The sequence below is a fragment of the Perca flavescens genome, chromosome 6 (assembly GCF_004354835.1).
Source record: "Perca flavescens isolate YP-PL-M2 chromosome 6, PFLA_1.0, whole genome shotgun sequence".
Taxonomy (NCBI): Eukaryota; Metazoa; Chordata; class Actinopteri; order Perciformes; family Percidae; genus Perca; species Perca flavescens.
The window spans coordinates 8,057,871-8,129,959 of NC_041336.1; the positions used below are offsets into that span (position 1 = coordinate 8,057,871).

A 72,089-nucleotide genomic window follows, 5' to 3' on the forward strand; every position below is an offset into this window, starting at 1 on the left:
TTGGCCATCTTACCCATCAACGAAATGGAGGTCTCTGGGAATTTGGTTCAATTGGACAAGTTTTAATTGTTCGTTGGTAGTATTGGTATTGTTAATGCTGTCCAGAGACAAAGACTAATTAATTCAATGATTCTAATGCACGCAGCATGACACCAGAAACAGGTCAGAACGTATTCGGCAAAGGCATTTCCATATCCAATTAAGAGCTTCAACTCTTTTTCCACCTCAAGCAAGCAATAGCTTTTTTTGTATATAATACTGCGCAACTGAAGAAGTTCTATCGAATTTTGCAGTTTCCATACAGCTTTTCAAAATGCAAATAGAAATACGTGAATGGAAATTGTGGCTTGTGATAAGTTTTGGGAGATATATCACAACGACACATACACAGCAATCATAGTGACAGTATAAAGAAGGTTATACAGGAAACTGCCTTGAGCACATCTGTGAATGTTGAGTAAGTCTCCTGCCAGAGGTCTCTGGCAGCATCACAACAGCCTCTACTAAATGTTTACCAGCACTTGGCCAGTGGCTGGTGTTCATTTCCCATACTGGTGGCAATACAAAGACAATAAATATGCATGTTAGACCTGCAGTTGGTTTGTGTTTGTGAGTTTGGTTGAACGGATGGCCAATTTTGTACACGTGCACAGTTTGTCTGGGACAAAATATTATGCCAGGTAAGGAGCGAGGGATTTTGCAAATGAACATAAGAAGACGCGTCAAGGGGGGATGCGTTGGCTCAACATAGCTTTGTTTTTTTTCATTTTTTTCTTTTCTTGGCACAGTCAGTATCCAGAGTCAGTGCAATGCAGAAAGCAAGCAGCTCGAAGAGCAGCAACACACAACCAAGCTGAGTGAGAAGCACAACACTACCTCAAGATTTTTCACAGCTGGGGACATGCTTGATGCTCGTATCCCTGACGGTGTGAAATAAATTCTTTAATACTTTGCATGACGAGCCGGCTCCATTGTCAAATTAGCTATTAATGACATCTCTGCCACTGTGAAATCCTCAGCACGGCCTATGTAACACTACTGAATGATAATTCTCAAAGCTCTGGAGAACATGCTAATCCGCTGAATAAATTCATCACCGCACAAAGCATACTTCTTCTGACAGCTGATCGGTATTCATAAGGTTTGGCATTCCTTTTTGGCATTTTAGAGTTATTGGACTCCAGCAAAATTCACAACTCATTCCTTTAACATTCAGCTTTAATCTGCCTTTTTGGTCTTAATAAAGTGTGGTATTCAAAGAGAGGTTAAAGGACGATCCTGCAGATATAGCGTGATGTTAACGCCACTGCTGTCGCCGCTGGTTGTGGTTGCTGATGACTGCTCTCGCCGCTGGCTGTGGTTGCTGCTCACCATCAGTGAAGCATACAGTATTACTGGAATCTGTCAAGCCTTTTGTTTCACAGCATAGAGATACAAGTATGACAAACACAAACCATTTTCTTGTCTATTTGCACCGATGTCCCTGGGAAGAGAGGCAAAGCCGTCAATGGTTATATATCAAGTTCTAACTATGGTATAATTACCCAAACAATCAGGAAAAAGTGTAACATACATAGGCAGCAATGGTAGAAATCAGCATCTGCAGAGCAATAAAATACAGAACACATTTCACGGATCTAAGTACAAGCCTTTTTTTCTCCAAGCAAACTATAAAATGCAAGCCTAATATGCAGTTCCATTTAGCTTCATCTGCCCTTATGATAATGTAAGTGTGTGTTTATTGAAATTGCTATAGCGCAACACCTTGTTCACATCTTTACCCATTGTTGGGTTAACAGAAATTTGATGTCATTTGCAGAAAACGAGCTCCTCTTTGTCACTTTGTGTTTCCGAAAAGCTTATGGACACTTGGGATTTTGCACCAAGAACATGCTGACAACATACTCGGTATTAGCAAAAAGTCACTGCTGTTTCACTTAACTTTTACCCACCGTCTCTGCACAATAAAAGACCAAACCAAAACCCAGATTTTTAAGCAACACTATGTAACTTTTCCCACTTTGGTCCCCCTACAGGTTGGAAGCAGAGTTGTCCATTACGTTACATCATGCAAGTTTGCCAGATCGGGTAGCGGATCTGTAGTTCGAATGAACTGGACAATGTAATGTAATGGACAATTCCGCTTCCAACCTGTAGGGGAACCGAAGCGGGAAGAGTTATATAGTGTTGCTTTAAACCTTAACGTTGATTGTTAGAGATGGGTTTAATTATTTTATGGTTTATGTTTGAGACTCCTTTGTTGAAAGATTCTGAGGGGGTTTGCTCCTTAGTGTTTAACCTTCTGAGGTCAATGAATGCATGGCGCGTCCATGGAAATGTTTTTTTCAATGTCTCATTTAATATTTAAGCAATAATACAGCGCAGAAATGTGGTTTACATTGATTTCCAGAATCAGCTGAATATTTGCTTTTGCATTCTTTTATTGGGTATTTAATGGAGGACTTAAGTGTCCGTCGGCTTTGGTAAGCTCAATTCAAGCAACAAAATAATTGTTCATTTAAAGAACAAAAAAAAAGGGAACTTCAACTTTTCAGCTTTAGGGCCAAATTATCTCTTTATACATTGCAATAGGACAACTTGAGGCCCCAGTATACAGAAAGCTGAGTTTGTTCTGAACATTTTGATGTGAAACACATGGGCATCAAGTCATATGCAAATACCCTTAAAAGGTGAATTTAAGGAGATATGTCAAAATTGAAAAATGCCCTTAGACCTCAGAGGGTTAAGTGTTTTGTTTCCAATGCTCTGGAGAGGAAAGACAATGGCATTTAAAGAGAAAAACAACGGACAAAGCTGTGAACAAGGCGTAATGACGATGTCTGATACCATCTAATAAAAAGTTGCAAGAAACTGCCTCATCTGAGGAGGAGGTGCTGAGACACAGTGATGTTCGAGAATGAGCTCTTGCCCATCCGCCTACTTCCTGTCAAAAAGCTGACACTTCCTCCCAGCGATGTTGTTAGACTCAGTGGCACTAATTATAGCGCCAAGTCCAACCGAGTATTCTGCCTCGACTGCAAAATTGTGCTTAGGAGTTTATGTCCCAGAAGTGTTAAGGCTTTTTAAATCTCAATACCAGACATTTCTAAGTACTAATGAGTACTAATGAGCTATAGCAATAAGGTTTAACAACATGAATGATTCAATGTAAGAGTGGTATTAAAGGTTTATATATTCACAAATAAGCACAGTCAAGTTGAAAAAAAAATTTGAAAATAAGTAGAGAAATGGTAAAAAGAATTGGCCTGGTATTGGTGTTTTTTTTGCCCAACTCATACGATATGTTTTGAGTCAGAGAGGATAGTTTCGCAAAGCACCTAATTACGGTTGATCGAACTCGCAAGATGTCAATTCATGGACAGTAATTAGTCTGAATGTTAATGAAAGTATTTTTTGAGTTCTGATCTCTTTAAGACAGCTGCAGATATGTTGCTTTTATGCAACAACAAAAAATACAGAATTTAATCCCTTGTTAAAATTTTCTTGGGATTCTTTCTCTAAAAAAGCTGAATTTCCACTGTCCAACCCAACCATTTACTTTAATGCTCTGCGAACCTAACCTCGTAACAGAGGCTCCTTGTCTTTCCTGTCATTGGGAGCCAGTAAGGATGAGGGGTTAGCATTAGCGTTAGCTGCAGTTAATGGAGCCACAGGGTAGCCATGGCGAGCAGGATCGACGGCCCCAAGGTGGAGGCCAGGGAGGCGGCCAGGAGCCTGCCGTCGTTCACCAGCCTGAAGGAGATGACCTCCACTTTGAATCCGTCCTCGGTGGCTATGCAGCGGAAGACGCCTTCCTTCAGGGGCGTGTCAATAGCCGGCCCCAGGACGCAGAAGTCTCCGGAGAAGAGGCAGGGATAGTTCTTGACACAGTTGTCTTTCACCCAGCGGTAGGAGGCGTGGAAGGAGCGCACAGGGCAAGGGAGAAAGATGGAGGTGTTGGACTGCACCAGCACTTCTCTGGGGGAAGTGCTACGCTGCTTTAAAGCTGAGGGACAAAGAAATAAAGATTTTTTCATACCAAAATGAATCCTTTCATATTGCAACTGTAAATGTTGATTGCACTATTGATCGTCTGTTTTTTTTAATAGAATGATAAAGAGTGAAGATGATTAAGCATTTTGTATGAAACTTTGTAGTTTTTGCATAATTCCTTTGCTCCAAGATATCAGTTCAAGATTAAAACACCTTGTTTTTTTAAGTATTATTTTCTGGGGGGAATAGATATAACTTGCTTTTCTACTGTACAGCCAGGACATGTGGCATCAGTGACACAACTGGAAATGAATGCAATGTTAAAATCTGATCACTTGAGGAGCTAGCCGTCCCTACAGAGGGGAGTAATTGTCATGATTAGTTGAGGTTATGACTGGGTTTTGAGCTTTAAAACAGGGCAAGCCATGATGTAAAACAACAAATCCCTTCCTGCAGATTTCCGGACTCTGCTCAATTATATGATAATCATCTTTTTACTGTAGCTGCTCAGAAAAGATCCTATTTTGGTTTAATTAAGACACACAGAGAGTGGGAGAGAGCAGATAAGGGCTCACCAGCAGCTTCCCCACAAACCGAGGAGTTTGAACGGTCCAGATTCTGAATGAGTGTCCTGTTGGAAAATAATAGAGAGAAAAATGTAGCAGCATTAAATAGTTCCACAAATGGCTTATGAGCCTTCACATCAACCTACTGTTACTCCGCAAATTAAAACATGCAGAGACAAATCATTCAACAATGTCAGGGGAGAAAGGAGTCAGAGGCTTATTACTGTACAACACATGATTGATTTTCATATTTTCTCTAAAAAATTCAAGCCAAAGCAATTTACTAACCAAGAGAAACACAGTATTGGCTCACTGTGCATTTTTGGTGAGCGTTATGTTTTCCTTTGAACTGCATTTTCTTGATAGTTAAAGCAAGTTTCATGACAACCACGGCCAATGATTGTTAGGTTTTGGCATTAACTCAGGCAGTACTAATACAGTGTTTTTAAAATCTCTAAAAAGAGCCCTCTCCTCTCTTGTGCAATCCAAAAGCAAAAACAAACAATAAAATTCAACAGTGACCGCTCACTTTTTGAACGGCTCTAATTACGGAAGTGATTTTCACCGTTCAATTGCTCCATTGAAATTTCAGAAAACGCTTGTATAAAGAGTTTTAAGCCTGGAGCCAATCCAACCAGCTATGGGATGAATCGTGACCATAAACCATTTGATTTGGCACGAAAGAACATTTTGAATAAAAAACGGCAAAATTGCTAAGATACAAGAACTGTGTACACATCCAATTTACACAACCAGACTTCAGTGCTTTCGCCGTTGCAGTAAACATTTCCATGGTAACAGCATGCTCCACCAATCAGAGATGTCGGTGTTACACTTAGCATTGTAGGTAACGTGGTATTTCTCCATGACTTTGCAAATGTATTTATTTTTAAAACAAGGTTGATTTCAAACAGACTTGTGGCTTCTGCAGGAGCATAAACCATTGTTTAACGATCTCGTAGCTCGTGGTCAGTCTTATCTAGATGGTTTAGACATTATGGCCAATAATCAAAATCCTTATGGAGAAAATGAATTTAATTAGAAAATGGGAATTTCGCTTCTGGAACCACACTGTTGAGCTCTATAGGTCTGCATGATGACATCATATCGAATCATACCCTGTGGTGACGTTGTATCCAGGCGGGATTGGGATACACTTCCTCCTGGCCCTGTCCCAGCCGCAGTACGGATCCCGGGAAAGGATGCACTCCCTGCAGGTGTCGCCATAGCGACTGCAGTCAGCCAGTGGCAACCGCTGGACCTCCATCGCTGTACCAACGTACAGGTGCCCCTAAGGAGCAAAAGATGCAATAGAGTGTCACCCGTATTACCGGAAGGAATCAGCCAGTGTTGCCACTGCTAACATGACCTATTTTCTGACAAAATAATTACTAGCTGTAGCAGAGCCTTTGAAAACAGCTTTCAAACCAACATGGGACAATAAAACCCTCAACTTAAAACCCTAAATGAGGACTTTCTATACATGTGACATGGCTGGTGACATGGCCAGAAGAGAAATGTTTTACTCAAAAAGAAATGTCAAATATTTTTCTGATTCTTTCCTCTGTCTTTCTGTCAGATCCCCAATCCTTTATTTATATGGGTTTACATTTCTGAAAATTGCCTTGAGTGAAAATCCACCTTCCAAAGTTAAAATGATGCACAGTAGATTATGGTGGCCCGTAGTAACTATCTTACCATTTCACCCTTAATAAAATCAATGAACTCTGAATAAACATTAAAAATGTAAATCACATTTCATTTAATTAATGGTTTAAGCACTGATATAACCCCCCTATACCACACAGTGTACCATTATTCCTCATACCTTTTGGGAGTCGATGGCCATGTTGAGAACGGGGCCCTCATTGTGAAACAGAGAGTACTGAGATATGATGAAGACCCCCTCGCTACTGTGAAGAACTTTGAGAACTTTGCCTTGGTCTGTAGAAATAAAGAAAAAGACATTGTAAATGGAGTGGAGGGATGGATCACAGGTCTGCAGTCTTCTAAACTCATGTCATACGAAAATGCGTGCATTCTGGTTTTCTATGGTTTTGTTGCATTTGTTGTTATGTCCAAAGTATTTTATGAACATGTGGGTTTTACTTGGAGAGCTTCCACTCTTAAAATGCCAAAGGCAAAATGGCAGACCAGAGTTATCGGAATCTTTTCAACAAGCATTTGTGAAGTCGGAGCTGCTCTAAAAGGACAAATAGTAACTGTAACAGTTTAACCTCGAGCCAAAATCACAGTGCTGGCTACAGTAATGTTATAGAGGAAGTCTGTGTCTTGGGTGGCTGATGGTAGGGTGAAGTTAAGAACTTGAGCTGTGTAGAACTCCTTGAAAACATTCAGCACTGGAAGTAAAGTAACTTTTAGACAGTGGGTACATTTTGGATTAATTAATTAATTAATTCCAAACATCCATGCCAAGTTTCTTTCCTGACTGAAACGATGGAGTATTCAATGTCCGAGAACTTTTATTCTTGCCTCCAGCTGGGATGTTTTCCACAGCAGCAGCAGATGACTGATCTGACATACCAAACTGATTGAAAAAGAGATTTCTCGCCGCTGTTGGAATTGTTGGGTTTCTGTAAAGAAAGTGTGGTCTAGACCTACTGTATCTGCAAAATATCTTGTTATGAATTGACACTAAAATTAAATTTGAAGTTAATTCATAAACTAAGGTGAATCATTTAACCACTAACGTAAACTGAAGTCTGGATTGCAAACTAAGCAAAGCAGGCAACTAACCCGGGGCCCCAAAACTCCAGGGGCCTCGAAGGTCTCGGGCTTACTGCATGTCAACTGGTTTGTTCTAGTTTAATAAAAAATGTGCTGGGGAATACAGTATGCACCACTAGAGCGCAATATCAGCTGACATGATGTAGGCCTGAAGGTAAGTATCGCTTTATTAGGGCCCGAAGTCAAAATCTAGCCTCAAGACCCTCATTATCACAGTTTTGTGCTTATGTGTTGCTAATTTCTAAATTGATTTATGTTAAATTAAATTACCACCCAGCAGACCTCAGGCCAGGTAGGGTTAGGGTTAGCACAGAAAAAACTGTAGAAGCACAGAGTTTGGACAGGAAACACTGCGAGGGTCGTCAGCCGATTAAACTCACTTGTGTCCTAAGGCTATAAAAGCTGCCCATGTGTTCACTCTGTCTCTCCCTTCCTACTGCTAACATCCGCCCTGCATCTCTTGCATGGACTCCCTCCTTGTTCGCAATCCCCTAGCCAATTTGTAACAAGTAGAAACAGGCCAAAATTTCTCACTAATTGGACATTGTGTGGAAAAACTGCTGAGGGCGTGTGATACCTGCATCAATTCTATTCAAAAATCTGTTCTGTTTATGTGGCTGACATACAGTAAAAGGGAAACCTGTTTCTCAAAGGTGTGTGATCAGTAAGGGCAGTAGGGTCTTTACTGCAGATAGACCTAGGGTGGATACTCCATAATTACCAATAGGCGCACAAAAACAATACATGTCGTAACGGCAGCCCACAAGCACACACATTTGATTCTTTCTTATATCATGTCAATGGTTATTTATAATTTTTAGCCCCCCCAAAACTCAAAATAACAGGAGATAAATAAGTTCCCACGGGCTTCATTTCAATTCGGCCGCTGCCATTTTTTAAAACTGGACATAGTACACAGAAAATCTGAAAAAACATTAAGCTAAAGGTAGTTAGCTAGCTTTGGTTGACAAGGTGCTAACGAACACTGAACAAGACATTTTAGGTGACCAAAATGGGCCAATTAACTTTGATGAAGTGAATACATAGTGAGAGGGTCAAAGAACACAAAAACAAGTTCACATCTATTTTGATGTCCACAGTGCCAGGGTTAGCCTGTAGCGTCGCCGTAAAGTATCCCCTGCTTTATCATCTATTTTAAAAGTAATGGGCGAATAAACTCATTATGAAAATGTTTACTGAGGTAATACCGGTAAATCAAGCGAGAAGTACGATCCTTTTCTCAGAGACCTCTATTGAAACTGACTTCTTTTCGCAGCCAGTGGAGTCGCCCCCTGCTGGAAATTAGATAGAATTCAGGTTTAAGCCACTTCCACATTGGCTTCACTTTTCAGACCGGGAAGCTCCATCCATTATTTTTTACAGTCTATGCTTGCATGCAGCTTGATTTTGAAAATGGAGGAGTCATTATTGTAACTCTGAGCCATCACTCTGTTTTGTGCACTTGACTAGTACTTTCACGGCCACGGCAGTGCTCCTGTCTCTCCCTTGTTTTCCCGTGTTCTCTGGTTTGTCTATCTCTCACTGTGTGTGTGTGTGTGTGTGTGTGTGTGTGTGTCTGTGAGTCACATTCTGTCCTGCTGTTACTGTGGCCCTTACCCAGCCAACCAACACACCTGCTTACAATCAGCCCTCCCAGCTCACCTCACACCTGTCTACAGTGAGCTCATCAAGCCACAGTGTATCAACCCCAGCTTCCACTCATCGCCAGATTGTTGTTCTAGTCTCAGTGGTAGCTACGCCCATGCCTTGTGAATTTTTTTTTATTATTACATTTATATAGCGCTTTATCATAGACACTCAAAGCGCATGTGGGGGGAGGAGGGGTGGGGACTGCTCTCTAACACCACTAATGTGTAGCACCCACCTGGGTGATGCACGGCAGCCATACAACGCCTTACGACGCCAGACACCAGAACGCTCACCACACATCAGCTAGTTAGGGAGGGGGAGGGGAACATATTTTTAGTGGTGGGGGAAACCGGAGAACCCGGAGAAAACCCACGCAGACACGGGGAGAACATGCAAACTCCACACAGAAAGGCCTGGATTTGAACCCAGAACCTTCTTGCTGTGAGGCCACAGCATTAACCACCGGGCCACCATGCTGAATTTGTTACCTCGTCTAAAGCTTGTTTGTTTGCTGTGCTCCAGGAATCCTGTTTGCCAACTCAATCACTCTGCTGCCATGCCAACCAGCCACTTTCCACTCCCCTCCCTCCTCTCCTTCCTCCCATTCTCCAGCCTTTCACTCACCTTGGTTATCTCCTGTTTTAGTAACTCCTGCAATGATGCAAGGAAGCAGATAAAGAATAACATATAGTCTTTATCTGCTTCCCTGTGTGTGTTCTTTGTTTGGGTCCACTTGCCAACAACTCCTGACAATTACACTACCAGACATAAATGTGCAGCATCACTCTTGCAGACTGTTTACAGTCTCATGCTCTGAGAGTTTGGGGATATTTCATTAGACTGAAAGCCAGTGAAATTCTTCTACCCTTACTATTTCAATTATCTAACTCGTTGCTTCCAGCAGACTGCAACTTCCTCTCCAAATAACGACTTGACAGATTTAAAAGCAACATTCTAACATGTATTGGGGTGGCAGTAGCTCAGTCTGTAGGGAGTTGGGTTGGTAACCGGAGGGTCGGTGGTTAAAGTCCCCACATGGACCAAAGTATGGTGGTGGCCTAGCTGGAGCACTGTCAAGGTGCTCTTGAGCAAGGCACCTAACCCCAAACTGCTCGGGTGTCCCCTAACTCTGACATCTCTCCATTAGTGTATGTATGTTAACCTGTGTCTCTTAATTATGCTGTTATAGTTTTAGACTGCCGGGGGATTTCCTTTGACACACTGAGCTTCTCTCTCCTCTCTCTTTCCATCTCTGTGCACCCTTGTCCCAGAAATGCTCGTTACTAACCTAGCTCTGGGGAGCTTATTCCCGGGAGTCCCTATGGTTTTATTTCGCCCAGCATGTTTCCTTGGATTAGGGTGGCACCTGATTCATGGTTGCAGCTGTCGCCGTGGTCCTGCTGCGTGCCCTGCTATGCCCTGTTACATTATGCTACGCTCTGCAGTGCCCTTCTACGTCCTGCTACGCCCTGCTACGTCATGTAATGCCCTGCTATGCCATGAACTACTACAACTACCATTTCTGGTCATTGTTCCATTATCTTTATTGTGACTATTATTGCCACTGTTCATCACACCTCCAACCAGCACCGTCAGACACCACCTACCAAGAGCATGGGTCTGTCTGAGGTTTCTCCCTAAAAGGAAGTTATTCTCACCATCAAGGTTTCTCCCTAAATGCTTGCTTTTGGGGGAATTACTGGAATTGTTGGGTCTTTGTAGAGTGTGGTCTAGACCTACTCTATTTATAAAGTGTCTTGAGTTGTTTTTTGGTTTTATTTATCCAGCTAGAGTCTTCTGAGTGCACATTCTTGTACAGTTAACACCTTCCCACGTAAATTTTTCAACCAGATCTGACCTGAAATGAACACGGCCACTTAACTCAAAATCTGTGGCAGTTTCATGGAATCGCAAAAAAATACCGTGTTGGGCCCACGGAATAATTCCGTGAAATGAACACGGCCCCTTGAGTTACGGAAAAGGTCGTGGGTGGGTTTACGTTTCCATGACATGCGGGACATCAACGGGAAGGTTGGGTTTATGAAAAGAAGAACTGGATGGTTGAGTTTAGGAAAACAATAACCGGACACGGGACAACAGGTTGGGTTGAGGAAAAGAAGAATGGGATTGTTACGGTTGGGTTTAGGAAACGTGACACGCTGGACATGATCCCTGGTCTCCTGGGTGAAAGTGTTATGGTTTCAGTGTTTTGCTTTGCATTTTGTTCAGTTTCTGTTACCTGTTGGTTCATTTCTGTTGTCTGTATCCGGTTTTGTAGATTTATGTTTAGTTTTCTCCCTGTTTATTGTGTTTATCCCCTCTTGACTGTGTCCTGTGTTGTATCACGTTTCTGTGTTTAGTTGTCCTCATGTTTTGTCTGTTTGTCCTGCTTCCTGTTTTATTTTGATAGTCTGGTCTTCTGTCTTGTCATGTCTAGCTTTGTTTTCTGTTCCCGCCTTTGTTGATTGTCCTGCCCCGCCCTGATGTGCTTCACCTGTTGTCTCACCTGTTTCTGATTTACCCATCACCATCACCATCATGTATTTAGCCTCTGTGTTCCCCTTGTCTTGTGTCACATCGTTTTTTGTCCGTACCTGTTTAGTTTGTAGCCATGCCCTTGTGTTTGTGTCCGCATCAGTTTGCTCCTGCCTATGTTTTTCCCGTCAGTTTATTTTTTGTGAGTTTTCCAGTCTTTGTACTGCCGCTTTTTGTTTTCATTAAATCCTCCACTTCAACGTTTGCCTGCCTGCCTGCCTGCCTGCTCTCTCTGCGCTTTGGGTCCTCACCGTCCCTCACCCATAACATAAAGTCCTGTGTTTGACCCATACACCACCCCAACCAACCTCCCTACGCCGATTTTCGGGCTTTCATACTCTATCCTAATGCTACGTCATGTTCTCGTTGACTTTACATTGGTATTGTTTTCCGTGGTGGCCACACGAACATTTTCACACATTCTGTGCCACCACCACGTAATGCGGTGTTAACAGTTTGTGATCATTTCACGAATTTCTGTGGCCAGGTTGAAATTTTTTGTTGCCCACACTTATTCTCTCAAAGCATTATTCCAGCTGGCCTAAAGATTCAAACTCTCCTTATTTTGTCAACAAGGTCCGTTTCCCTTCTCTCTAAAGGTGCAACCTCTTCACATTAACTCAACCCAAACTCATTTTTTTCCCAGCCGGGGTCCAACTTGGTCCGCCTTTCTAACCTTTAAGCTACTGCCACCTCGAATGTCACACTGTGAAAAGAAAATAGCTTCTGATCTCAAACATAAAGTCAACTTGAAACAAGTGTATGGCTCTGACATTTCTTCCGTCCCTGAGGGGATCTTTCTGCTGTATCATTTTCATGTCTTGAAAAGTCCACGCAGCTTTATCACTTCTGGTGGTCAATCTGTCAGTGAGTTTCTGAAGGAAAGCTTTTACTACTGCCTGTTCTTTTTTTTCCATTTCCAGTCGCCAGTCTCAGTGACTAGGAGCCAGAGGAAAAACTGGAGTCTTTCAAACTGTTATACCTCCTTTGCGACTCTTTAGGGTCCTGACACAACACGCTCACAGTCAGCCGTCTTTGGGCTGTTAACGTCAGTGGCTGACTGTAGATTTTGTCCAGCACTGTTGGCCCCAGCTGGCACTTGTCAGCAGAGTCAACTAACTTGCAGCGAATCAGTGATTGCACCCATTTAGGTTTCTCTCGAGTTGTCACTTCTGATTTTTCTTTTCTTGTTCTACAAGCCAAACACCACAGGCCGAGGCATCAGACATATTGGACACATTCTAAAATTGTACTTCTAATGTAGCAAACTCAATTCCGGCCAGCTCTGTGTGTTGTGCTGATTGAGGCAGACATACGCTTTGGAGATCTGTGGGGTTTTATTCTTCTGGAAAAGAAAAACAAAGATTAGTATCCTTGCATTGCCAGACCTATCTCCACAACGCTGTGGAGTAAGGTTTGGCAACACAACACAGGATAGGAGAAAAAAACTCTCTAGGTTGTTTGAATTTTTTTTAAACCAATCACAATCAGCTTGGGGCAGAGCTAAGCTCCAGACGCAGCGACAGTGGCTCTGCAAAAGGGTCTCTTGCACCCCGCCAAAGAACACCCCACATAAAAAAATATGTTAAGTGTTCACACAATACAGTAATGTGAGCTATTTAAATTAGCTGGATACATGGTTAAATGTAATGTGCTCTTACCAGTGTATCGCCAATCGGTACCAAACATCCCAGTTAGATACTAAATGCAATACAATCATTCAGCAACAAATCCAAACAGTCCTGCCTTATTGCACGCTTCACATTTTTGTAAAAACTTTGCAGCCATTTTCAGCATGGAACAATAGCTTGCTTGCTTGGAGGTTGTTCTTGTTGTTTTTCCATAGCGATGAGATTTTGACAAACAGATAGCAGCAGAGATGGGGAATTTGCTGTGTGAATGTGCTGGATGTCTGGCCTTTCAGGCTTATCCTGGCATTCTACTTTGATCCAGACTAGTCTGACCAACAACTCTGCAACTATAAAAAATAATTGATTTGTCTCGGCCTTGGACGAGGTCTTTTGATGTCCCAGACTCAACTACAATATTAAATAAAATGCTGTCTCTACTTAGCTTAACTACTGACTTGTTTTTCCAGCTTTATCTATGGCTGTAAATATCAGCTCCTAAGACACTTCTGACTAAGAGGGGCTCCAATGAAACTAAGAAGACCCACGAGAAAAGACTTAAAATACCAACCATTAACTGAGATATCAAACCCCAGAATGATTGGAGGAGGGAATTTATCAGAGAAAGGACACCACAACTAATATGCTACAAAATAATGTTGTTTATAGAAATCAGGTAATAATCATTTAAAAGTAATCAATATTTAAAAAATCAAGCTTACAGATAATTAAGTAACTGGCTATTATACGCATACATTCTGCTGAATTGTTTGCACTATGAAGATCAAAAGACAGAGAAAATAACTGTGTCACATCCTGCAGCGTTTTGTCAGCCTGCATTATACAGGGGAAGTCCCACAAGACTAGTTAGAAAGGATTTAAAACAGAGTATATGGCATGCTATTTAGTTAATTAGGACTCTGCATGGCACCACCCTGTCAGTTTGTTTTAGGCCAACATTTTAAAGTGAATTCCTTTAGCCTCCGAATATCATCATCCCTTTGCCAGACAAAGGTGACTAGAATGAACAAGATCCGTGAGGAAATTAGATGAGTAATGTTCTCTACTTTTATAACAACCCCCATCAAGGTGCCCGGGAGCATGGCACCCACAGTCTAGTCACTCTACTTGAGCTTAAGTGTTGAGCGGCTGAAGAGTGTGTGCTTTGATCAGCTAAATATGTAGCAAAGATGATATAAATCTAGAGACCGATATGCGGAAATACACAGAGATGCATGGAAAACAAGAGGGTGGAGCTATGAAGTAAGTATGTGATTCAGGTCTTTCATGTGGAACTAATGTCTATTGTGTACGGTTGGTTGACCCTCTGGTGTGCTTTGTGTTCCCACTACAAACAAACCCAGATTCCAACCCAGGTTGTTTGGTTTGCATCAGAGTTTGAATTACAGCATTCTCACTAGACTAAATGACTAACTTGAAACATGCACCAGCAACCCAGTCTCACGGCAGTTTGTGAAATGGTCACGTACATGATTTGATTTGTGTACACAAACTCATTTATTTCATTTTTTTCATGATGGTCAGCACGTTTTTTAAACAAATGTATTTCAATAGGAAGCATCTTTTGTGATCACAGCACAATTCTCAATGAGAAGATGACGTAGCATTAAGAGCGACTACGGTAGCGAGTAGTATGAAAGCCCAAAAATCTGCGTAAGGCGGCTGGTTGGGGTGGTGAATGGGTCAAACAACATAGGACTTTCACCCAGGAGACTGGGGATCGTGTCGTGTCATGTTTCCTGAACACCGTTGCTTTCTTCTTTTCCTAAACCCAACCGTCCCGTTCTTTTTTTCCTAAACCCAACCGTGCCGTTGTTGTTCCGCGTCCGATTGATTGTGTCCCGCGTGTCACGTTTCCTAAACCCAACCGTCCCGTTCTTCTTTTCCTAAACCCAACCCGTCCCGCTGTATACAGCTAAGCAATTGTTGGTATTATAAAAAACGTTCTGACCATCACGGAAAAAAAAAACGTGCTGACCAACACAAAAAAAATAAGAAACATTTGTGTACACAAATCAAATAGATTAAATTATGTGAACATTTCACGAAATGCCGTGAGACTGTGTTGGCACCAGAGTTAATTTAAAACGCACTAAATACATGAGGTGTGAATTCAGGCTTTAACTGTTCTTCATCAGAGGAAGCCCTATTGAGGTTAGTCTGGATCAACGGAAGTACTTTTCCAGGATAAAGCCCCGCATCCGGCGTGTAGCACCAGGCTTTTGCTCCTCCAAAACTAATTTCTTAGTCTATTTTGCAGAGCCACCGTCGCTGCATCAGGAACTTGGTGATTGTGACGATTGTGATTGGTTTAAAGAAATGCGAACAACCCAGATCATTTTCTCCTATCCCAGAATGTATCTCTGGTGTAATCAGACCTTACTCCACAGCGCTGTGGAGATAGGTCTGGCAATGCTAGACTATATTGAGAGTGAACTCATCCCCATTGAAGAGATTTATCGTTTAAATACTCTATTTTTGCCCGCCAGGCTATCACACTAATATCAGCCATAGCTTTTCTTTGCACACTGGGTTTTTTGTCTGTGAGCTCATCTTTGTGAAGGATATTGGATTTTCCATCACCAGGGAAGAATAATGTCCCAGTGCTACTCAAAATGCATGTGCTTCGGTTTCACTGTCACTGGTTGAAAGGTGGACCCTGGCTCGCCACTTCTCCTCGTCTGATTGGTTTAAACGGCTCTAATGCAACTATCCATCATGAACAGCTGTCTGTCTGGTCCACGCACTAAAGATTGGATTATTTCAAGGAGGGAGCTTCTCTCCATTATTCGTAGAGACAGGACATTTTTTTGTTGTTTGGAATTAATGACGCAGATTGATGAGCTTGACTGTAAATATTAAAGGTCCCATGGCATGAAAATGTCACTTTATGAGGTTTTCATTAATTGAGCTCCCCCAGCCTGCCTATGGTCCCCCAGTGGCTAGAAATGGTGATAGGTATAAACCGAGCCCTGGGTATCCTGCTCTGCCTTTGAGAAAATGAAAGCTCAGATGGGCCAATCTGGAATCTTCCCTTTATGATGTCATAAGGGGAAAGGTTACCTCCCCTTTCTCTGCTTTGGCCGCCCAGAGAATTTGGCCCACCCATGAGAGAGAGCGAAACATCATGGCTTGCAAACAAGCAAAGCATGGCAATTGGTCAAGGCCACACACCCACCCTCCATCTTGCCCCCCATCTCTCCTCCTCAATAGCATTTAAAGCTACAGACACAGAAATGGCACATCCTAAGGAAAGCTCATTGTGGGACTGGCTCTAGTAGCTGTAATTCTGCACCAAGGTTGAATTTCGGGAAAGAGACTTCAGATACAGTATTAGGGGATCACTAAGGCCTATATAAAAGAGACTTCAGATACAGTATTAGGGGATCACTAAGGTCTATATAAAAGAGACTTCAAATACAGTATTAGGGGATCACTAAGGTCTATATAAAAGAGACTTCAGATACAGTATTAGGGGACCACTAAGGTCTATATAAAAGAGACTTCAGATACAGTATTAGGGGACCACTAAGGTCTATATAAAAGATACTTCAGATACAGTATTAGGGGACCACTAAGGTCTATATAAAAGCATCCAAAAAACAGCATGTCATAGTACCTTTAATAGCTGGTGCCCTGTAGTGAAGGTGATTGCTGTTTTAAACCCATGGTTAACGTTGTAAATGCATTCAAAACTACTTGGTTAGGTTTAGGAACATATCATGGTTTGGGTTAAATTGAGTGTGTTTGTTACATTTGTAAGTTAAGTATGTTACATAAGTTAACTACGTAAATTAGGTCTGTTTATTTTGAACGTTTGAATATTTGAACTCAACACCCAAACAAAAACACCCCTCATGTCAGTGCCTCTTTTTATTTTTCGTCACTCACGCTCCCACTGCCTTTCACTTTATATATCCATGGCCTTTCCCCTGTCCTGTGCATGAGCACAAATGTGGCTGTTGCTCTTTGGCTGGAATAGTATAGTGGTTCACTCAGAGCCACTCTGTTTGTTTTTTTGTACAAAACGAACAGTTAGCGGACCGTGAAGACATTTCGCAAAATTTGACACTAAAAAGTGTATTGGATTAGAATTGCCCACTCCACCTTTAAAATAAGTCAATGTTGACGTATGGTTTCACATTGGACATGAACAATGTGAAACCATCTCCTGGGTTAAAGTCCTGTTGGTTTGACCAATCCATCCCTCCAAACTTACTCCTTTGCTCCCGTCATGATTAGTACAGCCAGCCGCCTGTGTAGCTCTCCTGGTAGAGCGCGCGCCCATACAGAGGCTCAGTCCTCGACACAGTGGCCGCAGGTTTGGTTCTGACCTGCGGCCGTTTGTTGCATGTCACTCCCCCTTTCTCTCCCTGTTCATGTTTACTGTCCTATCCAATTAAGGCCTAAAATGCCAAATATATATATATATATATATATATATATATATATATATATATATATATATATATATATATATAATTACTACGGCCACCAGAGGTCGCCGCCTAACAACAAACGTAAATATGGGTCGTAATAAGCTACTTTCACAGATGACCTACACAGCTATTTTTGGGGGGAGATCTGTGGCCAACACGTTTTTGAAAAAAAAAATTAAGATTAAAACATTCAGTGAGTGTGGAAGAGCAGTTCTCCAGTACAACCTGTGGCCTCAGATACCTGTTTCAACTCATGCTGCTCTATTTTCTTTTTAGGCCACCACAGAGACCCGTGGCTGTTCATAGCTCTCCATCCTCTCCATCCTCTCCTCCCTATTACTGACACAGTTCGTAAAGCCCACAGCGAGAGGCCCGCCTGTCTTCTTTAACACTATGTTGATTTTTATCAGCTATATAGAACCAACCCAGAACTGCCTGATGAATGACAAGCACATATCCACTGCAAAGAGCGAGAAATTGTGCTCAAAAGATGACACTTGCTCATCTTTCGATGAACTTGGTGAGACGTTCATGCACGCATATGCGTATGACTTGTGATGGTTGCCATAGTAATCTCCCTGAGGCACAAGGCAATTTTTGGAGTAACTGCTATGGGCAACAGCAGCTCCTCAGCATTTCTGCTTTAATCAAATAGAAACAGTTGTGCAAGGGCCAAGTATCCTTTGAATAGATTATGAACACAATATTATATTTTGACCATGTAGATTTTCCACACTTTCTACTACTTAGTGCTTAAATTAAGAATTCAAGCACATCTTTCAGCTGTATATTTTATTTTTTTGCACTGTGTAAAGGGATTAATTAAATGCCTGTGATGTTTTTTTATTATATTATTTATTGTTTATGCTGCTGAACTGGTACAACCTTGGGTTGTATGACTCACTTGCCCTGATGTATAAGAACACATGCTGTTGTTAAGTTGCAGAGAACAATATGTTCCCTCACTCTATTCACTCTTAATAACCAACCAACAGAAACAAAGCAGGTGCAGGCACATGAGTGAGATAATGTACACAAAAATGGGTCCTGCTTTAAGGATTTTTTTTAACAACCTCAGTCTTATTTCTTTCAGTGTTGGCCATCATATCTTTTGTTTGTGATATCTAATTTTAATCCCATTTCTAGCAGCAGCAGGCAGCTGTTTTAAGCAAAAATGCACTGATAAACAATTGTATACTACCTGCTCAGCACCAAACAGCAGAAAAGCAAAGTAAGCAACTAGCTGAGGATGAAAATTAAACATCTATGAGCTTAAGCGACAGATTTTGTTTTTACTGAGACTTTGAGGACCAATGTTTGAGACTTTAGGCTTTTTGGCGGAGACCAAATCAAAGCTAAAATATGACAAAAAATTACAAAAGAAACTCCAGTAGGATATGATAATGTTGCTCACCGTCTCCTGAATGTTTTATTAGGCTATTGTTAAAACCTTAGCTTGAGTTGACTTTTTTTTTTTTTTTTTAAGATTATTTTTTGGGCATTTTAGGCCTTTTAATGATAGGACAGCTGAAGAAGTGAAAGGGGAGAGAGAGGGGGAATGACATGCAGCAAAGGGCCGCAGGTCGGAATTGAACCCGGGTCCGCTGCGTTGAGGTGCAAACCTCTACACATGGCCGCCCGCTCTACCAACTGAGCTATCTGGGCGCCAGCTTGAGTTGACTTTTTAAGGCAACAATATGTCATGCTAGTATGTCTGGCAGCTTGTTTAAGAGTTAATCTGCCATCTAGTGGCCATAAAATGATTACTGCATCTTTTAACATGCACCTTTCCCTTCCTTGCTCAGGTAAGAGTGAGTGAAGGTGGATATTTAGTTGTGTGTTAAGGGGTTTTGGCGTACTGTAGCTATAGACCCTACGCACATAGCCACCATAGGCTACACTGTAGCTAATGTGCACTGCTCAGAAATGTAACTAAAGATCAGCGGCTACAGAGTTGCCACGTGAAGATGAAAAGAACTATGATTTGTTAGCTTGGGCTGCTTTTATTTCCCCCACAAATGTCTTATGCCAGTAGAGATTTTAAAAAAACAATGGATTAACAAGCAAGTTGAAAAAAGAATGACCTCTCAGTCCTTGGTTGAACCGAAAGTTGTTCTGTCCCTCCTCGGTGAAGGCCATCTTAAAGCTATCGCCTCCTCGGTGGGAGGGACTAAGATGCGAGGAAGGGAGGCAAGTGCTTGAGGAGGCAATTTAAGGGCTATGCGAGGCACCGCTAGACCTACGCTATCTGTGAAGTTTTGTGAGATAACGTCTGCTACGATTTGACACTATGAATAAAATTGAAAATTTAATTAAAGCACAAAACTGCAAGAGGGCACCATTTCTTCAGAACAAACAGCGGAAGCTTAACATACAGACATATACATGCACACACACCTGTTCCAAGGTACAGGACGCTGTAGTGCTCATCATTGACCGCCAGGACAATGTCTGCCACAGCATGTGTGATTTGGTCATCCGTGGGCAGGTCCAGTGGAGCCACACCGACAGGCCGGATCACATCCTCAATTTCTGGATGATATCTGATCACCCCGAGGTTTTTGATGTCGTTGTGACCTCCTGCTGTCGAGTTTTTGCGGACACACTAAGAGGAGAAGTGATGTAATCGATTCAGACCAGGCTGGGCTCTTGAATAAACAAAATGCCCTTGGACAAAAGAGTTTGAAATTGCTTTTCTTTTAACTCATGCCTTTCAAAAAGAGAACTTCAATCTTTTTCACCTCTGAAATAAAAGGCGGACTCATGCAATTGTAGTTCCATCTCAAAGCTGCTTTTCCCAGATTAGTGTGACAAAAAAAGAAAGGAAATCAAAGTCTCGTTCTTACCATCCCAGGGCGACTGCCAATGAATGGACTGCTGTAGCCCTTCAGTTTGGATGTGGAGAAAGCCTGGTCAATATCTTCAATGGAGTAGGCACAGATCACTGTTCTACCCCTGAACAAAGAGTTATTACATCCATAGTAAAAGCAAGGTAAGTGGTTATGAGGTCCATGCAAGGACACAGCTAGAAATTCACAGCCGACACGGGACCTTAAAACAGTAAATCTATAGTCTATAATCCCTGGCTTGTTCTCCGCGAGTGGGCCGATGAAAGCGAACCAATGTCTATTTGTTATTCTTGCCACCAGTTGAATAAGTCTAACTTTAATGACAAGTTAAATTAAAAAGAATGTATTTGTCTCTTTTTTAAAAGAAGACTCTGAACTGCAAATTAAATTAGTTTTAAGCTAACTCTGATGCAATATTCAAACTGCAACATTCATGCTCAGTTTTGTATATTGTCCTTTTACAAATGGATAAAAAAATAATGTGATTTGTAAAGGCAGAGAGCAATTAATGTCAGTCCTTCCTGTAGTCCCATGGTTCTCTTTTTGTCTTTTCAGTGAAGCCACATGTGGCACCTTCACTACTCCAAATGTAAGAAAAATACAAAAATAAGAATCTGCCGAAATCAGTTACCATTGTATGAAACAATATACAGTATGTGAGGTTGTACCATGACTTCCATATGAAAACTTGTGACTTGTATTTTGCAGTTAAAAATTTATGAATAATGCATTTGACAGGACAAACTAATCAGTATTTCCTTTGGTAAACAATTACAGACATTTTTTCAGCAACGTCTTGCAGACAATGATACCACGTGTTCTTGTATTACTAGATGTATGACAGCTGATTTCGCTAAAACAAGACTTACACACTTTGTGAATAATAATTTGGCATATTTTTATTCCCGCGGAAAACTCTTCTAATAGTCACATAAAATGGAAACTGACACTGACAAGGTACTTTTTCAAAATCCGATATAATGAGAAAGTGTGTGTGGGTGTGTGTGTGTGTGTGTGTGTGCGCGTGTGTGTGACAGTAGGTGCTGCTGTTATGTGGTGTGTACTGGTGTGTGGGTGGAGTGGCTTGTCAGTTACGGTTATTCTTTAGCTTTATTTGTTGTGTTATCAGTTTGTTATATGGTAAATATGTGCATGCTCTGAAAGACCTAACAGAGTTTCTGAATATAAGTAAATATTAAGTCAGATTACAAAAATCAATATTGAACCATTATGTTTGCAGTTTTGCTGTGATTGATCAGCGTTTCCAGGTCTTCCACATCTGCACTCTCTGCACCGTCACGGCAGCCGGGAAATGACTGTTACGGCACTGTAGCGGCACGTTGTACCTTTTATATATTATTGTTGTGACATCACAACTCTACAGAAATCCTGACGGCTCGTTTAAAGGCACAGTTCTCTGAATACAGGCTGTGTGCATTTCTCAGAGCATTGAGAGTTTTGATATTTTTACAATATTTATATAGCATCTCGACCTGCCTTATAATAAATGTTAAAGTAAATGTTGTTTGTGTGGGTGACATTAGTGATAATGACAGCATGTGATGCTGGTCTTATTTCAGCATCAGGTTATATCTGCAGTCACATATAAATATTTTTTTAAATTAGCCTAGTAGCTACCACTGCTACTTTTGCCGCTGAATGTGCTCTAATGTCAACAAATTCTTCCGAATAAGTATCTAACATAACTCTTGTTATGATTCGATACTATAAATAAAATTGAATTAAATTAATCAACATTGACAAATTGTTCATGTACCATGTTCGCTGTACAACCCTGATCCATAATAAGCCTGGTTTTAACAACCAAACAAACTGAGATAAAAGTCTGAAGAACTTTATCACCCATGAATCATGTGAAGTCCCTTTTGGGAAAATGCCTAAACCTCAAATGGAAACATATGAAACATATTGAGCTGGAATTGTGCTTCTCTGAATTGCACGCAGGCAGCTCGCGCCATGGCTGTCCCTTTTAAACGTTTCCCTTTGTTTCAATCTCTATTTCGAGCCTGCCTCCAGACAGACTAGCCTCTGCAACCTATGTTTACCATAACACCCTTCTCTGTGTTGTTTCACAGAATATTTTAGCATAATTCCAGCTTCATGCAAAACAGCAAAGCTTCATTTGTTTTTGTTTTACATCCCCACATTCCTGAAAGAACATACAAACATGCAATTTACAGTGTAATTTCCCGTAAGCCAATTAAACTGTGGAGGTAGTCAAAGTGTTTATATGTTCCAGCTCACCATGCGTTGGAAAACAGGCCATACAGGACTCCAGCCCTCTTGTCCTGCGCTGTCAGAACCACCGCCTGCTTCATGTTGTTGTACTGCTGCTGAGTGTTTCCTGCGCCGCACATGACCCGGGCCTTCATGAAGGTGGTCCATGAGTCTGCCAGCAGGGCTTTGATGCCGCCTTCGTCCACCTGGAAGTAATATAAAAGGACTGTCACAAAAAAGCCATACTAGGGCAGCCAGGTTGCCAAATTGATTTTTAATTTTACTTTGTGTCCCCTGCCAGGATGTGACACTGACCACTTACCACAGGATACCAGGCGCCCCTTTCCCTCCCACATAGGAATGCATTTTGTAATATGTTGCTTCTTTTATGTCTGAGCATTCAGTACACAGATGTGTGTAACTTAGCTCAATAAAATCCACCTACCTAAGGGTCTGGCATTGATCAATGAAAATGGCCCAACTCGAGGGGTGGCACCAAGCATGCATTTGAAAATCTCACTGCACGCAATTGGATAACACTACGACCAATCACAACAATACATGGGGTGACGTATCCCAGAGCCCCATACGCTTAGCTACCAGCGGAGCTAACTGGTAGATTAAACTGTCGTCATCTATTTAGCTCGCCTCTGGCCCGCCTATATCAGATGCACCGATGTGATTGGTGCAGCTCGGCCACAAGGGCATAGTTAATGAGCATCATTACTCAATGCCAGAGTGACTCGCTGATCAAATTGTGCTCTCATGAGAACTCTGAATTTCCTGGGTAACGTCAATGCACAGAAAGGAAAACTAAGTTCTGGTTAGAGAGCAAAGAGCTACGAGACAACAACATGTTGGAATATTCCTTTAATTAGCAGATGAAGAAACTCAAAATATCTAAGATAGATGTTCATCACACACAACTTACTTTTCTGTTATTATCATTAATGTATCTTTTGTTTTGGGTGTCTTTATCTGAGGTTCATTTTCAAGATTAAGTTCAAAAGGTGACTCATGAATCACACAGGGCAGCAGCTGTTTCCCATTTGACGGCTGACTGGGAAACACTTGCTTTGACATCACTGATTGGAAAGTGTTAAGAAGTGCAACATGCTTTCAAGTTTCTACCCAGAGCAAACGCAACACAGTTCTAAATTGTACAGAACTTTTCTAATTTACTGTACAGTATGTAAAACAGGAAACGTGTTTAGAAAATGTAAAACGCAAATTAACTCTAAACGACAGCACATCGCCTTGTGCTATGTTGCGTTTTCCCTGAGCACATTTGGGATTTGTTCCAACTTTAAAGCATTCAATCCTTCATTTTTATTAGCAATTCATTTAAAACCAGTGGTTTTCTTTCAAAACGCCGTATTCAAGCGAAATCTCCAGGCCTCTAAATAATTAATCAAATTAAACGGTTTTGGATTCATCATTATTTCCCTTAGTCTATATCGAGGGCTACATTTCCCCTAAGCGTCTTCGTTACTCTTTACTTGCAAGAAATGTTTTTGTAAAAGGGGACTTTAACTTCTACCAAAGTCGTTTTCTGGATACTTGTACTTTTAAGTATTGCTTCCAAGTACTTTATACAAGACTGCTGTGGAGATAGGTCTGTCAATGCAAGAATACATTTCGCAGAACACAGACATAAAAGTGGTGCGAGGCAGGGTTAGCTCAGTTGGTAGCGCAGGCGCACATATATCGAGGTGTACTCCTCGACGCAGCGGCCGTGGGTTCGACTCCGACTTGCGGCCCTTTGCTGCATGTCATTCCCCCCTCTCTCTCCCCTTTCATGTCTTCATCTGTCCTGTGGAAATAAAGGTCTAAAAATGGGCAAAAAATTTAAAAGAGGGATTTTTACCGTACAGATTCGGCCAATGCGTGCCCTGTAAGGCTCCTCGTCCACTCTGGCTGTCTTGTTGAGCTCACTGAAGAAGAAGTAGATCTCCTCCTTGTACTTCAGTGTAGACGGCATTATGGCTGCACCGGCAAACTGCGGATCTGGTGATGAGATTTAAACGTGTCCGTTTAGATATCGTCACTTTTTTCCAATTTATCTTCAAGACGTATCGTGGGTCAAGCAATATCATCCCCTATTGTCTTATTTGATAATTACATCACCTTTTTATGCTAGCGTAGTGTTCTAAAAAAATAGCACATTGTGAGAATCGATGTTCTCACCATAGGCGTCGCTAGGCTATTTTTAGGGGTGCTGAAGCACCCCTAAATATCATCTCAGCACCCCTGAAAATAAAGTCCTTATTGTGATAATGTGAGATCGTTTAGTGCTCAAAGTAGTGGCGGTTTTTGGCACGGGCGAACCGGGCAGCCACTTAACTTAAAAAAATATATAAATAATCCTCTGTGCTGCGAAACGTTTTTTCTGTTTTCTATCATTTCACTGTGTGGGGAATTGGCAGATCAGCGCCCCCAGCAGCTGCAGGCACCCTGCTTGCTGAGAGAGGTCAGCACCCCCTACTTTCACAATGAAATGGACTAGTCCGTCCCACAGTGCGCCGCCAAAGATAAACAAACGGTGACAGGAGAAATGGGAAGTACACGGAGACGGAGAAAGACGAGTCTAAACAGTCTAAACCTTTCTGTTATGTCAAAGGTCTAAACGCCAAAATGAAAAAAAGTTACCCAAGCGGCTCAAATAAAAGAAAAAAGCGAAAAGACATGTTTTCGGGAGTAGCAGGACCTTCATCAGCTCTACTTTGGTAGCCTACACAATGCTTTCTCTGTTGATTAGTTGATTACATTTGCCTTCTGGTTGACAGCACAAAGGAGCGAGGAGAATAGAGAGGGAGAAGGGCAGAGAGAGCAAGATGAACAAGGTGAGGAAATGGCTAGGTAGCCTATAAGACATGTATATAGTAGGACTACTGTGTTTTATTTTCTCTTTTATTTGAAGATTATTTTCTAGTTGATTACAAAATGTTTTGTATGTGATTGTCAGTGATAGGACGGAGGGAAGGAGATAGAGGGAGAGAGGAGGATGGGGAGAGAGAGAGAAGGATGGAGAGAGAGTGGACAAAGAGAGGGACCTGGAAGAACCAGGTGAGAAAGTGGACATATATTATACGGGCAAAAACACTTAAAACATTCCATTCACATTATATTTACATATGCATTTCATGGAGGACTAGGCTCTTAAGAAAAAGAGATGTTGTGTTTTCCCCATCTGGTTCAGAGGCATTATTCGATTAGATGAAAAAGTTGAAAATCAAGAGCAGAAAAAAACATGAATAATCTTGTCTAAAAATATGTTAAGGCTTATTTTACCATTCAAGGTATGTGCAGGGGTGTAGCTCCAAATTCTGGGCCCTGTGAAAGGCATTTTCTATGGGCCCCTCCCTGCAGCCAAAGCTATGAATTCTAGCATATTTTTGGGCCCTCCTCACATGAGGGCCCTGGGCACTCAGTCCCCTTCCCCCCCCCAGTCCAACACCCCTGGGTATATGTGCTGCAATGATCATGCTTTGTAGTTTCCATCTTTTTTCACAGCAGATGCCTTAAATCTGTTGATAGTTTGTCATAATTGCATGTCTCAATCTGTCTATTTCTTTCCCCAAAACTCACAAGAAGTCATGATTTAAGGGTTTAAAACAAAAAAAATCTTACGGGAGCATGCCCCCAAACCCCCCTAGCTTAACTGCTATCAACTTTTCATTAGGGGCTGAGCACCCCCAAAGGTCAGATCCTAGAATCGCCCCTGGTTCTCACATTGATTCTGCTACTCACGGCTACGCCCTGTAACGCCCTGCAGTGCCCTGCTACGCCATGAACTACTACAACTACTATTACTAGTCATAGTTCCGTTATCTTTATTGTGATTATTGCCACTGTTCATCACACCCCCAACCGGCACCGTCAGACACCATCTACCAAAGCCTGGGTCTGTCCCAGGTTTCTCCCTAAAGGGGAGTTTTTTTCCTCGCCACTGTCACACTAAATGCTTGCTGTTGGGGGAATTATTGGAATTGTTGGGTCTTTGTATATTAAAGAGTGTGGTCTAGACCTACTCTATCTGTAAAGTGTCTTGAGATAACTCTTGTTATGATTTGATACTATAAATAAAATTGAATTGAAAATTGAATTGAGTGTAAGAGGCTGCTTCCAGTAGATATGTTTCTGGTTCCCTTTTCTATGGCTGTAAATAACGTGACCCGAACCACGAACACAGTGACAGGGAATACACCTACATGTTATTTCTCCCATGGGAATGACAGCAGGGTGATTTACAGTTCCACCCACCATCTCTAAATTCATTAGTCTAAACCTGCACGGTTTCTGCGTGACTCCCCATCCTCCTACTCACTCAGCAGCCAAACGTTCTCCGTCTTCAGGAGTTTCTGGGATCCAAACGTACGGCGGATCGAGCCGGCGTGACCTGCCACCGACGACATAGCAGAATACAGACTCCCATCTGAAACGACGACAAGAAGAAAAAGAGAACAGAGGAGAAACAGTGGGTTATAAGGAGAGAAAAAAGGTACAGAAGGAGAGGAAGAGAGATTGGAGTTACACAGAAAGGGGTTGACTGAAGCAGGAGAAGAGGAAGATACAGAGAGAGAAGATTAAACACAGAGAGGGAGAGTGAAGACAGAAAAAAAGGCCAGGGAGACCGAAGACAGAAAAATAAGGGAGGGGAGAAGGAAAAGAAAAGCAAGAGCAAAGAAGACATCAATGCAGAATAGCTGAGTGCACTGATGAGCAGCCACAAATCACCATATTCTCTCAGAGCTCTGTCTCCATAGCGATGCAGAGGGAGAGCGTTTGAAACCGTAGGAGTAACATCTTAATTAGGACTGATCGTTATTAGAACGCTGTTCAACTCGAGCAAAGGGGTTCGGCTCGTTGCTTCAACAATTGATCTCCATCTGGGAGAGCGTCCTGCCGCGCACACTAACCTCTCACTAAAATCTGAGTGTCTACACAAACAAAAGTCTATACAAATGAATCCATCCGCATTAGATGGTTTAACAAACAGATAGTTTGTCCATCCCTCATCATGCTCTGTGACCACTGGAAGATGGTTTTTAATTCCAAACATCTCTATTTAGTTAATGTCCATATCACACAATTAGGAGTTCCATTCCCTGTGGAGAGAGGTCCGATGTAGTTACGTTAAACTGATGAATCACGCCTCTAACAATTGCTTTTTATCCAGTCCAGTTGAGCTAGGATTTAGCTCTAGCTTTAGTACACAAGGTATCAGATTCAGATTACTCTACAACGGGCAATTCCTTTCGCCGTATGGCCTTTTCGGCCGCATATCCGTTACCTTCTGCTTTCTTTGTGTTGTATTTTAAACTTTGTTGGTTTCTGAGGACTATGGTTAACTGCTCCTCAGATCTCTGCAGAGTAAATCCAGACAGCTAGCTAGACTATCTGTCCAATCTGCGTATTCTGTTGCACGACTAAAACAACTTTTGCCAAAACAAGTTGAGAATATTTTGCAAAGGCACCGCGGCTCCGTTTAGCGCTTAGCACCGCCCAAGACGATTGTGATTGGTTTAAAGAAATGCCAATAAACCAAAGACCGTTTTTCTCCCATCCCGGAATGCTGTGTGGACTAGCTAGACCCTCCTCCGCTGTAGAGGAAGGTCTGGCAATGTGAAACTGAAAGTGCACATAGCACAATGGGTTGTGTTTAGTAGCCAGATGCAGATGTAGGAATAAAGGAATTTGCATTGTGATTTATTTTCCGTGCAAACATATAACAGCGCCAGCCTGACGGCATGACTAGTCAATTATTAATTGTTTAGTTTTCACCCCATTCAAGTCACTTCTTCATGTCATACACCCTTTCCTGCCGTCACTGTATGACGAGGCAAACCAACTGTGGCTACTTTGAATGAGAACTGTAATGCTGATTTTAATGATATAATACAAATCTTGAAATGATTGCCATTGGCAACAACATTGTCAATAGTCTGTGGATGTTAAAATGTGGCCAGATATTGAGTTTGCTTATATATATATGTACCTCAACTGGGGAGTAATGGAAGTAAACTAAACCTGCAGGGCAAATACATACAGACATACCTACATACAGATGGCTGGTCCTTTTTTAAAGAATGTGTCAGTCTGATGAAAATCACTCAGCCTTCACAGGATATTCTGGTCATGAGTATGAAATGTTTTTCATCTACCATGCTTTTTGTCACTTTAGCGTCCAGGAAGTCTGTCAAACTACCGTCTGAATTCTATCTGAATCTGTTTGTGCAGTCAGTTGTACAACCGCTCCATTTTAGCAGTGTTTAACATGTTTTTTTTCCCTCGTGAATGCACAACGGCAGATGGCTGACTCCTGTGTGCTTGGCACTCAGGGTGGTGTAATCCCCTGGTAATGTTAACACTCGACAAATTACATACATGATCTGCTAAGGCACAGGAATGCAATAACTAAAAATCATAAAAAAATATCTCTGTCTCTTTGTGTTAGTTAGTTTTTTGGGGGTTGTTGGGGATGCGGTGTAAGAAGACTGAGGGAGATTTTCTATATCCAATCATGGGTCTAAGGATAAATAGAAGGTGTTGTATACTTAACTATATATCTTTGAACGTTACAGTTATGGCTGAAAATGAAAACAGAAATAAACAAGTTTGCTGATTTCACATATCTGCAATTCAAATCAAGTGCAAGTCGTCTACCCAGAAGTGATTTTTGCATTACCACTCTGTCACAGTGATTCGGTCTATACTCTACAAATTGTAAAACCATTTGGAAGACATTTGTTATTCAGGTCTTATTATATAAAACTTAAGTAACGCTTTAAACTTGGTTTTTCCACTTTCCCCATGAGAGATTAATAAAGTTCTTCCTTGTCTTCTCTATCTCTATGCAGTCCTTCCAGTTTTTTTGTGATTGTTGCGGGCAAAAATCCTTGATTATGAGGCACGTTTTCTTAAAAAATGCGATGGAATATGCGGGATATTTATGTAATTTTATGCAATGAAATTGTGGGAACTTGCAAAAATTGCGTGAACTTGCAAAAACTGCGATTTGATGAAAAAGAGGAAAGTGATTTCCCCAACACCCTGCTTTTTGATGATGTTCACGTTGCGTAATTACGTCACTTCATAACGTTCCCATGGCAACATGGGAAAATGGCTGCTCTTGTGTGAAGTAAACGCAACATTTTTCAACTTTCTGCTAAGATTATATATGTGACTTTTTTGCAACAAAAATGCGGGGATTATGAAATCATGCAAGCCCTGCATATTTTGCGCGGAAATCGGCAATTTAAGCGGCAAAAGTGCAGCGTATTTGAAAAAAATGCTGCCACCGCATAAATATGCTGACTTTGGCTAATTTGATTTATTGGGATCTGATCTCCATTACCTGGGGCCGTAGCCACAGCTATTCTTCCTGGAGTCCACACACAACTTGTGCAACTATACATTAACGTGCATCATTACAATAAAAACAACCACCAAAAAACAACATTCAATACATCATTGAAAGAAAAACATAATTAATAACAAAAATAACAATATTCAACACAAGACAAGACAGGACCTAATTTAAATTCTTCACAGACCGTAGAGATAAGAGTATAACATTGTTCACTAATATGACCAATAAAATCAAATGCACACAGAGAACCCTCAATGATACTAACAGTATTCGTTAGGTATTATCCAATCCAGAGTTCTGCTCAGCTAGGAGATGTTCTTTAAGTAATAATTTAAATTGAAGTTTTCTATTTTCTTGAATGACATGACTAGGCATTGCATTCCAATTAATCATGGCTCTATATATTACAGTGTTTTTACCTTTGTTTGTTCTTACTTTAGGTAATGTGAATTTACCCTCCATAGCATGCCTTGTGCTATAGTCATGTTTATCAGAACTTAGACCAAGTTGCTGATACAACACCCTTGGCTGTTTAGTCACTAAAATATTTCTGGTAAAATTGAGCAACGAGGCAGTTAATCTGTTCCTTACAGTTAACCAGGATAACAGCCATGCATTGCATCAACACTTGATCTGAGTGGGCACCTCAGTAAACAGCGTGCTGCTTTATTCTGAGCAATTTGCAATTTCTTCATAATTGATATGGCAGCACCTGACCAGACCCCAGAACAATAGTCCAAATGGGATAGGACAATCATTTTAATGACGTTTCCCATTACCTTTTTATTGAGAAAATGTGAACATCTCCTTATAACTCAGAGACCTCTACCCATTTTTTTCACCACCCCATGAATTTGTTGAGACCAGGATAATTTACTATCTACTATAACCCCAAGAAGCTTAGTCCTTTGTACCTGTTCAACTGCCTTACCTTCAGCACATAAATTTAATTTAGGTTCACTAAACAACTGCTTTTTTGTCCCAAATACAATGCTTGTAGTTTTAGATACATTACGAACTAATTGATTATTTGTTACCCATTCTAATACTGACTGCAATTCCTCATTCAAGACACTAGTAAGCCCTTCAGCTGTAGATGCTGCCATATATATTGTTGAATCGTCAGCATACATTGCCATTTTTGCCTCTATTAAGGTTAAAGGTAATTCATTAGTAAATATAGAATAGAGTAATGGCCCCAAACAGCTTCCTTGTGGGATTCCACAGCTCACTGATTTTACCTCTGAAAAACTCCCATTAAAGTACACCGTCTGTGTCCTATTTGTTAAATAGCTTTCTAGCCAAAGTATTGCGCTTGAATCGAAACCATAACATTTAAATTTTTCTAATAACAAATTGTGATCAATGATATCAAAAGCCGCAGTGAAATCCAACAGCACAGCCCCCACTAATTTCTCATTTTCTATCTCTCTGTGCCAATCATCTGACATTTGAGTAAGGGCTGTACCTGTGGAATATCCCACTCTGTAAGCATGTTGATAATCTGTGTATAAATCATTTACTGAAAAATAACATTGTATTTGTTCATAAGCAATTTTCTCCATGATCTTACTTAAAGCCGGCAACAGGCTAATTGGTCGACTGTTTGGGCCACTAAATGGTAGAGTTCCATTCTTCGGTAAAGGAATTATTTTAGCAGTTTTCCATGTTGTTGGAAAGATTTTTTTTTCTAAACTCATATTCAACACATGGCTAACTGGAATAGCAATCAAATTTGCCACCAATTTCAAAAGTTTTATATCCATATTATCCACACCTGATGGTTTGTCTTTAACACTAAGAAGCAACTTTTCCACATATTTTACATCCACTTTAGTAAATTTAAAAATAAATTTCTTTCCTTTCATAATTTGATCTCTAATCAAGGTATATGATCGTATGTTAGATGTTTGGCACATTTTCTCCTTCAGTTTTTGCACTTTGTTGTTAAAATAGTTATTGAGGTGATTAGCAATATCCACAGGCTTGGTAAGAAATTGTCCTTCTGATTCAAGAAATGGACTAGATTTAAATTTACTGCCCATCATCTCATTAAGAATATTCCACATTTTCTTACTATCATGCTTTGCATTCCCAATTACATTTTCATAATACATTTTTTTTTCTTTTTTATTTAACTTAGTTACATAATTTCTTAGCTTGCGGTAAACTTGCCTATCCGATTCACAATTAGAGTTATTTGACATTTTCTTTGCTTGATCTCTCTGTGCCATACAATCCTTCAATTCCTCATCAATCCAAGAAGATCTCACATTTCGAACAGTTCTCTTTTTCACAGGTGCATGCTTATCCACCATCTCTACAAACAACTTATTAAAAGCCTCAACAGCATCATCTGGATCATCCTTCCCCAACACACTGTCCCAACAAATATTTCGAACATCTTCTATGAAATGGTTCTCATTGAAGTTTTTATATGCTCTCTTAATAATAATTTGTGGTCCCGCTTTTGGGACTTTTGTTTTCCTTACTACAGCCACTAGGTTGTGATCACTACATCCAATTGGCAAAGACATACCTTTGCTACATTGTTCTGCTTGGTTAGTATATATATGATCTATAGAAGTTGCTGTTTTAGATCCATTCTGTTTTAAACATACTCGTGTTGATTTAGTTATCACTTGTGTTAATCCACAGGCATCTGTGATAGTTTGAATCTTATTCTTAAGTGGACAATGTAAAGACTTCCAAAACAAGACATTACGTCTATCCTTATTTTCACAGGAATATGATTTTGGACATAGATAGCCACCCCACCTCCATTTGCATTTCTGTCTTTCCTATATATATTATATTCTTGAATACTTATTTCAGCATCTTTAAATGAAAAATCCAGATGAGTCTGTTATTGCTAAGACCTGTATGTTGCCTTCTGTTAGGATATTTGAGATATCAATTATTTTATTTCTTAAACTGATTCATCCATCTTCGTCCGCTTATCCGGTGTTGGGTCGCGGGGGGGAGCAGCTCCAGCAGGGGACCCCAAACTTCCCTTTCCCGAGCAACATTAACCAGCTCTGACTGGGGATCGGCGTTCCCAGGCCAGGTTGGAGATATAATCCCTCCACCTAGTCCTGGGTCTTCCCGAGGCCTCCTCCCAGCTGGACATGCCTGGAACACCTCCCTAGGGGAGGCGCCAGGGGGCATCCTTACCAGATGCCCGAACCACCTCAACTGGCTCCTTCGAAGCAAAGGAGCAGCGGCTCTCCGAGCTCCTCACGGATGACTGAGCTTCTCAACCTATCTCTAAGGGAGACGCCAGCCACCCTCCTGAGGAAACCCATTTCGGCCGCTTGTACCCTGGTTCTCGTTCTTTCGGTCATGACCCAGCCTTCATGACCATAGGTGAGGGTAGGAACAAAAACTGACCGGTAGATCGAGAGCTTTGCCTTCTGGCTCAGCTCTCTTTTCGTCACTGGCGGTGCGATAGATTGAATGTAATACCGCACCCGCTGCGCCGATTCTCCGACCAATCTCCCGCTCCACTGTCCCCTCACTCGCGAACAAAACCCCAAGGTACTTGAACTCCTTCACTTGGGGTAAGGACTCATTCCCTACCTGGAGAAGGCATTCCATCGGTTTCCTGCTGAGAACCATAGCCTCCGATTTAGAGGTGCTGATCCTCATCCCAACCGCTTCACACTCGGTTGCGAACCGATCCAGTGAGTGCTGAAGGTCACAGGCCGATGATGCCATCAGGACCACATCATCTGCAAAGAGCAGCGATGAGATCCCCAGCCCACCGAACTGCAACCCCTGCCCACCCCGACTACGCCTCGATATCCTGTCCATAAATATTACAAACAGGATTGGTGACAAAGCGCAGCCCTGGCAGAGGCCAACCCTCACCTGAAACGAGTCCGACTTACTGCCGAGAACCCGGACACAGCTCTCACTTTGGTCGTACAGAGATTGGATGGCCCTGAGTAGAGACCCCCTCACCCCATACTCCCGCAGCACCTCCCACAGTATCTCCCGGGGGACCCGGTCATACGCCTTCTCCAAATCCACAAAACACATGTAGACCGGTTGGGCATACTCCCAGGCTCCCTCCAGGATCCTTGCGAGAGTGAAGAGCTGGTCCGTTGTTCCACGACCAGGACGGAATCCGCATTGTTCCTCCTCAACCCGAGGTTTGACTATCGGCTGAACCCTCCTTTCCAGCACCTTGGAGTAGACTTTACCAGGGAGGCTGAGAAGTGTGATACCCCTGTAATTGGCACACACCCTCTGGTCCCCCTTTTTAAAAAGGTGAACCATCACCCCAGTCTGCCACTCCTTTGGCACCGTCCCAGACTTCCACGCAATGTTGAAGAGGCGTGTCAACCAGGACAGCCCCTCCACACCCAGAGCCTTGAGCATTTCTGGACGGATCTCATCAATCCCATGGGCTTTGCCACTGTGGAGTTGTTTGACTACGTCAGTGACTTCCGCCTGGGAAATCGACGACAATCCCCCATCATCCTCCAGCTCTGCCTCTAACATAGAGGGCGTATTAGTCGGATTCAGGAGTTCCTCAAAGTGCTCCTTCCACCCTATTACCTCCTCAGTTGAGGTCAACAGTGTCCCATCCTTACTGTACACAGCTTGGATGGTTCCCCGCTTCCCCCTCCTGAGGTGGTGAACAGTTTTCCAGAAGCACTTTGGTGCCGATCGAAAGTCCTTCTCCATGTCTTCTCCAAACTTCTCCCACACCCGCTGCTTTGCCTCTTTCACGGCAGAGGCTGCAGCCCTTCGGCCCGCCGGTGCCCTGCAACTGCCTCCGAGTCCTCCGGGATAACATATCCCGGAAAGACTCCTTCAGTCGGACGGCTTCCCTGACCACCGGTGTCCACCACGGTGTTCGTGGGTTACCGCCCCTTGAGGCACCTAAGACCCTAAGACCACAGCTCCTCGCCACAGCTTCAGCAATGGAAACTTTGAACATTGTCCACTCGGGTTCAATGCCCCCAGCCTCCACAGGGATGCACGAAAAGCTCCGCCGGAGGTGTGAGTTGAAAGTCTGTCGGACAGGGGCCTCCTCCAGACGTTCCCAATTTACCCGCACTACACGTTTGGGCTTACCAGGTCTGTCCAGAGTCTTCCCCCACCCCCTGACCCAACTCACCACCAGATGGTGATCGGTTGACAGCTCTGCCCCTCTCTTCACCCGAGTGTCCAAAACATACGGCCTCAGATCAGATGAAACGATTATGAAATCGATCATTGACCTTTGACTAGGGTGCTCTGGTACCAGGTACACTTATGAGCATCCCTATGTTCGAACATGGTGTTTGTTATAGACAATCCATGACTAGCACAGAAGTCCAACAACAAACAACCACTCTGGTTTAGATCAGGGAGGCCGTTCCTCCCAATCACGCCTCTCCATGTGTCTCCATCATTGCCCACGTGTGCGTTGAAGTCCCCCAGCAGAACAATGGAGTCCCCCACTGGCGCCCCATGCAGGACTCCACTCAAGGTCTCCAAGAAGGCCGAATACTCCGAACTCCTGTTTGGTGCATATGCACAAACAACAGTCAGAGTTTTCCCCCCCACAACCCGCAGGTGTAGGAGGCGACCCTCTCGTCCACCGGGGTAAACTCCAACGTAGCGGCACTCAGCCGGGGGCTTGTGAGTATCCCCACACCCGCCCGGCGCCTCACACCCTGGGCAACTCCGGAGAAGAAAAGAGTCCAACCCCTATACAGGAGTACGGTTCCAGAACCGAGACTGTGCGTAGAGGTAAGCCCCTCCAGATCTAACCGGTAGCGCTCCACCTCCCGCACCAGTTCCGGCTCCTTCCCACACAGAGAGGTGACGTTCCACGTGCCCAGAGCCAGCGTCTGCCGCCCGGGTCTGGTCCGTCGAGGCCCCTGACCTTCACTGCCACCCATGTGGCAGCGCACCTGACCCCTGCGGTTCCTCCCACAGGTGGTGGGCCCATGGGCTGGAGAGATGGGAGCCACGTAGCTTGTTCGGGCTGTGCCCGGCCGGGCTCCGTGGCAAACCCGGCCACCAGGCGCTCGCCGACGAGCCCGCCGTCTGGGCCTGGCTCCAGACGGGGGCCCCGGGCTTCCTCCGGGCAGGGTCACTCCATCTCTACCTTGTTTTTTCATAGGGTTTTTGAACCATTCTTTGTCTGGCCCCTCACCTGAGACCACTTTGCCTTGGGAGACCCTACCAGGAGCACAAAGCTCCAGACAACACAGCCCTCAGGTTCACAGAGACACACAAACATCTCCACCACGATAAGGTGATGGTTCACGGACTGATAATGCATTGAATTATGCAACTGCATAATTGCGTTTTTCTGGAGGGACTGAGTCTATGCAGCTAAATAGCAAGGCTCTGACACTGATAGATAAGGATCTTGATTCAACTGTGTAGTGAATAGCATCACTCACTCAATAGCCTTAACCTAAGTGAGGGTTCTTTCATTGTAATATTGAAAAAAAAAAGCTACTCACAGAGATGAATGTTGTGCTGTACAAATTGACAACACAAATAAAAGCTCCCCCGACATTTCCTCTAAACCCAGGAAAAAGAAACATTTAATAACATAATAACACAATAATTACGGAGTGTCTTTTTGCACCCCCGGTACGAATAGCCTCGGCCACACAGCTGAGCTATTCACACCCTGTGACGTAACAACAAAAACACGTTGCTCGCATGCACCGAAATAATGGCACCAGGGTACGAATAGCATTCATTTCTAATTTCACCAGGGTACGAATAGCACTTCTAATTGCACCAGGGTACAGATAGCATACACTGCTAATTGAACCAGGGGTGCAAATAGCCTCACTCTAATAATTATGTTTCTCATGGCACATATTGACCAATTAGCGTGGAGCATTGTTTTAAGTAATAGGCAACATATTAGATCTTGTTTAAGGTACATAAGGTACTTACTGTATGTTACAGCCAAGAACCAAGAAATTTTCTAACACACCAATCTTGTAATGGATTGGCTCTTTAAAATATTGTGAGGTACGTTCTATAAAAGCATCTCCTCATTTTCATGTTATGAATAGATTTTCAATTACCTAATTTATTACTTACTATTACTTATTTGGGCCTGGTCATACCAGCATTTTATGATGACAAACTCTGGCATCAAATTCAATTAACTGAAGTTGAATAATCACAATCGGATGCTTTCATTTTGTCCACTGAGCTCAACTTTTGTAAATTTTAAAATGCAAATCGGCACTCTCCAAAAACAGAAGAAGCTACGAGTTGTCTATTATGCATCATTTTAAAATATGGCTTTGTATGGCTTTTGCGGCCAGATGTGATCAATACATTCACCAAACTAAACCCCAAAATACATAGTTTGTAATTACCTTCCAAAAAAGACCTGTATACATTAAGTGTTATCTGATCGGTTGTTAGTGCCTCCAAAAATCACTGTTACCAAAATGATTCACATGTCTGTCTTCTAAAATGACACTGATATGGTTATGGTTTGATTAGATTTAGCCTCAAAAACAACTTAGTTAGGAGAGATTGGGGTTAGAGTTGGAAGTACATTCACGTTGTGGCGCTTAATGGGTAAATGGAGTTTTTTAGTGTGCTTTGTTTGAGCTTGGTGAGATAGCAAACCACCTAGCAATAGCTAGCTAGCTACTAGCTAGCTATTGCTAGGTCGTACTACTACTAGCTAGCTAGCTATCGGTTATTGTGGCCACAATAGCTTCCAGGATTGTGGTACTATATTCGCGACAACTTGCAATGTAATTGCATGGTCACTTGCTGATGTGACCAAAATCAAGAGGGATCGCCTATCTGGTTCATCATCCAATCAAAAAAAGCTTTAAAATACCAGTCCTTTACTTTTGTCCACACAGGAGCCAATTGCTTTAACTACGGTCACCTGTCATCTGCCTCCAGCTGCTGGTTCATCAGGTTCCGATTTTTACCCTGCTTGTCTCGGTCTCGGATAAAGAAGACTTGGGATTGTATTTCAAGACCGGTCAAGACTACAATTACAACTGCAGGGATATCATTAAAATATACTCCTTTAACTGTATTCTATTTATCGATGTGTGTATGTTATGTGTTAGATAAATAGTGCTGTAGATGTCTGGTTCAATGTTTGTGTTGTGGATTATGTGTCAATATGCCTGTACTGTACAACAAATTGCCTCTCGGGGACATTAAAGTTTTCTAAGTCTAATTACATTGCCTGTGTATCGTCTGATTATGTGTTAACATCATTATTTTGATTGGATGTAAAACTTCCTGCTTTAAATGCAACCGATAACTTGACTTATTTCTTGTTTGAAATGTGTTACTGTTAACCCCCGTTTCCCCGCCCCCCTTAACACACACTTCCAAAGTGAACGTAGGTGAAGCTCTGGCTGTCGGTAATAACATTTTATTTATTAATAATACACTCTGGTCTTGGTAATGACTTGGTCTCGGTTTAGGTGGTCTTAACTATATATGTTTTGGCAACGTTTAATTCTTTTGTTTCCTAGTGAGTCATAAACTCCTGCAACCAGATGTATAATTTCCTTTTTGTGTTTGTTACCTGCAGGCAAGCTGATGGACTTTTGGGAAGGGTAGGGTGGTGAGATGTCAGAGGCTGATGCTATCTGCCTGTTGCCCTGGACGTCAGTCAGCACAGTCTCATTTACCTGCCAAGAGAGGAAGGAGACCTTTGAGCCTGGATGAAGTCTAGTACTTAAACGCTGTTCATTACGGGCATGCATCATTATGCATTATACATTTAACACAAGACCCAATATTCAGAGTTATCTGTTTGTCACCACAGCTTACACCTTAACTTATTCAGTGGAGGTACATATTCATTACTGAGAGAAAACATCCTCCATGGCAATAAATAACACCCGGACTTCATTTAACCAGCACAAGAAATAAATGAGCAAATACATAAATGGTAATTTCAATCAATCTTGAGACTGATTAGACTAGAGGTTTAGCAGCCACAGCAGCAACCAATAAAATGGTGTTGGGACGTTTGCAGTGACTGCAAAATAATATGCAGTATAACAGAATTCAAGGATTTTGTCTGAAGAAACTCTTACCAACATCCAGCACCTGGGGCTTCCAGCATTCGTTCCACATATTATCATTGTGTCGTTTACTTTCTGAATGACGGTGATGAAATTATCACACTCCAGCTGTGAAAGAAAGAGACAGTGAAAGAGCGGGACAAAGGCAGTAATTGAGGCAGAAGCAAGAGGGAAAGGGAGAAAAATATGCAGATTGGAAGAGGATTGAAAAAGGCAGTTAACGGTGGAGAATATGTGAAAACGTGATTAGAGAGAGAGAGAAGCAGCACAAAGGGGAGAGAGAAAACAAGAATAGACCAATGGACTGAGAAACATACTGTAAACAGATGAAAAGAGGAAGGTGGAATGGAGGGATAAAGAAACAAAGCAAAAGGACATAATACATGACTGATGAAGAGAGAAAAAGCGGATTGTTCAGAGAGAGAGAGAGAGATTTAAGAAAAATCGGAGGCGATCCATGCTCTGGACATTTTTGGCAGACAGCACACAGGAGGCTTAGCCCTGCAGTACAGCACTGCTATACTCCATGTTCATCACTTATTCATTAAGTGCAGAAAATGGACTGCTATCTCAAAGGCATTACTGGATGGAGTATGAAAAGGAATACTTAGTACAACCTTAAGGGGTAAATTCAGATTTTAGGTTGCAGCAGTGCTCATGTTGAGTGATGTTCGTTGTAGTCCAACTTTTGGATAAGGATAGCAAAAACTGGAGATGGAGGAAGTACACCACTATGTCCAAAAAGCCGAGCTAGAGCTTGTGTAAGCGTGTGTAGGTGGATGTGTAGGCGAGTGGGTGGGCTGGGTAATTTGTGTGAGTGCAGACTTTTTACTTATGTTCTTGAAAGAAATAAATGTAGTTTGGGCTTGTTTGCATGTAAGTGATTTTACATGGCCCATGCACACTAAAATCTAGGACTGAGGTTGCAACTTTGGAATTTGTTTTAAATTATCTTAGGGTTAGGTTTAGAGACGTATCTGTCAGATTAACAGACACTGTGTTGTTGTGATGCCAACTTCAAACCAATGTCCTCTTCAGTAGCTTCATTTTTGATCAAACTAAAGCTGGTTTCAAATTATTGTGATGCGTAATGCTTTGTTGCAATACTGCCAATACTTGCCAAGAAGCTCTGGACACTGTTAACAAACAATGCTCACTGGAGTACCAGCCTGAGCCTAGAAATCTTAGGAATTGCATCCATATTTAATGAATCGACAACTCATGATTTATGTCCACAGCCAAAATTCAGTACTAGTGCAGGAAGTAGTGTGCCCTTTACTATATGTAGCGAGGCGGTAAGTAACGGCATTGGGTTGAGGTTGGGGTGGGTGCAGACATGTCATGTAACCTCAATCTTTCCTGAAAGCTAACCAAGAGTTTTTGTTGCCTTGAGTGTGAAAACCACCGAAAAACATCCAGTGTTTTTGGAGTCAAGTGAACTAATTTGAGTACTTTTACTGACTTGACAAAGGTTTAGGGTCAACCCTAACCCTAGAGCCCTGGAGGACATTATACAACTGTTTTCACAAGCTGAGTAGTACTCCTTTGGACTACCAACACTGTAAGTTTAAGGGACTTGTAGGGTTAAAAAGGACTTGTAAAGAACTTTCGGGGTTAAAGTAAAGTTGAAGATTAGCTTTAATTTAGGGTAACACTTCGTTCTTGTTATTCTCAACCCAATCTCCGAACCCACCGTCTCTCGGTCTGACGACGACTTAGCCTCTGAGGAAAACTTTGGGCTCAGCTTTCGAAGATTTTGTGTTCTTCGGACAAACTGAAGCTGAGGCGGACTTAGAGATTCGGTCAGTCAAATTATGTGCGCTACCTACAGTTAACTCCATCTGACTCCAGGGGTAATTGTTTTCCACAAACCTTGTGGCTGTCTATCACTGAAGGATGTCGCATCCTGCCTTTCGTTCCCCCTGCCCAGCACCATTGGCTTTATTGGGAAAGATTTACTGTGTCACTCAGTACATTCTCATTTTCCACCATCTGCCACTGCCAGGCTCTCGGGAAGCTTTAGCTCTGTGCAGGGAAGACAGTCCCCTGTTTGTTTTGTGCAATAACTCAAGTAACACTTTGGGGTATACTCACAACCGTGATGGGTTTTAGCTCCCATTAGATATGGGAGGAAATTTAAATGGTAGAATTCTAAGCTTCCTTAACAGAACACAGTTTGTCAGTTAAAATTGGGATATCCCTCATTTGTTAAACCTGACTGCAGATTACAGGCCTGGCAGACATTGCTGGATTGGAAACTGAAGGGCTTCCAGTAGCTCTATGTAGCCTCTGATACAGCTACTCTAAAACAGGAAAAGAATTGGCAGCTTTCAAAGCACTGATGTTACTAATAGATCAACAGCACTTTCAAGCAAGGTGTCACTTCTTTTCTGTTGGTAGCACTCAAACTAAAGCAATCATTCATTGAAATTCAAACACAAATTTCCCGACATGTCATTGCAAGGTAATAATGCTAACCCTTAGACAACTGTTACTGTATTTTAAGATGGTGTCCCATGCATTTCAAAAAGATTTGCTCACCACAAGCATAATGCGGACATTTTGAAGGATTTCATGTTTTTTAAGACCATAGAACATGAGCCTAACAGACATGCTCCAGCTTTTCTGGCATGAAAATAACATGTAAATACAATAAAAAAAAATAACTGATGAATCTTTGAGATTTTTAAAGTCATCTTGGCAGTGATTGTGACGTTTAGAAAAATGCATTCATCATTTTACATCCATTCTTTCTGTATCGATTGTATACAGGAAAAACAATATTTTTTCCCGTTTCTGTGGGCTTGCCCCTGATATACATCAAATGTGGACAGCAACAGCAGCATGGACAATGGAAATATTCAGGCACTTGGTTGTACATATTACTTAGAAGTGATCCCTTGAAGACATGACCCGTGGTGCAATACAGATGCTGAAAGTGTAATGTACCCTTAATAACATTATGGCTAAATACAGGAAGGTGAAAATAATTATCCTTTTAGCTATTGAGCAAATGCAGAATTTGACCCTGAGAATTAATGGAAAATTCTTTTTGAATGATCTTTCTAATTTCCTGTAATTATAACATGGTGTCAAAATAAATGTCGACATTATTAATTTATGTAAAATGGTTTAAAAAATGGCCTTGGTCTTTAAAGTGCAACGGATAAATACCAAGTCTTTCAGACATTTTCGTCCTTGGCACCTTTTGAAATTCTTTATTTTCTGACAAGCAGCATAACACGCAGCCCTTTATCCTTCTTCCTAAGATTATTCCTGAGCCTCGAAGCATTTTACATTAAGTTGAACTCCCTACGCTCTTAGACTTATTTCAGGTTGAATATTGTATTAATCTCTTGGTATTCGCTAAATCTCATGGAATTATGCATTGCAATTATCAACAGCTCACTCATCGGTGTTTGTTTGTTTGTTTGTTTGTCTCCTGTGTAATTTATATTTATTAATCTGTATAAATTACCATTGTTTATGTATTTATTTGTCTTTATTGCATGTCTTTACTGTGTTTATTTGACTTATTTGGTCTCTTGCATCCAAGCAAAAATATTAACATGAACCTAAATAACTTAACTAAACATTGTAGCACTAACCTCACTGTAGTGCAACTGCAGATGATAGATGGATAGATCTTTATTGTCATTGTCATCATTCATGCAATACAACGAAATTCTGTTGGAGCAATCCTCTCCAAATAGCAGCATAGAGTAAAAAAATAAAGATATACACATACACATACACATCCATATACATACATACATACATACATACATACATACGGACACGTACATACATGAAGATGATGATGAGAAACTTAATGAGACTGATGACAATGCACTGGTAAAGAAGGAGAGTGCTTTGCAGAAATCATGGAGTTGTTTCTACCTCAAGTGGCGCAGCCTTTGCCTTGCAGGTATCAATTGCAGTCTGGTCAGATGCCGCTGGGATCTGTGGGAGGAAGGGCTGTTTAGTTTCTTCTAGTTTTTTCACACTGCCCTGTTTCAGCAAGAAAAGTGTGACCTTGCTGCAGCAGCTAAAACACAATCCTCACAGAAAACATCTCCTTCCTTAGCTGACAGCGTCATGTTCACTGATTGAAAATTGTTATTTTTCTACTGTTATGCTCCACTGGAAATAACTCCTGACAAAATGCCACCTAAATGTGTTTGTAAGATACAACACACCATTAAAAATCAGTCCATCTATGCCAAACGTATCACCAAACGTCTTTTCGTTTCCACTGGGGAAAACCCAACACTAAGCCCACAATCATTCCAAAAAATAGGGCAGAGTCATATTTGGATAAAAACATATCCAGCTTACAGTCTCTTCAATTTTTCAGGCTAGTGAGGGCTGACACTGCAGGCCAGACACTATGTAATCTTGATCCTATGTTGACATTATTAGCTCAGTGAATGATGTTTTCTTTCCTCACACAGAGATATATTGTGTAGCTTCATGAATGTATGCATAACCCAACTTCCTCTGCCCTCGGCTGCTGATCTGGGTCAGCGGCAGGCCGACCCTCTTATCTCTCTCTCTGGCCTCTCTGGCTCAGTGTTGCCCTCAAAGCAGGTGGGCAACTCTGTTGTCATCCAGCAGAGTCTGGCAAACCGTGTACCCTAAACCTGGAAGCAGAGCTAAACAGCTAGTCTGGGTCTCACCAAAGTTCAGAAATACACCTATCAACATCTCACAAATCAATGCATTCTCATTAATGGGTTTGTATGATATCATACAAAAAGTTATGCACAACAATTTGTATGTTATCCTACAGTTAAATTTAGCTGCAAAAAAGGTAACTGTGAACGTGGTACAGTGCACTGCGAGGTGATGCCCCTTTCAGCGACCGTTGCAGTTGAGTTTAGCCAGCAAATGGTGACTATGATGCGGCGACGAGAGTTAAGTTTAGGCATCAAATTGACTAGCTAATATTAGAACGATCTAGTCCAACGATCTGGGTGAAGTAGCAGCTACAGCGGCATCAACGGGTTGCTGCGTTTCGTTGGCCGTCATGTTGAATGTAAACAAAAAGCAACTTGCCGTCGCTGCGCTGTCTTTGTGTAGAGCCCGCCTCAACGGTTGTGAAGCGTGCCTCGATTAGGAAAAATTGGAAATGGGCTTGAATGGGCTCTAGGCCAGACTGACTTAAGTAGGAAACGGGGAAGCTCCCATTTCCTGGATGAAAGTCTTGTGTTTTCCCCTTAACTTCTCCCAGGACACACTCTGCTCTCCCGCTTGAAAGCCCTGTGTTTTAGGACCCAACCATCCACCCCGACCTTCTCCCTGCGCAGACCTGATGGGCCTAATACAACAGCAGTCCATGTGGTTCATACATTGGTAAATACGTGGAATTAAAAATGTACGAATGACAGTGCATTACTTTTCGTACCTATATGTACAAATGGTTTATGAGAACAGCCTGCACTTATTTGATTTGATCTATTGAGCACATGTAAAATAAAAACCACGACAACAATAATACATTCAGAGATGTCAAGCGCACAGTGCTAAGAGTTTCAACCTTCAGATCCCTGCTGCCTATTTTACCAACCAGCTAAAGTGTTATGTAGGAACAGCACTTTCAACATTGGTTGGTTGCCAAAGAGGGTTTTGAAGGGGATTGACTTAAAGACAGTAGATAACATTTGAACTGGTGGTTGGCAACAGATATTTTATAACTACTCTTGTTGGCAGCAGACGGGTTGCCCATTACAAAAGACTGTCTATAGCTGAAACATCTATTAGGGTACAAGACAGCACAATCAGCTAACGGTAAAGTGTACCTGCAGGTTGCGGACCCCTCTGTTAGTGAATGTCAACACATAGATCATCGCCTGGCCGCCCACATACAGCGTGTCGCTCCCTTCCTGGTGGTACATGCTGATGTAGTTCTCAGGTTTGTTGAAGTGGAACCTGGAGGTCTCTGTGGATCATAACAGAGTGTATTAGAGAGATGAGCTGGCAGACAAGAGCTTTGCTTGAGTACATTGTTGTTTTAATTGTTAAAATGTATGTTCATGTTGTGCAATAAAAATATGCCCGGTGATGAAGTTCAATTCATATAAATTAACTGAACTCACAGTAATTTATTCTAAAAATAAAACTATAATCTATAAAAACATGAACCATTTCCAATTTTGAATAACATAGAATTACTTCTGCTGTTAAAAATTATTATATAACTAAGTAAATAATCAAGAAGGAGGAGGAGGAGGAAGAATATATACTGTATTTTTCCAATCCCAATTAAAAAGCCATTTCCAAATGACAGGGAATCAATCAAATCAACAGCTAAAGCAAAGGAACAAGGTACTGTAATAAAAACAAATTCATAAAGTAGAGCTCAAAGACAATAACAGAAGGTCAATGCATCCTGCTTCCTGAGTTTCAGGAAGTTATTTGAAAAGACAATCCATGATTTGGCCAGCCTAAGCTCCCCAGGCAGTTCGAACAAAAGTATAGGAGCACTAATGGCAAAGAGCCAAACCTCTGGATTTTAATCTACATTTAATCTGCCGCCATCTTGAGTACACCTCGATATGAACTGGTTTGATGTACCAAAACACTCAATCCGACATTACTGCCCTTTGTGATTTTAGATTAAACATGGAGCCTTTACAGAAACGTGGTTTGGGTGTTAGAGGAAAAGGTCATTTGGTGGAACCATAAATATCACTGAAATAATCATGTGGGCAAATACCATCGCAGATGCTTGGATGAATTACTCTCAGGACACCTCCAGACGTCTCAGAAGGACAATTTGGCATTTGTGATTCACACATCCAATCAGACTTACACTTACCTACGCTGCAACTGTGCCTGCATTTAAAAAATAGATTACAATCACTGCTACTATTTAAAAGATGTACATGAAGGAGTTACACAAAAAACTGCCATGTCTAATAATTAATGCTATGTAATTTAAAGATTGGTTTATAAAATATCAAAGTTTTTAGCCCTTTAATAAGGCTCTCTGCTCCAGGAGAACATTTCTCTATTTATTTTGTAAAGAGACATTTAAGAATAGTCCAGTCTGAACAGCGTAAAAGCTAACTAAAAAACCAGCCACCTGTTCAAGCTTCTGACAATAAGACACTATTTTTATTTATTTTTTTACAATATTATCTGTAATCTGCTTTTATTTTCCCTTTCGTCTTCAACAAAATAATGGGAAAAAACTTAATTCCAAACTAATGATGCATTAGATACACTAATAATGATGATGTGATTGTACAGGCATGGTTACATGGCATATTCACTGATTTGCTTCTCATCTTTGAAACAAAAAAGACATCCAGCCCTACAGCAAAGCCAGGATGAAGTGGTGGTGATCACTATTACAGGTTGCTAACCAACCAAGTAAGTTACTATGGAAACAGTGGCCTCTCTGATTGTCGGGAATCTAATTGATGATGCTTGTACTTAGGAAGTAAATAATCAACAAGGAAGGCCAAAGTGGCTGATGGTAGGCAAGAACAGACATTTCACTGTCTGACAGTCTTGAGAGGAACTCTGTAGCTGGCAAAGCACACCAACAGATTGTTGAATATATTTGCCTCTGTTGATTTAGTCCGGCATCAACAACAAAAAAAAGTTTATCTTCTGTGAGACAGACATACATTAAGCTAAAAGAAAGTCAAAATCAAAAGCTGAATAGAAAGCAGTGGCTGTTAAAGGGGAACTATGCAGTTGTTGTTTTTTTAGCTTAATTTACCTTAACTGAACAACTTTGGAGCCATTGCAACGGTTATATGACTTTTTTCGAGTTGAATGGTGGTTGTCTCCCTTCCCCCTAGCCTGTGAGCAGAAAAACCACCCTTGCAACTTTCGGCCGGCGAGCAATATCGCGTAACATCAGGTCTCGCGATGTAACAAATAGCTTCATGGCACTGCGCACATACAGGAACCAGCTAGCTTTAAGAACAAGGTAGTGATGGAGTTTTTCACACTATCGTCATGGCTGAGCTGGCAAAAAAGAAGCAGAAAGGTAGGAAAGCATTGTCGGAGGAACAGAGAAAGAGGAAACAGTAGAATGACCGAGCGAGGAGTCAGACACCAGTAAACATAGGAGCTGCCAAATATATTTCTACAGAAGCTGTAGGGGGCGCTCTATAGAGAAACCTGCGAGTAAAAAGCATACTGCCCAACTAGCTTTCACTGATCTACAGGTGGCAGTAGATCAGGTAAAGGCAGCAAAGAAGAAAACTGTGACTAAGTAAACATGGATGTAAATAATGGGGGTTTCAACATTTTCAAAAAGCAGCTTTGCACGTTTTAGGACTTTTTACAAGTTTCAGTTACACCTTAACACAAACAAAATAATCATAAACACTATGCATTTCGGTGAGCAACATTAAAGGCCCCGACCAGACAGAGCGCAATGGTTTGCAGTTTCCTCTTTTATGTTAGTCTTGCTAGGCAACCCCCAAATCATAGCCTGGCTGACACCAGACCCTTCTCAGCTGTAACTGAGAGTGGGTCTGGGAAAGGTTCATTTACAGTTATTTCCAAAGGGGGTGTCACCAACGGACGCCGCTCAAATTGCTCTGGGCGCATTGGATAGTCCTTCAACCAATCAGACCAACGATCCGGGTGACACTTTTCACATCCAATATCCAACTAAAAAAATTTGATTTGGGTTTTTGGTGTTGTTCCTCCACGCCCTACTTTTTCCTTGCAGGTGTTGCATATTGCAAACTTATTATCTTCTGCACACACGTTGATGAATTTCCAAACAGCTGACATGTTGCAGGTTAATTCACGAGGTTCCCTACGTGTGCGAGAATAGCGCGGTCACGGCCGGACATGGCCAAACCGTGAAGCATTGCCTCGGTAGCCGTCATGTTGAATGTTAACCAAAAAGTGCTCGCCGTCGCTGCACTATCCTCGTCGCCTAAAGCCCACCTCAACGGTTGTGATTGGTGCCTCAATTTTGGGGACATTGGAAATGGGTTTGAAAGGGCTCTTCGCCAGACTGACTTGCAGAGCAAATCTCAAATTTGCCGGAAGATCGTCAGGGTTTACCCAGGCTAACCAAATCACCCATTCTCAGCAAACCGTTATTTTGCTGTGAAATTAATGACGTCTGGGATTCAGGGCCAGCCAACAATGGGTCGATTGTGCAAGCAGCTCATAACGACTGACAATTACGTTTCTTATTAAGCGGAGACCTTTTGTGGCTCTAGCAGTTATTGCGAGAGAACTGTCTTTTTGAAATGACCTGATTTTTCCCTAGGATTTTTACAGACCTTAGTCTGTGATGCAATGACATCTGTGACGTCACGTTACGTCCTCATTTTAGTAGTTTTAGGTGACTCATTTTAAGCCAATCCCTAATGTTTTAATAACCCTAAGTATTTTTGTTCCCTAAACTTGACTAGTTCTGTTTAAAACTGCCACCGTTACATTACATAAACGTTCACATGTCTACGGTCACATGATTAAACTGCCACCATGTGGCAGTAAATAAAACAGACGAATGTGTCGTTTTGGGAGTCTTTGGATAATAATAATAATAATAATAATAATAATAATAATAATAATAATTTATACTTTATTAGGTCTAAATTACACACACATGCTCAGTACCTATACATGCACTAATGCAGAGAAGTCAGAGTGAGGGAGCTGCCCACAGAAAGGCGCCCCCGAGCACCTATAATGTAATTTAGGTATGACGATGTGTTGTCTGGGCGGCATGTTGTCTGGACAGTGAAAAAATGACAGGCGCTCAGCATCGCAAAAGCAGTGAGCTAATCCCCTCCCCCACCCATCATGATTGGACAAAGTGTTTGACTGCCAGAGATACTGTCCCAGTTCTCTAAACAACCACAAACACACAGGAGCAACAGAACGTTTACTCCTTTCAACAGTAAAGGGTTGCACATATACAACTGAAATGTCACCTTCTGAATGTAGTTTGAGCTGCTGACTTCATTCTCCCTATCTGTGAGCATGTGTTTCTTTTTTCTCAGACATTTAATCATTGCTGCCGAGTAAAATCCTTGAATTGTTAGAAGGTCAGCTCTTCAGGAAACAAGAAAAACAGCCTTGTTTTTTAGCTTGTTTTTCCCAAAAAAAGGCTTCATTAAACTCGAGGGTTGTACAGTTTCCTTCCCCTCAGAGGAGTATGTAATCCTTGGATGAAGTTAAAACATTTTCAAAGTCACGTTTAAAGAAACAAATTCCTAAATGCACTAAGAAATGTGTTAATTAAAGAAGAGTTTTCACTTGTACATCAATAATACATTCTGGTTATTGAAAAAAGTAAAATAGGTTTTGTTTAAGTTGTCCTGTTCTGGCATCGTATGACGCTGCTATTTTATTTACATGAAATATTTTACTGCAAAGTTGTTTTGTAATTGAACCTCAAGGTTCTCCATTATGAACTAGACAAGAAAATCTATCAGGCTGATGGTTCAATAGGGCATTGAGGTGCTCAAGCCTCCAACTGAGAGAGAAGGTCAACAAAATGGCAAAATGTTCTGTTATTAAGGATGCAGCTGTGGATGTCCAATTAGTTTCAAGAGATTAGTTTTTGATTCTCTTTCAGTCCTTCATTCACTCTCTTTGGCTCTTTCTTTGCATTTGTCTCAGTGTTGTCGTTGTCAATCCTCTCTCCCCCAATAAAATTGCGATATTTATGAAATGTGCCACCCATATGTCAAAGCCACACTCATGGAGCTTTCATAGATGTTACCTTTGCATATGGCAACATATTCTCACTCCCATTGCGTAAAATACAGACACTTGGTCAGGTGCCTTTGGCATTGTTATTGACGCTAAAAGTCTCCTTTAGCGTCATATCTAAACACGCTTAATCTAAATGCGCTTGGTCGGGACTATTGGCGTCGCTTTTGACGCAGTTAGGTTAAGGAAAAGGTTGTGGGTGGGCTTACGTTTCCATGACACGCAAAAAGAACAAGACGGATTTAGGAAAAGAAGAACGGACGGTTGGGTTTAGTAAAACAAGAAAGCGACGGTTGGGTTTAGGAAACGTGACACGCGGGACACGATCCCCGGTCTCCTGGGTGAAAGTCCTGTGTTGTTTGACCCATCCACCATCCCAACCAACCTCCCTATGCGGAGTTTCGGCTTTTCGTACTACTCGCTACCGTAGTCGCTCTTAGTGCTACGTCATCTTCAAACCCTGTGTAGCTGCTGCTCTCCCTGGTGTGTTCTTTAAACACGCTGAAGGGTGCTTTTTGTGTCGCTTCTGATGCTGACAGCCACTGCCCAAATGTCTGTATTTTAAGTATTTTATAAGTTCAGAGTGAGAACAGGTTGGATATGGACAGGCTGAAGTTAGTTAGATAGGCTAGTTGTGTTACATCTACTGATCCTAACACTTTTGTCCATACACTCCGCTTTGCACACCATCATGTCTGCAGTGACCCATTTTTAGTGGGATGACTACTGCCAGAAACCCTATACCAATGCACATTTTCCTAAAGCAAAATGCTGTTCCAAGATTGGAGAGCTGCAGACAGAGCGGTGGTAAGCTAATGCTATTAGCTAAAGTAACTGTGTTGACCTGGCATCAGTAAGTTACACACAAAAGCATAGCAAGATAACGGCAACTTCTCCATCTTTCGATAATGTAGTCAGACACTATAATCTGAGCCTGTCAGTGGCCAAAAAGCACTTTAAGTGCATTGATTGGCGCTATTATTCCATAGAATTACATTGTAGCTTAATGTGTTTTGTTCACATTAGTCACTTAAACACAAATGCATGGAAAAATAGGGTTGAAAAATGCCAAAATGACCCATTAAGACTGTTAGCATTATTGCCATTGTCAGCATTCTTAGCACCATTAATGTGGCCAGTCGCCACCATTTCAGCCCAGCAACCTCCATGTTTGCGTGTGACGTCAGAGGGTGTGTGCAGGCAATCCCGGCCTAGGCTCTGAAATGTTGTATATATAGCCTCTTTAATATTAATCAATACTAATTATTAACTGCTTTTCTATGGTATGTGCTTATTTCATATCCAGATTAGTTTTTCTTTTGATATTGGCTACAGTATATCACTCAGTTTCCAGTACAACTGGCTAGAACTAATGCACTCCAATATGACAAATCCTACCTTAATTAATGTTAAAGTCTGTTTAGGTATTGATTCAACTTAATAATAATTTTAGATGGTGCTTATGGTGTTGATGAATTGTGCTGTGTTATAATGAGGTGTCAAATTTAGAATATAAAAAAATATATATGGATAGACTAATCTCTAAAACAAAGAACAAACAAAAAACGGAAAATTTTCATGAAGAAATAATTAATTGTACTAAGCTGTTTGTTTAGGAGGATGCACTTGGGATTTTGTAATGACGTCTTGTTCCTACTGAGGTTTAATGCACTTATTATAATGGCTTTGGGCAAAAGTGTCTGCCAAATGAAAGCAATATAATGCATTCTCCAGCCCCTACAAAAACGTCAGCTCTCACAGCATGTAGGTTACCCTTAACCCTTAAACTAAACCACATTTCAACCGAAATCTTAAAAGCAGGTTGTAGCCGTGAAAAGTGCCTTGATATTCAGAACTAAACAAATGTTCTCATATAGTATGTTCATGCAAACTGAAGACCCTGTTCCATCTGAGGACCCTCGGAGCTGTCCGCGGTGCTGAAACCGCGCCAACTCTAAAACAACCCCATCTTCTTGTGACGGTTTGGCACTTGAGGCTCAAACTGTGCCTTTGATGGATTTCCTCTGACAGTTTTCTACCTGTGTGTGCGTGTGCGCCCATGTATGCCCTAAAGACAGGCATTTATAGCCAAGGTATAGCATACGAGATTGATTGATATGAGTTGCACGTCCGGGGCCGTCATCTTGTGCGTTTTGTACTGTTCATCCACGGGGAAGGGGAGGGATACAGATACAGATAACTTGACACACAGCCCCCATCTCTACTGATTGTTGAATACATTAGAGGAGTGTGTGAGGTGTAAAAAGGCGTGAGTGGAATAGATAACTAGGAATAGGCTTGGAATTTTCCATTCAATGCTGTCCCCTCCTTTTCTCCCTCTCTCCGTGTCTGTGTATTTGTAAATGTGCATAATGTATTTAGGCGGCTGCTACCCTAAAGCAACCCTATTTTTCCCAGAGCCGGACTCAGCTGCTGCAGTGTGAAGCAGCTGCCGTGTCCCGCATTGCAGCTCCGCAAGGACGCGGGAGCTATAGTGACTGTGTCACCCTCCAAAGAGAGTCATATTTCACAGTAACGGTGCTTTGTTGGCGGTGGCAAGCGGGTGTTAAAAGGCTACAGCTTGGGAGTGTGTTAAGGGCGAACAAGGGCCATGTTCCTCCAAAAGACGGGGGAGGGAGAGGTTGTTTTTTAAGTGCCTCTGGTGTTATTTTGCTCGGCGCGCCTGGAGGTGAAAATATGGAGGGACTGTCGCCAATTAGAGCCTCGGTCCCCCTAACTGATACAACCAGCAACGGTTTATTTAACAGACGAGCACACATGGAACTTATAGTGCACTGGGATAAAGCAAATAGTTGGCAAATCGACCAAAATAAAAGCCACAAGTTGCACAAATCAGATCAAAATCATAATGTCATTCCTAAATCCACCTCGGAATTGAATGGAAACCAATGGCCGAGCTGAATCACTCTCAATCCAAATTCTGATCTCTAGTTAACATTAAGATAATACAGCAGAATTAGTTTTCCTCCAGATGTACATCCTGTTACAGCCTGTGTACACGTTTGCTGGGGCCTGAATGTCGGAGCGTGTAATTGAGGCTACTACTCGGTCAGTGGGGGGAGGGCGGTGTTTTTAGGAGATGAATCTAAAGGTAGCCGCTCAATATGGATTTATTGGTTCTGTTAGTGCATCTTTCGCAAATGACAAAACAACCAGGGTTAATGAGAATAACTGGAACATAACTGGCTTAACTCTCACTCTGTTCATTCATTAACTCATCCGTCCATCTCTGTATCCATTCACCCATTCTTTAACCATTACAAACCACATAACAGATTAATAAAACATGCTTGGCGACCTAAATAATTGGTTGTGGTAAAACCAGACAACATCCAGAAAATACAGCACTGCCTACCGTGCAGAACAAATTTCAGCCGAGGTGACTTTCCGGTGATAATCGTGGCAAAAAGCGACAGCAGGATGAAATAATTCATCTTTCTTGAAGCTGTACCGTGTAGCCGGTTTGTAAAATGATTCAACCGTACAAAGCGTTCCACAAAATCCCCTTGTCTTCCTTGGAAACTGCCTTTATGGTCCCTCCTTTCGATCTGCTGCGTCCCAGATCTGTGCCACCGACTGCTGGTGCCGGTCCTATCTTGTCCGTCTGCTTCGCCGGCAGTTCAATTTGAAGAAGTCGGTGTATCAGGCTCCACCTCGGAAACAAAAGGCAGAGGGGGGAGTAAAGCCTTTCAGCACGGATGCAAGAATGAAAAGGATTGCAAAAAATTGCCTACAAACGCATCACTTTGGGTTTATAATTACAGGCGTAGGATTTTTACGCGTCACACCTGTTGCTGATAGCGAGAGATGATTTACATTCACGAATCACAGAAAAAAAAAAAAAATCATGTCATTCATCTTGTTTTGATTAATTGTATTTTTATTGACATCTTTTTTTTTACAATCACTATTAGGCTACATCATTTTCTCATCTAGGTTCCAGCGTTTTGTAAATATTTTGTACATGTCATAGTTTCGAATGCTACTGATATCAGGCCAAAAATGTAACAAAAGCAATTACACTTCATTGTGCATACAGCAGAATGACTACATTTCCTCATTTCAAATGAATTCTGATATGATATATGAGCCTATATGATACGTTCTCAGGGCCATTTTGTGTTTGTACACAAGCCCTCACTCCAACAGCCAATAATGCCATTGTCTCAGCAACTGAATCAATATGTGTCAATAGTGCCTGAGTGCCTGAATGGGAATGAATCAGCAGTTCGGCTCTGCTGCATTTGCATTTGTGAAATTGATTGACTCAAATTTGGAAAAAATTGTAACCACTCTAAATGGTAAATGCCTGATAGTGAAAGAAACCAAAACAGATGCTTCTTACAGGGAAAGGTCAACATGAGGCTATTGGAGAGATATTCCTGTCTTTCCTTGAATCAGAAAGCACTATATGTTTCACACAGCTCGGTCTTCAGTAGAAACAAACCTGTTTAACGCCCTTCAAATGCCTTAATCGTGTCTCAGTGTGGCCCTTTGAATCAACACCTTTGAGTTCAGTCAAGGATGTAACCCCTTTACTTTATGTAACCCTAAGGAGTTTCAATTTCAGCTGTTTTACTCATTAAAACACACTCATTACGTCACGCACATTTAACCCCAATCGTAGATGGTATTGAGGCTTTATTAAGGAGATTCTGTACCCTTGTTAATTGGGTGAATTTAAGCCTAGATGACTGGTATTGTTGAACGAGAGTATGTGAAAATCCAAAAAACTATTAAAACTTATTTTCTTGCTTTTTGAAATGTATTTGTATTAATCCAAAAGACAGCTAAAACTATACTTCTGCTTTTGGAATGTATCAGCTCAAGAACAGTGGAGACTGTGCTTCTGCTTTTGACATGAGTTAACCCAAAAACAGCTAAAATATATTTCTGCTCTTGAGACTATAATACTGCCTTTGATTTTGGTTTATGAGGAATAATGTGCCTTTAGAAATATAATCATGCTAAGTTTTTGTGTTACTGATATTACTATAAACATGTTTATAGACATTTTAGTGTGAGTTGCGGTGTGAAGCTGCCTATTTGACCCTGCAGTCGGAAAGAGGAAGTGTCTGCAAGAGGCTTCAGATGTATAAGTTGCTTTGCGTAACTGTCTGTCTGAACCTGCACAGCTGGAAAGAGGAAGTGCTGTTGGAGCCCTGTGTACAGGGGAAGGCTCTGGGTGCACATAAGAGGTGAAAAAGGTTACTGCTCTGACCTATTGATCAATGCAGTCGAACAGAGCCGTTAGATTCTATGTTAGATAGCAACATGCATATGTATAAAGGAAATATCGTCATATGAGATGGTTTTTACGTATATCCAACCTGATGCTTGCTTTAAGACTGTATTACCATGTAAGGTGAAACAAATGCGATAAAACACACCTCGCTGTGATGGGGGGTTGAACCCCAAGAAATGTACATATAAAAATGGGTGCTTTGCCGAAAAGCGCTCTCTCTTCCTTGGGTTCGTTTTCTGCTCTTTTGACCAAAACCCTACGAGTAGGGACCTCCTGTGTCTTAGAGCATTTTTTGAGTGATTGAACTTTGTTCATTTTTTCATTTATTTTATTTGCTTGTTAACTCTTTGCTTTTAAAAAAAATAATAAAACCACCTGTGTTCGTCTTGAGCAAGGTGACCCAAAAAACCCTGTGAGTCTTCTTTTGCTCTTTTAGAAGACTTTCTTTCCTTTTTTCCTTTTTTCTTCTTTTTTGCCACTTACCCGTGTGAGCAGGGACCCCCCCTAAAGGAGAAGTGGGGGCCTCCTCTTTAACCGTGCGGTTTGCAGCAACCCCGGGGACCGACCTGACAAGCAGAACTTTGATTCTCCCGCTGAGCGGAAACCTCTGTGACCACGGCAGAGGCAGCTTTCCGAGTGTGAGTAATCAATTGTAATTGTTTGGTTATAAAGCTCTTCTGTGTGCTGTGTATTTCACATACGGGAGACATCTAGGTTGTCAATCAAAAGCCTCTTGTCTCGTCATCGGGTTTCCACTGTAGCGAGAACCCGCCAGTGCGGGGGTTTGTATGTCTCTTTAAAAATAATCTAAGAACCATAGGGAAGTATCTCAATTAATTCATCTGAACCTATTAATAGTTATAATACAATATTTATAATATTTGAACCTCTAATATTTTAATACCTACAGTGTTAACTATAGGGAAGTATCCGAAACAACTCCTCTAATATAGACTTAACCATCCGCCCCGCTGACAGTATCTGTAACGGCTGTACGGCAAAAGAGGGCTTAGAGGGCGAGGGTTATCGGGGGGAAGAAGGGGGGTTGGCTTTAAAAGAAAAAGCGATACTATGCCTCGATAACTGTCACATCGTTCCACAGTACTTAAATTAGTGTTTAGTATCCAGTAAAGTGTTTTACAATGATAGATAATTACGTGTATTTTCAAATGTGGAAGCTCAGCAAGACAGTTAATCCGTATTAGATTAGTCACAGCATTGACCTTCTTCCTCTCTTTTTTATTAACCTTGCTTACTGATTTAACATCAGTCTAACGTGATCCTGTATGACGAAAAAAACTCTGTGTTTAAACTTTCAAGTCTGTTGCACATATGACCTCACTCAGCAGTCATTTTGTATTATGCAGTCAGTGCAATGCCGGAGTGAGAATATTTCAACCACTAGATGGAAGCAGAAGCAAGCTTGTCAATCTCTTTTTCATCACTCTAAGCTAATGATTTTGCCTCCTAAATAATTACAACAGCAGTCCTCTGTCTCCTTCCCAACATTCTGCACTGATTAGCTGTCTCTGATAGAAGGTCCTATGGTGAAAATCCACTGCGGTGCGCTTTCCCTTTTGAGGTTAAAATTCCAGGAGAAAGGACAGAAGTATGACTTAATTGACTAGTTTGCATTTTTGTTTTTGTTCATAATGGTTAAAGGCACAAGTCTTTTTTAAATTAACCTTTATTCATACAGATATTGAAATATCTTGAAAAGCTATTGGATGGATTGCCATGGAATTTAATTCAATTCCATTTTATCTATAGTATCAAATCATAACAACAGTTACAGTATCTCAAGACAATTTACAGATAGAATAGGTGTAGACCACACTCTATAATTTACAAAGACCCAACAATTCCAGTAATTCATTATTCGTAATTTAGTAGATACCTTGATAGTCCAAAGATAATTAAATCTGTTTTTGGTGAGTGTTACCAAAAGGTCAACATTTCCAACTGTTACATCTAGCATATAGCGGACACCAGGACATAGTACAAAAAAGAATCATATTTACTATAACCTCACAGGATCAGCTGACAAACAAAGGCAGGATTAATGACTGAACTGCTGTTTTATTTCCTTCGTCAGTGGATTGGGCATGGCCAAAAACAATAACCTAGGGCACCTCTGGCTCAGAAGGTAGAGCCATCCACCGGTTGGTGGATCAATATACATGTCAAAGTGTCCTTAGGGAAAACACAGAACCCAAGATTGCTGGGTAACTGATGATATTACATATCTAAATGCCATTTATTGACAAGTAGTCTCACAGTATATAGACAGTCTACTAACCAGAGATGAACTAAATGCCCGAAAAACAATAACTTACCTGCCAAAATATCAATTAAATGCAAAAGAATAAATTTAAAAAGAAATCGACCTAACTAGCTGACATCATGACTAGACCAAACAAACAAACAAATGGGTACCCACCCCAAAATTGCTACCATTATAATATTAATACATTTTATTTTTTATGTAGATCTGAGCTACAGAGGATAAACCTTTTTGAGGAAGGTAACACCATGCAGTGCCCTGGTGCCATGCTCAGGACTAAATTAACATTAATTTGCCCCACTAGTGGTAGACAGAGCTGGGGACTCGAGTTTGAGACTTGGACACACAAAGTGACTTGAGACTCGACTTGAGACTCGCCCTCAAAAGACTTCAGACTCGACTTGGACTTGAGATGTGGGACTCGTAAAGAATCTTTTATTTTTTAGGAAACGTCTGATGAGCTGAATGCTATTTCCCTCCCTGCGTAACCGCTAACCTACCTATGTAAGACGTATTACGTAATGTATCTGCTGCGCGCAACCACACGTGAGAGAGGACAACAAAACGTGTCGACCGCAGCGGCTGTGCCATTCATTGGAAGCTTTGGCTTTAAAAACTTAATAGAACAAAAAGAGCCGTTGAATGCAGAACATGCAGGGTTCTGGCTCAACCACATCTGATTTTAATCGGGCACCTTGAAAACACACCCTGTTAGGTTAGTTGTTTAGCTCAGCTAACGTTAGCTTGCTTCTCACTTAAACGACAATCTTCAGGAGGCTAACTCCGACTGTCCTTCGCTAGATGTTATTGTTGGGGACCAAGAGTCTAGTTAAACCTGATTTTAACCAAAAGGCCTCAGATTAAACTGACCTCTGGATACAGGACACACATGTGCTCAGAGACAAAGAAACATGTGGCCAAGACAAAGGAATCTTGGCCTGCATGTAAACCCCAAAGCCGGGGTAATTCACACCTCTATGCGAAAGTGCCAGCCAGTAGGAGAACGCCTCACAACTGGCAGGAAGTCAAAGAACTACAAGATTGTAGTCTTCACCCTTTCAAGAGTTTCGAGTCTTCCTATTGGTTCAGAGGGACCATACACCGCATGAAGTGATCCTAGGAAACTCCCTCGTCTTCCATTGCAACTCCGTTGCTGAGGGGAGCGCACAAGCACTTGTGCTGAACTTCCATTTTCTGGAGAAAGTGGATTTTATTTCGGTGGATCCTTGAAAACGCACCAGTGTTTTCATATCTGCAGTGAGAAGGAAATAACGTTTTTCTTCTCAAAGTCGACTAAACTTCCCCCTTTCTGCCTTTTTGGAGGAAGTTTCTCCGTGGCTGCTGACGAGCGCCAAGGGATTCGTTCTGTTTCATTTCTGTGGAAATCTATGGACAGAAACAAACGGACTGAACACACCGTAAGAAGGCTTACGTCTGGGCAGAGATAAGTAGTGTGTTTATTAATGAGCAAAGGGTTTGCTACCACTTGTTGCCATTAAGGTGATCTGATTTAATCATGTACCGGTCCATATGTGATTATTAATCTGTTCTGTGAATGTATCAGTGATCATGATACGGTTGATTAGGTTGTGTTAAGTAGCTGGGTATAACTGTAATCGCTACTTGCTAAATCACTCCTTTCACGGAGGTTTAGTTACTGTCTGCGATAGAATCGCGAAATCAGCTGTTAGCCACTGGAGTGGTTATAATGACCAAAGTTTCCCTCAGTAAGTCAAAAGTTTCAGTCTGTCCTAACTACACGTGTGGTCCAGACCTGAGTAGCTGAGGGGGGCGGGTCATTATCGATAACTAAGATCAGAGTGTTTTCCCTTCTTTACCCTGTCTCCTTTTACTAATTATACACACACACACATACACCTACACGGACACAAGCTAGCTTGTAGCTCCCGAGCTAACGGTGCTAGCTTCACACGTGGAGTTGGCATCACCTTGTACAGAGCTAACACATGACCTAGCATACTAGGCTAAGCGTGCGCGTTGCCTAGCAACCCCCTCGGCTTCTTCAGCCCCTCCCCGTGCACGCAGCACCACTACCGCCCTCTTGAGGCTAAATAGTTTTAGGCAGCTCACAGGAGTAGCCATTTTTGGAGTTGTTTTTGTGTTAGAACTACATTTCAACACCGCCCCTCCTTTTTCACTCACTCACTCACACACACACAGACACAGACGTGTCCATGCTGCTTTGTTTTGGTTGTGATATTGTAAAAGATATATAAGTTTATTATTGAAGGATTGATTAGCTACTGACTTAATAAATCTTATTATACTTAATTAGCAGTTGCTTGTGATTGTTTTGTGTACTTGTTGTAATAATTGCTGGTCGATCAGGTCCGTGCTTGGATTCACCCTTTCCTTTATTTCCTTTTTAAAGGATTACCACAGAAATGAGACTGTTCCAAAGTTTGATTATTGGTCCCTGACTTGCAGGGTGGTGCCCCGTTTTGATTGTTTGCTGATTTGATAAAGTTATTAATAACCATATTCATAACTTTATTAATATTGATAAAACATCTTTGATAATTTGCCAATGATCAAATCTGTACCCTACGAGAATCCTACATTATGAAAAGATGAATCAGCTTTTGTTTGTTTGCCAAACTTGTGGTATATTTAAGTAATCACTTATGTCCACCACGTTAATTATTAATCTTGGAGCTCAAAGACTTGTGACTTGACTTGGGGTCTAGCTCAAACACCTGTAAACATCTCTGGTGGTAGGTAAGAACAGCACAATTGTCTTTTCATTATTCCTCCGTGATCCAACATTTTAGTTTTCTGGTAATAAACATTACTGTCATTGATCATACGAGAAAGTAAAATGGTATTTCTTGTGCAAACAGGATTGTCTGACTGTTTGAAGCCCAGTTGTACAGTTACAGTACAGTACAGTTGTGCAAACGTTTGTCACCGTAATTCATCTAGAAAGGTTTTTCCTCCCCTCTCTCTCATCTTTTCAAGGACCTGTTGTCACTGCTCGCATCCTCGCTGAAGGGTTGTAGAGACTCCTTCGTCCGGTTCAGGTCAACTCTATCTGAGTCAGAACCAGGTAAAATGACAAGCTGAGACGGTGAGGGCTTCATGCAGAAATATTTGAGAAATGTTCCAGACCACAATAATGATAAAGGTCTTAAGGATGAATACAGAACTGCATCCAGTAAAGAGATGAATTTACTTTTTAGGAAGAAAAGTAGATCATGTTTGTAGTTGCTAGCGACTTTGAGTCTATGAAAAGCGCTATATAAATTCAATATATTATTAAAAACACAACTCATAAATAATATTTATTACAAGGTATTTCCAAACAATAACCCAAGACCTAAGAGCTAAAAGAAAAATCTAGTCCTGCTTTTTACTTGTTATTTCATTTCCTCAGCTTTGCCACCCTTGCTGTTAGCTGCTTGTAATTGAGGTCATCTAGTCATTTAAGCCTACTCCCCTGACTCTCTGGATGAAGCGTGTCTGCCAAATGCCTACAACGTGAATGTAAAATGCATCTCGTTTTGTAAGGAATGGCTCCTGTTTTAGCCGTAAATCCAGAGGAGGCGTCTGACACTAACATCAAAGCAGATGCGAAGAGACCATAATGTTTTCAGTGGTGTGTGCATGCCAGTCATGGGGGGAAGGGGGGATGGGAGTGGCTTATAAACACCACTTTAATCTGCCCCTTTGGCTTTCTGTCCAATGGGAGCAAATAGTTGTATTAAAATAGATAATGTGACAGGCCAAGCTGGAGGATAGTACCCGCCAGACAGACCTATATACCAGATTGAGACATGCAGAGGTAATCCCAAAGGGTTTTAATCTCTGCTCATGCGCGTGACTATTAGTTTCCTTTCTTCTTCTTTTTTGGGATTATTCTAGGTAACTGCATTAGACAGACAAAACGATTTCCTGTCCAGTGAATCCATTTTCCAAGCACTGCAAGTCTTTAAACTGTACTAAGGTGAGGGTAATTCATTGGTTAACGTTTGGTTTGTCACTTTCAAGTGCAGTATTCTGTTTTTAACGGGGAGGCGGCAGTGAAGGATATGCAGCAGGGGAGACAGGAACTGTCAGTATACAGTATGTCTAAAGAGAATCCTTCGTATTTCAGCAGGGGTAAACGTGGCTCTGAGAAAAAAACAAGCCACAATGGTATTCCTCTGCACACATAATCCTTCATCTTTCACAAGAAGACAAGCGTACTTGTGTGGATAACTGCCAGCTGTAGCTTTGTTGTCTTAATAAAGGGGCAACAAGGCCACTTTCTGTCTCCAACTGCAACACAGCATCCTCATAATGGACTCACAGTGCAGAGATTAAGTGCTTTGGTTATGCAAGAAAATTTTCTCTTGCCAATTTCCAAACAATTGAGTCATTTCAGAAGAATATCCACTGAGGGATTGGTTTTGAGATGATTGGATCAGGTTTTTTTTGTTTTTTTTACCCTTGTGATGACGTTCCAAAATATTTTACATAAAAAAACACAATTCAAGGCAATCCATACACACACACACACACACACACAAGGCAGGTTTAAACATAGGCATTTAATATAGTCATTTATGAACAAGATAGCATATAAAACAAATCTGTCAATGCTGAATATCTGCATCATTTGCATCCTCTGTTCCTGGCATAATAAAGCATTGCTTTGTGCGTAGAGCATCTACACAGTTACACAGTTTATACACAACAAGAGTGCAGTATTTGAGTGACACTAATCCCCAGAACTAGATAAAATGATAGACTAAACCCCGCACACACAAACGCCCTTGACCTAAATATTTACAAGATAACAATGATCAGGTGAGCATTCTCTGTCGATGGTGAGAATGTAACTGAGGCACATATTTGTCAGTGATTTGTGTGGGGAAAAAATAAAAAAGTGGTTCCTTGAATATAAAAAGGAGAAATCATAGCATCTTCTGATGGAACAAAGAGTCATCTATTGTAATTACATGATAACAAATGTTAAAAAAAGACAGTGATCCAAATAGGACTTGACAAATTTGTTATAAGTATGACAATGGGAAAGGATACATTCCTATGTACATTAGCATTCCCTTTGCACTGCTGCATCATCATTTAAAGTAAGCCCCACCCATAACAGAAAGCACATCTCCGATGCAGAATAAAAGAAGCATATTGCAAAGTTCCAAAATGTTCAAAGTTTAACCATTTGAGGATCAGAAATGTTTTGGCTAGTCTATTCCATATATTTATTGCAAGTATCAAAAGCTTTGTGGTCACATACACTTACAGTCATTGCTGAATTGGCAGTCTTTGACAAGTTGCTCTGTGGGTAAGCAGAAATAGCAACTGGAGGGTCAAAAGGGCAAATGTTTACTTGGCTTGTATTGGCAAGTGAAGACATAAAGCTGAACACACTTACACTTACTTATGTACAATATGGATGATTAAACAAGCACCTGATATGTTTTGACAATGCATAAACTGGTGTGAAACTCAAACCGTCCTCATGTGTTAATCCCAAAGTCTGTGAAAAAATTTAAACTATTGTATAATTACTTGCTACGTAAAAATTACACCCGTGCTAGGTAAGTGGTCATTTGCTTATTCAAAGTAAATGTTGGAAACAAATGCACAGCAACCATGAGAGAGCTCTGCTGTCAATCTGTTACATCTTTCATTTCCAAGATCATGAGATATTCATTCATTAGCAAAGTGGGTGCTGAGATGTAACTTTCCACTCTAAAATTAGAAGAGGGCTAGCACAAGTCCAACAAACTGGCTCCGATTTGCCTTCAAAAGGGGCCTATGAATTGGGGTCTCTGTCCTTGAGTGTTCCAATAGGGAGGGACCATAGTGCAGAATAACTCAGTCAATATGGAGGCCCCTTTCACCTCTTCCTTGGCTTCAAATAAGTTTCATGGTGAACCTGCCACCGTCACCTCCGTCCCCTCCACCACCCATTGAAGACCGAGGAACAAAGTCAATAGTTGCTGTGTGCTTGATCTGACCTTTGCTCTGGCTCCAGAAGAACATGAAGACAAAGCAGATGGCCACTGAGCTGAGGAAAGACAGGAAGCCCATGGTTGTGGCGATGATCAGGGTCTTTGCGTCAAACGGGTATGGTTTGGCCATCTGAGCTGAGGAGTTTGCAGCTTGGGAGTTTGAAGGCTCTACCCAGCCCTCCTCTGAGAAGAAGGGGATGGTTCGGTTACGAGGGAGCCCCTTCACGTACAGACCGACAGTCAGGCTGTCATTGCCGGCTGCATTGCCCGCCAGGCACTGATATGTGCCACTGTCCTGAACTTGGGCAAAACGCACTTCTAGAGTACCATTGAGCAAAACTCTGATTCGTCCTGTTGGAGAAACCACATTCTTATGGGATGAGATCCAGGAGATAGATGGGAATGGATCCCCATCAGCCTTACAGGAGAAGATAACTGTCGTGCCCTCCTCTACTCTCGCCTCCTGCGGCCTGCGGTCCATTATACGGGCAGGGCGGCAGGTAAAGAGCCTCGGGAGCTCCTTCTCGGAGAAATCTCTGAATTCACGATGTCTCACTGCATCAGGAGACAAACAAGAGGGCTGATGTCCATCAAAGTTCAAGCGCAATCGACGACGGACCACCCAGAGAAGCCGGCAGTCACAAGCTAGGGGATTCCCATCCAACCGCAAAACCTGAAGGTTCCCCACAGAGTGGAAGACACTCTCCTCCAAAGTAGTGAGCTGATTGGAGGTCACATTGAGCATGCGGAAGTAGGCCAGTCCCCTAAAGGCCCCTGGCTCTATTCTTAGCAGGCTCCCCCCTGCTAGGTGTAACTCTTGGAGTCTCAGGAGGTCACCTAGCAGATTACCTTGGATAACAGTGATGGGGTTATAGGACAGATCCAGGTAGCGAAGATACACCAGATGACGAAATGCTGAGTAAGGAACAGCACTTAGGTTGCAGTTGCTGATGACAAGTGAGGTCAGATTAAGACCAATCAGGCTGTTGCTAGCCACATTGTCCAATGCTGGCCAGTTTGCAATCAGGAGGCTACGAAGACGGTGTAGCCGTCGGAAAGCATTGTTGGGGAGTGTAGAAATGGTGAGGCGTAGTATGCGAAGATGGGTCAGGCTCTGGAGTTGGGACAATGCCTCGGTAGGAACCGAGGTCAGGTTGCTGCGATCTAAATTGAGCTCCTGCAGATTCTGCAAACCAAAGAAAGCCCGCTGGGAGATGAAGACCAAGTCATTCTCTTCGGCTTCCAGCGTTTGCAGGTTCACCAATTCTTTGAAGGTGTAGTCCAGGAAGACCAGAATCTCATTCTGGCTCAAATCCAGACAGCGCAGACTGGATAGGCCAGAAAACACCCCAACTGGGATAATCTTGAGTCGATTATTCTTAATCCGAAGTGTCCTGAGATTCTGTAGGCCCTGGAAAGCCTCCACCTCAATCATGGAGATTATGTTATCACTGAGATCCAACTCTTGAAGTTGCTGGAGACCAGAGAACTGGCGGCGCCCAACAGTTTTAATCTTATTGTGGGATAAATCCAAACGCCTGGCATCACCAGAAAAGCCTTCTGGCACTGAGTTCAAATGTTTGCCGGAGCAGATCACTTCTTTCGCCTCAGGTCGACACACACAGCGTGGAGGACAGCTTCCTGCAGATACACCCAGTCCAAACTGAAGCAGAATGCTCCAAGCCCCCCATCGGACGACTGACTCCACAAACATCTTACCCCCAGCCTGAGAAGAGACGCACACATGAAGACATTAGCTCTGATGTTTTTGGAAAATAACGCAGGAATGTTTGTGTTTAATCTGATGGTTTTCAAATAAATACAGTGTTAAAACTTTGAATTTCATTTATTTTCTCATTTATTCTGAAATTGCGTCAAGACATACCGTTTCAGTCTCGGAGTGCAGATTCTCATAGCCAGTGGCAGTCAAGTTGAAATCAGACTTGAGTCAAGTCCTCTGTAGAGATGCAGTTCCATCAAAAACATGTCCTTTAGAGTGGCCTGGACAGGACACAGAGAGAGAAAAACAAGTCTTAACAAAATTAAAGGAACAGTGTTTTTAAAGCTTTTACGTTTAACTTAGTGTCCAAACACAAAACAGCATCCAAAAACACTTGGTTTAGAGGGTGGATATAAACAGCCTTCGGTTTAAATTCATCTACCTCCACCACAGTGACTGAGGAAATGTGCCATCTGTCTATTGGTGTAGTGTTATGTCCATAAAACCAGGACAAACCAGATTAATTAAAAACCAGCTACAAACACTACAAAACTTTCTGAGCAGGCAGCCCTACCCTGGTTTTATATTATTCATTTTGTGCCAGCTGGTCTCATGGAGAAGAGTGACTAGGGTACCAATGTTGATATTAAGTGAAGGAAAGACAAACTAATTCTAATTGTTTCTTGCATTTTGAGCTTGCTGTTTGTTGAATATGTATGGCAATGGGTGCCATAATAAACTCTTCCACCCCAAGAGTCCTCAGGTGCCTGATGAATACCAGGACAAAGCTGACAATGTTCCATCATTGATTTCTGGTGCTCCATCAGTACGTGTTTTTCAACTTGTCATTTGATATGGCAGCAATCACAAAAAAAGTACACATTGGGTACCAGAAAGTGTCCAGCGTGAAGCAGATGTCGCAGCTGATAAGACCAGCCTACACCTCTCTACCGCAGACAACAAAATCCTATACTTAACTGATTATCAAAGAACACATCTCATTTTATCCTCCCAAAGACTGGAAAAGTACCATAAACAATGCTTAACGCCAGTGGAAGTTTCCACATATGATCTGCCCTAAAAAATAAAATAAAGTATGAGTGCATTCAGCCTCATGGGTGACAGATGAGACCTCAGCGGCATGAAAGCTTTGCCCCTTGGGCCAGGCATCTGGATTTAGGCATGCCAACAGGAGCCAGAGCCAGCAACAGGGCAAGGGTGATATAAATTTTCAGAATAAAAATCAACAGTACACCATTTAAAAACAGTTAAGAGTATCACTATGTAAACAAATCGGGGAAAAGATGGTATTTCTGTCTACCTTTATATACAAGATCTATTGCATTTTTGTTTGTCCTGGAAGAGAGACCCATATTCTGTCAATCTTCCTGAGGTTTTGTGCTCTATAAGGATATATTTGTGTTAAAAGTCTATTGGTAGAGTGTACTGTAAAAGCTGTAAATTTGAAATTTTGAGCCAATTACTTGACCTAGCTTGTGACACTGTATGAAGAAACAACCCCTTAAATTGGACCAAATCTAGATTGCAAAATAATCCCATATATTTTAATTAATGACATTATGTTTTGCTTTGTTTCCCAGTGAGAAACTAATGTCAAACATTTCAAGAAATGATGCCTAATCTGCTCTAATTACCGACGTTAATGGAAAGCATACTAAATAAAAGTTGGAGTTATGAAATCATTCATCTGAATTTAGGAGTAGCCAGCTGAGAACATACTTAAATAATACAATGGGGTTGAATAATGAAGATCACAAAAAAAAATCACAATTCAGTTTAGAAGACATGGAAACAGAGTTGCCAAATTGAGAAAAATGTGCTCAAAACCAGATAAAATCCTAAATCATGAACGAACATGAAAAATGAAAACAAACAAAAACAAACTTATCAAATCAACAACAATGTTATAGATGAAACATAAAGAATAAAAGCAACCTGCACATTTTTAAAGAAAGTAGTCAAAAAAGAGCCCCACTAATGTGACACTACACGGTGAAATATTACATAATAACATTACTCTGCCAGTGTCTGTCCTTTCTAGTTGAATAACCAGCTGGGAAAGTATGTGATGTAAATTAAGTATTCTGCTCTCTAACAACCACAGCTGAGACCTGCTACAGTACGCGTAACAAAGGTAACTATCCTTCAAAAAATCAACTCTAATTCTTTAGAAAACACTTATGATGTCCCACAGCTGCACAGAAAAAGTCAAAGCCCAAAACATAAGCTACATTCAAATCGAAGAGCAAAGTTGTTTCATAACAAACAGAAATATGATATTTTATACTTCAACAAATACAGCTAAGACAAATGCCAGACCGAGTCCAACCTGCAGCAGCTGCAGCTTCTCACTCTCCACCATCAGACAGTTTCCACAGTGTGGAGATCCCTCGCTGCATGCCTCTCCTCTGAGTGGCAGAGTTGTCGACAGTCCCAGAGCTGCACAGTCTTTATCTCATCCCTGCTCCTCATGAAAACAGCTCTTATAGTGGCTGCCGCTGACTCACAACCCAACACTTGTGCTAGACTCCCAGGACTCCTGTTTGACCGATATATCAGAGAGCAGACGCGCCAGACACCGATACTGGCTTTTTGTTAAAGTTCAGCCAGTTACGATTGATGTAGATGATGCAGAGGGAGCTTTTCTTGGCCACAGCTGTAGTAAAACAATCTCCAAAAACCCCTATATTACAATTTTAGTTGTTTCTGTAAAACAAGTCTTAATTTAAAGCCCACATGTGACCTTTGAGGTTTTCCAACATGATAAAAGTGGGTAGTGCCTAAAAATATTATTGTCCAATGACAGTCCCACTGCTTTTTTAGACACATTTTCAACCTCTCTCTTCATTGGGTGCAAACTTTCAAACATGAATTATTATTGGAATCAAACTTTGTCTTTTCTCCTTCAAGACAGTCTCCTTAGTTTTGTGTCTGTGTTATACATGGGTGGGGCTCACAATTTAAATGTGTTGATCCCCAGCTGAGCCAACTTGTGAGAGACAAAGACTGGCAGGTGCGTGATATCTCAGGCGGCTGAGCTGTCTGTTGCTCAGCCCTTCCAGCCAATCAGGGCTCAGGATTGATCCTCCTCTGTGTCCCTACACACATCATGAAAGCTACAGTCAAAGGCCTTGACCCCTGAGTCCCGGGCAGGACTGAGTCCGTCCGTCAAATTAGAAAGTGAGGGAATAGATGTATTTGCAATGTGGACATGTATTTCTCACCCTGCGTGGAGCATGGTCATATAAGTGTCCTGTTACAGTGTTAATTATGCTAACTATTTTTCTATTACACACACAGTCATTTCTTGTTACTTCTAATGATGCACTTTCAAATGAGAGCAGACAACAGTCACTTAAATTTGAATTATGGGAACTACAGTGTCCGTTCACAAGACTTCTTTTCATTTTGTTGTTCCCAAAGTCAGAATTGAACCAGGAAAGAAAGATTTTAGGTGTTCTGCACCTACAGATTGATCTTAAGCTGCAAAACATTGTAAGTAAATGGGTTCAAAACTATGTTGAAATCTGTTGAGGCTCTCTGTGTGTTCAAATGTTTTTTTATCCAATTATTTTTCTAAAATCTATGTGCTTTTATATTAGTTGTTGACACTCTGCTTAGCTGCTATTTTTGGCCAGGTCTCCACTGTAGAAGAGATCTTTGGTCTCAAGGGGACAAACCTAAAGGCAGCTGTTGCTGCGCAGAGAACTCAGAACACAAAACTGCTTCATGTCAAATGAAAAGGAATCTGTTTATAACCATGATGTTTTTAGGAATTACTCTGTTACACTTTATTTGAAGGTATCTACATAAGAGTGACATGACACTGTCATGAACGTCATAAACATTATAAACAAGTCATACACGTTGATGACATAAAGCTTCTTTTACTTAGTGTCATTCAGTTTTTGTCATGACAAGTTATGGTTAGGGTTAGGGTTAGGATTAGGGATAGGGTTAGAGTTCATGTGTCATGTATTCATGAAAGTGTCATGTCACTCTTATGTAGATACCTTCAAGTAAAGTGTTACCAATTATTCAGTATACTTTGATCACCAGGATAGTCCCTCTATTCTGAGTCTATTTTCTTGTAGTTTCCAACTTTAAATCATGCTTATAAACTTTGAATAACCCTGTAAATTACAGGCTGGAAATAAGTCCAACATTGGACAGAAATAAGCCCAGAATGTCTCAGAAATGAAAAGCAGAAGTTTGGAGAAACAAAAAGTAGCAAGCAGGCGTTTAATTGCTATTAAATTATTAAAACATTGCACAACTGATGTAACACTTTAGCTCTGTCACACTTGTTCCGGCTTTTTTCCCCTCTCCTGCTCATCTTGAAGTTGGTTGACTATTTCTGTTTAATTCAGTTTAATAATTAAGTGATACAGTGCTCAGCATAAGTGAATACACCCATGCTAAAGTTGACTAAAAAGAGGAATAAAAACACATCTTTTGGAAATTAATCGTAACCTTTAAGGACACCAATTTTCTTTGTGAATGAATAATGTATCATCAATAAATAATCTTCTTTAAAATACAGGGGGCATAAGTAAGTACACCCCTATGTTAAATTCCCATAGAGGCAGGCAGATGTTTATTTTTAAAGGCTAGTTATTTCATGGATCCAGGATACTATGCATCCTGATAAAGTTCCCTTGGCCTTTGGAATTGAAATAGCCCCACATCATCACATACCCTTTACCAGAGATTGGCATGGTTTTATTTCAGTTAGCCTAATAGCTGGTTTAATTTGCATTTAAGGAGATAATCTTATGGATAGTACACCATGCCAATCTCTAGTATCATGTGATGATGTGAGGCTATTTTAATTCCAAAGGCCAAGGGAACTTCATCAAGATGCATCCTGGATCCATGAAATAACTGGCCTTTAAAAATACAAATCTGCTTGCCTCTATGGGAATTTAACATAGGGGTGTACTTACTTATGCCCCCTGTATTTTAAGAAAGAACATTTATTTATTTACGATACATTATCCATTCACAAAGAAAATTGGTGTCATCAAAGGTTGGATTTTTCCTCATTTTTTTAATTAAGGCATTAAGATGATTTTTTTTTATTCCTCTTTTTAGTCAACTTTAGCATGGGGGTATTCACTTATGCTGAGCACTGTAGTTGGCTAGCCATCCTGGGAGCACAATTTAAGGGTTCCGGTGTTTTAACCCAAACAGTAAGCATACTGTTTTTAAATAAGGTATTTTTACTGTAAAAAGACATTTTCATACTGTATTATTTGAATTTTAAGTAATATCATGGCTGCAGTGTAATTCCCGCCTTTTCCTTTATTTTCCCAAGATGCACTGGTATTAACAGTAAAAACCTGTAATCGGTAACATTCACAGATAGTGCTACAGTATTACTATTTTCTCCCAGAATTAATTGCCATTCACAGTATGATCCTGTATAACATTAACGCAGTAAAATACTGTGAGATTTTAGCTGTACATTTACATCAAAGGTTAACAGTGTGGCTAATGTCTAACCCTAACCCTAAATCCTTACTGTCGCTGCCGCATAACACTCACCTTTTGTCGGCTAAACTCAACACTCAGAAACGACCGTAACCTCACAGCGACCTTTACCCGGCTTACAGTAACTTTTTCATCGCTAAATTTAACTGTAAAATACAGCTAAACCTAACTGTCATGTGACTGGTTGACTTATGACTGGCCGTAGAATATCATACAAATTTATCATAGGAACCTTTTTTTATACTACGTCACAATGTAAGTCTGAGACTAAATGGTGTAAAATGACCAAAAAACGCGTACTAATAACACACAAAATGACTTCAGAAATTGACGTGTTATTCATATACCATTTGGTGATCCCCGGCTGAGCTTTTAGAAATCAAATTCACCTTTCTGCTTCTTCTACATCTTGCATTATTTTCAGAGAAATCCAACGGAAGAGACATCATGGCTTGCAAACAAGCAAAGTGCCAGTTGGTCAAGGCCACACCCCCACCCTCCATCTTGCCCCCCATCTCTCTATTAGGGGACCACTAAGGTCTATATAAAAGAGACTTCAGATACAGTATTAAGGGACCACTAAGGTCTATATAAAAGAGACTTTAGATACAGTATTAGAGGACCACTAAGGTCTATATAAAAGTGACTTCAGATACAGTATTAGGGGACCACTAAGGTCTATATAAAAGAGACTTCAGATACAGTATTAGGGGACCACTAAGGTCTATATAAAAGAGACTTCAGATACAGTATTAGGGGACCACTAAGGTCTGTATAAAAGAGACTTCAGATACAGTATTAGGGGACCATTTAGGTCTATATAAAAGAGACTTCAGATACAGAATTAGGGGACTACTAAGGCCTATATAAAAGCATCCAAAAAGCAGCGTGTCATAGGACCTTTAAAACATCCACTCTGCTGACGCCTAGCAGGAGCAAGCTCTTATCAAACAAACCCTCACAATGCCAAAATGCATACAATCGGATGTAACCTCTTTTCAGACAATCCTTTGGCAGAGTCCAGTTGGCTTTTGGGTGAACTCCCGCTGACGCTTAATTCTTTGAAATAATTCAACCCCGACTGTGCTCCGTTTGCCTTCTCTCCTCTGTCATCAGGAACAACTCATCAAGTCTCTCCGCTCGGGCCCTTATCGCCTTACATCAATCTGTGGACAGTTGCCACCAAGTTCTTTACTGACTGCACACAGCTGCACATTTAGTCATCACGTGGATGTCCACACTATGTTTACCCAATGATTAGGATTATAAAAGGATTATATTAATCAAAACTACTAAAAGAAAACAATGAAACATATTACTGTATTAAGAATCACTTCATTGGTGCTTTTTGGTGTGTGTGTGTGGTGACCAATCATTATGTTTCAATCAACATAATAATGAGCAAACAATGTTTGCTCAAAATAATCGCTCCATTCAACAGCTCAGCTCTGATTGAACATCATCAATCACCAAACTGCTAACATGATTCCTGCTCAGGATCGTAATCAACAGCATGCTTCAGTGAACAGCGACA

At 41.4% G+C, this 72,089-nt stretch overlaps 2 protein-coding genes across 3 annotated transcripts in view; both read right to left on the reverse strand.

The window, feature by feature from the left end:
• Positions 1-733: 733 nt before the first annotated feature.
• On the reverse strand, positions 734-53,549 carry si:ch211-113g11.6 (semaphorin-7A). Its single transcript, XM_028579810.1, has 14 exons — positions 53,170-53,549; positions 44,888-45,027; positions 42,987-43,049; positions 39,099-39,194; positions 38,582-38,687; positions 26,995-27,102; positions 24,535-24,674; positions 22,695-22,873; positions 20,427-20,535; positions 19,978-20,185; positions 6,388-6,503; positions 5,678-5,850; positions 4,569-4,624; positions 734-4,006 (listed from the first exon to the last, which is right to left on the reverse strand). The coding sequence occupies exons 1-14, from the start codon at positions 53,246-53,248 to the stop codon at positions 3,660-3,662; spliced, it is 1,920 nt and encodes a 639-aa protein (XP_028435611.1). The 5' UTR covers positions 53,249-53,549; the 3' UTR covers positions 734-3,659.
• Positions 53,550-61,969: 8,420 nt separating this feature from the next.
• The window catches only part of lingo4b (leucine rich repeat and Ig domain containing 4b), a 24,390-nt gene continuing 14,270 nt past the window's right edge, over positions 61,970-72,089 (reverse strand). Inside the window, exons 1-3 of one of the 2 annotated variants that reach the window (XM_028579812.1) lie at positions 67,392-67,473; positions 65,207-65,322; positions 61,970-65,047 (exon numbers count right to left, since the gene is read on the reverse strand). In XM_028579812.1, coding sequence (XP_028435613.1) covers positions 63,224-65,035 — 1,812 coding nt within the window. In that variant the 5' untranslated portion in view covers positions 65,036-65,047; positions 65,207-65,322; positions 67,392-67,473 and the 3' untranslated portion in view covers positions 61,970-63,223. Of the gene's footprint in view, positions 65,048-65,206; positions 65,323-67,391; positions 67,474-72,089 lie in introns of those variants that run through there. The other variant, XM_028579811.1, reaches the window with a different exon arrangement.

Bases quoted from the DNA above. Each gene is read 5' to 3' on its own strand.
- si:ch211-113g11.6 (XM_028579810.1), bottom strand. From the start codon at position 53,248: ATGAATTATTTCATCCTGCTGTCGCTTTTTGCCACGATTATCACCGGA. The intron at 20,186-20,426 runs GTAAGAACGAGA...TTCTCCTCTTAG, and splicing joins TTGGCAGTCGCCCTGGGATG to TGTGTCCGCAAAAACTCGAC. The intron at 6,504-19,977 runs GTGTGTGTGCAT...TTATTTCTACAG, and splicing joins CGTCCTGTACCTTGGAACAG to ACCAAGGCAAAGTTCTCAAA.